Below are 72,089 nucleotides of genomic sequence, written 5' to 3' on the forward strand. Positions count from 1 at the left end.
TGGGATTGAAATTATATATAGTATATAGTTTAGAAAATTAATTTAGACAAAAAATTGCAAATGAAATTTGCACGATAATTAATGGAAAGAACATGTTTATGAATTGCCAAATAGTTTGGACCAAAAATTTATACAACATAACATTCTCGGTGCAACAAGAACTCATATGTATCATTGTTGAACACAGCACATGAACTCTTGCCGCATGAGTTAATGAAGACCTACAAGTATACGTCATCTAATGATTGATCGGAACCGTTAAAATCGAAGGGTATCACATTATTATCATTATAGTGAAATTTGATGAAATTTGACGTTCATCTGCCTATCCATCAAGCTTACGGAATATACACACATCGTAGGGTCACAAACATATCACATTGGATCAAAGCCTCGACACAAAGAAAGTTCATTTTTTTTTGCTAATACAGTTCAATGTTTTCCCATGATCATTTAAAAAGTAATTTGTAAGTAATTCACTGCAGATCGTTCGTCGATCACTCATATAAAAATGAATGGTTTGTAATTGTTGACTCAATTTTAAGAAGCAAATAAAGATGAAATTTTATAAAATTGATAATTACAAGTATTATTTGATCACATGGTACATAAAAATGTAGAACATATTTTTTTAGAAATTTATTCGTATTATTTACTATACAAAATTCACCAATTTCATCATTTTTTGATATAAGTCGTCCGATGGGTGATTAAGAGTCAGGATTATCAATGGATGTGTCCATTACAGAGGCTACTAGCAGGAGGTCCATTTCACTGAGGTGATATAATATTTCTATTTAGATCTGCACTAGATGCAATCATTTGACACCTTTAATAATCGTGCTAACCCTGATCATCTGCCCCGATCTATCCATAAATATCATGTTACCTCAGGGGGGTATGAATTCATGGATAGGTGTATTGTAAATGAGGTAAACCCATCTGTAAACTCTCTGGCCCTGTTCGGTAAAACATGGAATAGGAGAATAAAAGAGGATTAAGGAATTAGGAATTGACAACTCTTCCGCACTATTCCACATGTGTTCGGCACATCATCAATTGGAATAGTTGCACTTTATTTTTATTAAAATATGATAATTATAAGAAATGACTCTTATAACCTTTGTTGAGTTTTGACCACAGCACCATATTTTGTTGTTCTTCTATTTAGATTGAGGCATAGGATTATAATTTTACAACGAAAGAAATTCTATTAAGTTGCTCACAAAATTTATCTATTAAGTCATAGTATCAAATTTGAAGCAAAGAAATTCTATTTAATTAGCTGCTCCTTTAATTCACAGTATCAAATTAAGTCAGCAATTTTGCTCACAAAATTTGTCTAGCCACCATTTAATATGCTCACAAAATTTGAACCTGCATCAGTAGAGACAACGAGTAAGTCAAACCGAGAATTTCCTGTAGAAGCCGAACTGATTAAAAGGACTCGAAAAATGAAACAAATTCTTGCCCAATTCAAGCATTTTAACCCCTTACTGGTAAATTGATATACCTTACCAGTAAACTGTTATACTCTTTTACTACAATTACATCTTAACCCATGTAATTCCAACTCAGTTGACAGCCCTAGTTTACCAAAGACTAAGCTTGTTTAGAGAATTCCAGGCATCACCTAGTTCCAATAAGACTTGAGCCTTTTGTTCGTGTACTGATTGGAAAAACCACCTAGTTCCAGGCATGAGTTAAGATATAATTAGGTGATGGGATCACCTAGTAAAAGGGTAAGAAATTAAGTGATGGGATCACCTATTTCCAGGCATGCCAGTTATAACGCAACTCATTTGAAAAATCACCTAGTTTCAGGCATCACTTAGTTCGGAATGTAAGAAATTTGAGCGACTAAACTGATTGGAAAGAAAGACGGCTCTGACCAAATTGGAGCAAGACGAAGAAATTTGTCGACTAAACTGATCTCATTTGAAAGCTCACCTAAAGAAATAACTGTCTATGTGGAGAAGGAGTGAAATGTGAAAACTGTACTGCCTTCATTAATCAGATTGGTAAATTTTTTTTGAAGGTGAAAGTCTGGTTCGATACTAATCTCCAGTAGAAATGATCATGAATTACAGAACCAACAAACTAAACTTCCCTGGTTGCCATTTTCCTAATCAAGCGTATAAAAAAATGAATAGAAATAAAATGAAAACATCCACGAATTGATTTAGCGACTAAGAAATTGGAGCGACTAAACTGATTGAAAAGAAAGACGACTCCGATCAAATTGGAGCGAGACGAAGAAATTTGTCGACTAAACTTATCTCATTTGAAAGATAAAATTAAGTATAGTATTGTTCTAACCTTCTAATTTGTTCTTCTATTCAAAATTTATCGGAATTCAGTCTAAAAATGAATGGAGGAGAAACCATTTCCCTCCTCTGGAAGCGTGCTCAGCAGAAATAAGGAAAGACTAAAAAAATGAAAGAGGAATGCCATGTCAGCGCAAAATGAAGAAAATAAGGGTAAAATGGTCCGGCCCAATTCCTTATTCCTGTCCAAAATCTAATTCCACGGTCCCCCTGGAATTAAAAAGTTGGAAGAGTGCTCTATTCCACTCTCTTTAATCCAGTTATTTCCTGGTCTGTTCGGTGGGAATAGAGGTTCAATTCCACTTAATTCCTCTATTCTGCACCCGCCGAACAGGCCCTCTGGGACTTGGGCATTTTTTCTCGAAAAAACCAAATCGACTAAACCATCTCCTCCTGCTCCCCTCTTTACTGTCTAAGCCAGATCCAAATAGAAAAAACCCTCTCCTCCCAACCCTCTCTACGGACATTGCCGAAACTCCCAAAGAAAATCCTCTCAACCCTATATCGAAGAAACTTCTCTCCTGTCTCTACCACTACGGCAGCTAAATCCAATAGCAAACCGCATCCAACAGAGAAACTCTCAAGCAAATCGAGCACCCTCTAAGACACACTGGTATGTAGATTTGGTTTAGGGTTTAGTTCCTCTTGTTGCGTGTTAATTTCCAACTTAAACTGGTTTAGTTTATTTCTCTACCACTTTTGATATGTGCTATGGACTGCTCAAGGTCCATTTTTAACTTAGTTTCTATATTCTTCTTCACAGATTTCTGTAGTATACTTAATCTTACAATTACAGAAATTCTATTTCTAATTTTCGTGTTAGTCTTCATGTATGCAAGTGTAATTTAGGTAGTTATGAGCATTTGGTAATGGTATACCATTTGGTATATAGTATTTGGATTATACTAACTGGACAAAGCTCATGCAGTATACAAGTTTGTTGTTTTGGGGTGTATATGCTATTGTTGTTTTGGGGTGTATACGATATTTATTGTTTAATAGCAAGTTAGCAACTATACTACTTTTTTTATGCTTTTCTTTTTCAGACAGGAGGCCGTGTTCTTGATTTCACTGAGTGCTCATGTCCTATCGGACTGGTAGAACTGAGGCGGATAAGGTCGGCTGACCCTTCTCTTAACCCAATAAGCCCATCTTCTGATCTCTTGAAGAATTGCCGCTGACTTCTATTAGAAAGAAAAATCAAGTGGTGGTAATAAATACAACAAAAACTGAAGGTGATGTGGCTATTGTGTCATTTATTTTCGTAATTACCATTGTATAATTGCTTCATTATAGTAATTATTGTATACTTTGTGGCTATTTGCCATGTACAAAGAAGAGAGAAGGGCTTGGTGTATACTTTAAGTATTTTGGGGGCAATATGGTAATATTTTGTCAGGTTCTAAGTAAGAATACATCTCTATTTATGGTAGGCCATGAAAGTGGAGAACATGGTCAAACTGAAGGAGTTTGGCTACAACAACTTGAGTAGGAGAATTGACATAGAGTTAGACAAATTAATTGCTGAGAACGAGAGGCAACACAAGTATTTTGAAAGTGAAGTTGAGAGAATAAGAGTTGAAGCCCAAAAACGAACTGCAGAGGCTGAAAAAAGTTGTAAGATTGTTTTAAAGGTTTGATCTCTCTCTCATTTGTTGCTCATTTTTTTATCTATGGTTATAAGGTGATTGTGTATGCACGTTTTCTACGATTTCTTGTTACTAACACAAATATATTTGTAGAATAGTTTGTCTAAAAAGAGAATGCCCGTTATATATTATTTATAATAACATTAATTTGGGTTTCGGCCAATACGACAAAGATGCAATGACCTGGCCTCACTCTAAGAGACTGTACCGACTCTCGAACCTGCAGGTGTTGTCCTCCTCTCCTCTCTGTAAGTAACAAACAAAAGATTGCTCTGCTATTTTTTATCTCTAGCTTTTGTTCTAGTTTTTTTTTTTCTGAAGTTGAGTGAGGCTATGGTACTATGCATAGCGCGGATTGGTCCGTGCTATAGATCAATATCTTAATTTTCAAAGTTCAAAAAGTCAATCTGAACTGTTCAACATAATCTCCATATGAACATGTACTTGAAGACTAAATTTTTCATTTTTTAAGAATATTTTTACTTTTTTTTTAGATAGGTAGAACATGATCACTACTTGTGTAAGATACTATGAGATGAAGGCACAATAACAGAATTATTATCATGGATTAGCATTGTTGCCTTGTAATTCTTAATTATATCTTCTAAAAACTTCATTTTTAGCAAAATATGTAGATAAGCATAAAGACAAAGTTATGTAGATATTATGTAGATAATATATGTGAACATGGGAGCTTACTGTCATGAGCTTGCAGTAAGTATTTTTCAATTGCATGAAGTAAGTATGATATACTTGTTGTGGGATTTAATTTGTATCTCAAATGCATGCTGTACGTATTTTTCAACCCAACCCAAGCTCTTAATTAAATTAATAAAGACTGATAAATATACTTGTTAACTAATAGTTGTGATGATTTACCAGAGTTATAACCACTGTACATACGATGGAAAAGAATTGAATTGCAAGAGTGAATTGAATTCCAGTGATTTAGATAAGTACAATTAAAATCATAGTTTTAAATCACTACAAAAATATTGATCCATAGTACAGATTGACCCGCGCTATGCATAGTACCATATTGGTCTGTACTCATTATTTTTTAAATTTTGTACAATCATTTTGTTTAACAAAGACAGAGAAAGAGGTACTGACATGGAAGAGGTGGTTGATAGAAACCAAAGGAAATGTTCAGCATATAATTGGTACAGCCAATACAGGCTTGGCGTTTCACATGGGGTCCGTTTGCATTAAAAGTACTTTCTCCTTCGCCCAACTTGACTCGCCCTCTTCCTGGTTTTTATTTTCCTCTCTCCCTGTTGCCCCCTCCCAGCTTGCTCTCGCTTTTTCTTGTGAGATTTACTCCTTAAGATGCTCTTTTTTATTTCCTCTTTTCTTTTGAAGTTGGGCAGAGGAGGAAGTACTGAGAGGAGCGAGAGCGAGCCCTTCTCTTTTCTTGTGTGGCCGCTACCATTGATCTGGTGTTAGGATTTTGGCATCAGTTTTTTGCAATTTCAATGTTATTTTTACTGTTGAACTGAATTACATATACTTGTCAAAAGATGGAACTTGTAAATTGGATGCATATCTGTTTCGTTTCTCTATGTTTCTTAACGGGTTTAAACCCGGTTACTCCTGATAGTCTTGTTTTCTTTTGCTTATTAGATTGGGATGTTGAGCTGTAGGGAACTTATATATAACTTATATATAACTTATTAAACTTATAGTTTCTGGTTTAGAGATCGAACCTTCAATATTGAAAATTAGTACCACACATTCTTAATTGTACAAGTATATTATTACTTTACTTTTTGATGATTAAGTTCCAATGTTTTTATAAGTAACTTTTGGGCATAGTAGAAGATAAATTACCTAATTTTAACTTTTGTATTTGACCCATTGATTGGTTCAGAAAGCTGCAAATTTAATATAGTAGGTTGAATTTGAGCTCAACTTGAAAGTTATAAAAGTTTAAATTGCGTTAATTGATTTGTTCTAATTAAAGTGATAAAAGTTTTAATTGATTTGCTCCAATTAAAGTGGCATATATGAAATCTCATCTTTTTCTTTCCTGTTTCAGATTCAGAATGGCTTAGGGATGATGATGCCTCCAAGTACGAGCTAGTATGTTGTCGGAAATCCCCGTGACTCAATCCCCCGCAAGAGGAATTAACCTACTCACCCACTGTCATCGCTGATTTCATTGGGATGGTATAGTCTAATGAGAAGAAGAGTTCGAGCTAGTGATCGATACAACAATCCTTCCCCTGACAACATCAAATGAACCGTCGAGTTTGACAAAGGACAAAAACAATATAGAGGAGGGTGAGGAAGAGCATGATAGTAAGATGAAGAAGACTTGGATGGTTTTGATGAAGAGTATTAATTGGTAAAGGAATACACGTGTTACTTTTTGCATTTCAATTTACTTTAAAATTTAATTGACAGTAAAGCATTTTGGTTAAATGTCTTTTCTAATATTTTTATCTTTCTTTTTGGTTTGTAACAGGTGTTTACAAATGAGTCATTCAAAGGGAGATCTTATGTATTACTTGCATTTGTCAAAATATTTTGTATCTAAATTAAATAGATTGGTTAAGTCCAAAGAGCAAAATTTATGTTTTCAATTAAATGTTTCATTTTAAATATCTCAATGAGATAAATATCCTTTTTTGTTAAAACAGTGATGAGAGACATGCCTTTTTTTGTTAATTTGCTTCTTGTAAGCATTGTTTGCTTTACTAAATCACTATCTAATTCAAGTATTTTTTATTAATTAGGATGTGTTATATAAATTATTTTGTTAATTAATGAGGTACATCATTTTAGGATTATATTTTATGTTAATTGAATGTTTGTGACTAGCAAAAATGTGGAAGGCTAGCCAATTGTAAAAAAGTTGTTGCCAAAATTCATAACGATACACTAATAGTTATAATTACAAACAATTGGAAAAAATCATTAAAGAAATGAATAAACACAATAAATTATACTTGAGATTTCATTTAAATGTATCATTTTAAATATATCTCAATTAAATAATGTTTGTTGTTGTGATTTAGTTTTGTTCAACATTCAAATGAATATTTCAAATAAATAGAAATGTTTCTCCAGGAGCTAAACATTTTCAACGGTAGCCTCATGAAAATAGTTAGTATAACTATAAAATAATATTAACTATATCAATGAAACATTTTCAATGGTATAGTAGCCAAATATTTTCGTGGGCTTTCATTATAAAATAATATAACATAATAACAAAAATATTTCTAAGGGTAGCTCATGAAAATAATTTGTGTTACAACTTTCAAAACATTTCTAAGGGCATGGGGTCAACTATTTCCATGGGCTATCAATAAAAAATAGTATTTGGTTTGTTTGGCGGGTCATGGGTCATCCAGAAGTATTTCCAAGGGCAGGCAAGTGACATTTCCAAGGGCAGACAGCAGGGATTTCCATGCGCAACTATTTACATCGGCTTGTCGTTGGAAATGTTTAAGTGTGTCAGAGAACACCATTTTATTTCTAACGGCCTCTCTTACCCTTGAAAAAAAACTAAATTTGCCCACAGAAAAAAATGAAAATTCTAGTAGTGATGCCAAGCCGTGCAAGAAATCAAAGAGGACTTGAAATTAGATCTTGTTGAATATGTTAAACTGTGTCTCTAATGATCTATCATGTTTTTGTTTTAGTATCTAAGGATTACATTTTGCCTCAATGAGTTGTGAAGATGAGACTTTGTTAAGATTATGGTACTTGGTACCACTGGTACCGATAATTTTTTTGGTCATTTGTATTGCTTATGAAGGAGTTGCATGTTTATTTGTGTGCTTTTTGGTAGTGCTGCTTTAATTGATTATATAGTTCATGCTAGCTATATTTCCATTTCTCCAATTTTAGTTATTTCGAACTGTTTTGAATCATATCAGGTCCTTTTCATATTTGTTATATATAGTATTGTCACAATTTTTCTTTTTCTCATTTTTCTTTTCATTTTGATTGAAAAGTTGTGACAGGTTTCAATTAAAAATGAGATACAAAATTTTGCATAGAATATCACTATTGAGTTGGTACCTGTGCAGGTATCAATTTAGATTCAAATTGCATTCAAAACTTTTAAAGTACTCTGAATCGCTTAACCAATTGTGTTGATTACGGTTGACTTGTTAATTGTTTAAGTTAACGACACTTACACCTTGTTTGGATGGAGACTAGAGGAAGGAAGGGGAGGTGAAGAATACAAGGGAATTGAATGGAATAGAAATGAAGCTTAACATATTTAACTTCTTCGTGTTTGAATGATTAATGAGAGAAAATAAATTTAACTTTTCTTTCCGTCTTATTTCTTGTTTGGTTGATTAAAATTTAGAAAGTTAATGAGAAATTTGGTGGCTATTGTAGGATTATGACAAAAAAGTTGTATAAGAATTATATAGGTAAGATATAAGGTTGTGCATTTGTATTTTTTTTTTAAATATTTGCAACAAAAAAAATTTCCATCCGTTACACCTCAAATTAGAAGGGAAACCGATTTTATTAATTACAATGATATAAGGTTAAACCTTTCACCTCCTGTACCATTCACCTCCGACATAATTTTGTCAACCAAACACGATTCGATGGAAAGTTTTCTTTTTTTTCCATTCCATTCCCTCATTTTGTCTACTCTCCAACCAAACAAGGTGTTAGTTAACTGGATGCTCGGTGCCTTGTTCAAACTTTGTTTACACAGATTACTCTATCGAAATATATTTAATTAAAATTGTAATACAATTAGATCATCAATTATATTAAAATTATGTTATATGACAACAATAATATGAGGATAATATACATAGAAGGAAATATCGGTATTGGCCGGGACCGATCTGATATTGGTCCAATACTTGCGGATTTTGTGTTTTTTGACTTTTTGTCCAATTTCTGCCATTCTGGTCCGATTCTGATTATTATTTGTTTGAAAACTTGAACCCGTGATTAATTAAATAAAGTATGCACATGCTGAAAACTCGTCACATTCATTGATTAAATAGAGTATCAACTATGAACCCGTGATTGGTTAAATAGTGTATCAACGATATATGCACATGCTGAAAACTCGTCGCATTCGTTGATAAAACTCGTCACATCCAAACTTTGAACCCATGATAACAATATCCCCATTTTTATCATAATACAAATGACGATGAAGTGATCCAGCCAGCACGACAAAGTTTCTGGCAGTGAAAGAGTGTGTTTATAGTTTTAATGCTTGTATTATATTGTATTAGTGGATTATTTGATTGTAATAATCATTTATCTAAACATAAATTATTGACAAATTATTTTTTTAATCAATTTTTTCCTTTTTTAGTATAAAACAAGCTTCTGACCAAAAAAATATGATTTTTCGATCCAAATTAGTCGATATTTCCTTCCCGGATCAATAGCGGCCGGGTCCGATTCCAATCCCGATACCGATATTTCCTTCTATGGTAATATAGTCCTTCTCTTATTACATATATATTTTATTCAAATACATGCTAATTTCTGAATCTTTTTTATTTGCCGAACATGAACTCCTTAGCGCTCCCTAACCTCATAATCCACCTTGCCGAAGGGGACCTTATAGTAAGAAAGAAAAATATATAGGAGATTTAAGACAATATTATGCATCAACTGTTTAAGTATACTTAATTTTGATTAAATTTACAACAATAAACAAGACTTTTTCTTTCAACTGAAAGCCGAGGTCAATAAAAGCAGGCATAATTATAACTATGAAAGTTGAGCATATCATTTGTAGTATGTACACACACACATATATATAACGTACCTTGGCAACCATTAAGGAGATAGGGGTTTCCGTGGTACCCTGGTGCGCAATTGCATATATAACCTTGACCAGTGGCGTGGTCAACACATTGGCTGTTAGTGCTAGCACATGCATAATGGGTTCTATTTTGTTTTGCTATTTTGCAGGGCTCGTTCCCTACAACCCAATCAAGAACAACAGAAAATCTCTTGGCATCCTCAGCCGAAAATCTCTTGGCATCCTTGTTAAAGGAGTCAAGTGTGGTGAGATATGTGGTGCTAAATTTGAAGTTTTTTGTTTCTATTAGCATCGCATACCCACAAGGGCTGAAGCTTGTGGTATCAGAATTGTTGAAGCTATCATCAAATCTAATCTTATAATACTTCATTCCAAACGGAATGGTAGACTGGCAGCAACCGATACCCGAGCATGAGCCATTCACCAGTCTCTGCTCTCTCAAGCTCACAGATGTACACCTTGTTGTGTACCAGATAGATTGACTCCCTTTAAGTTTGACATATGCAGATGTCTCACTACCTAATACCATGAACCTATTTTCGGTATTTGATAACCAAAATGGCGTATTGGTCAAATCAACAGTATACTCACCCCCACGAAGTTTTTTGATTGAGTTAACATAACACAGCCAAGAAACAACGACCTCAATCCGAGCTTGGCCTTGGGACACGGATATGCTCTGTAATACTAATAACTCGGATACCTGACCTGCGCCTGCAGCAGATATTGCCTTGTAGCTACCGTCGATCATCTTATTACATAGGAGGTTGAACTCTTCAGATCTGGAACAATTTTTACCTATCCCAAATGGATAGGTAACCTGTAATTATATGCAACTTTTTAATGTTAAATAATTAAGATGTTGTATGTAAATAAAAGTTAATTTTTTTTAATTCTATGTATGATTTTAATTTTAAACACTTTTTTTTTTATAACTTACAAGTTATGAATCATGAGTATATGTGCCCTTTTCTTTAGTAATATATATGGAACGTACCTCGATGTCTCCACAATGTGTCAGACATCCGGCAGGGGGTTGAAATATTGGTTGAGCCACAGAGAACGACAGTAGTAGCATGAAGAAGAAAATGATAGCCATATATATATATTAATGTATCTTAAAACAACTAAAAGGCTTTAAGACTTTAAGAAATTCAAGTGGTTGTTTTGAAGTTTGAAAAACAGAAACAAATTGATGGAGTTTGGTTGAAGAAGAGTGAGTGATTTACTTAATTTATAGGCATAGAAGAAAATAACTTGAATCTTCTTTGTAATTGCTTTCTTTGCTCTATTAGTTCAAAAATTGTTGTGAGTTTGAACAAATATTTAGTGTTATCTTGTTGTTCTCTTTTTTTTTTCTAAATAAAGTTTTCCTGCTTTGTCACCTTTAACCTTTATATGCGCGCCTCTATAGATATTAATGAATTGCCAGACCAGTATATAATTATAAAACAACAAGTTAAGTTAAATTTGTCCATTTAATTATCTACTAAAAATAAAATCACTTAAATAACCCTGCAAATTCTAGTCCATTAATAAATTAGAAAATGGTCGTTTCCAGATATTCCTTAAATTCTTATCTCCAAGAAAAAGAAGGCAGTTTGGTCCGAAATTTTTATTTAATATAAAAAAATATAAAATTTTCAAATCTGTCCACGTTTTGAATAAAATTTCAAATCTGCCAATTCTGGTAAATAATTTACTGGAAATAAGCCCTATGTACGGTAAGTTATTCAACAAATTTAAAATCCTATTTCTGGTAAATAATTTATTAGAAATAGAATTTTCTGATTTTTTATTTTAATTAAATAGAAGATATTATAATTTTATTTTTCTATTAAAATATTAGAAATATTTTCATATTTCTTTAATAATAGATAAAATACTATATAATTGAATTTATTAGAAAGACCGCGACAAGTAACCCATATCAACATTTTTTTCAGGGCGGATTTTTTGCAACTATAAGAAAAATTAAAATATTTCTTTGGGAAAATTTCTAGTGTACCCATGTAAACTTTTAAAATAGCCAATTTCCCCATGAAAACATCTTGATATCCAATATCCGCATAAAAACCTAATATCCTTTCTTTTATCCCCTTTAATTCACTAAATTTGTAATTTAGACAAATATACCCCTTCATTTTAAACGGAGAACTCCCTGTGAATGAGCAAAATTGAATAAAAGAGAAGAAAAGAAAAGAAAAGAGAGACTTCATCTTCTTCATCTCTATGTTTAAAGTCTAAATTCCTCCTTCGTGTACTCCAGTTGTGTATGGTTAATTTGATTAAATAGGAAATTAAATGATAAAATAGGACATCAAAAGAGATTTGCACCTTTGATAGTGATGTGCAATCATAGACAAGTAACTAAAGATATTACACGAATACTTCGCCAATCACATTAGCTAACACAAAATGGAAATATATCACATTACATAATTCCATCCAACAACCAAATAAACCAAATATTGATAACATTTCATGAATCAAAATAACATAATAAAAGCAAAATAAAACATTGTTCTTCAATCATCACTTAACATGCAGACACCGCAAGCCACGCAGAGTGGTTATTCATGATTGAAATCTGAATTCATGAAAAGTAACCCCAGAAAGAGAAAAGAAAAATCAAACTTAAAACATAAAACATAACAGTATAAACCTTAGGTAGGTGATTCCAAAATCAAAGCTTAGACCTTGTAAATAATCATTGTACTTTCCGATATTCGCTGATTGTTGTCATTTTCACAAATTCCAGCATTTTGCATCAAGCTATAGTAAGTAGATGAGAGAAATTGGAGAAGAAAATAATTTCTATTCTGATTTGTACAATGAGCATATTTATAAGCGTATTGCATCAATCACTAGTCTATCCTAACTATGATTTAGTCATTTAACTAGAGTAACCACTATGTTGTTACCATCGCTATTAGTTGAAACAAATTAAAAGGATCATTATGTTTGAGTTACGTCAAGAAACCTCTTTGTTTGTTAAAAACTGGATCGGTCCAGTTATTTCATAGCAAGATCAACGGAGGAGGAGTTTAGATGTGGAGATGAAGAAGATGAAGCATCTTTTTGCTTTTCTCTTCTCTTTTATTCAATTTTGCTCATTTAAAGGGAGATCTTCATTTGAAATAAAGGGGTATATTTGTCTAAATAACAAATTTAATGAACAAAAGGGGATAAAAGAAAGGATGTTAGATTTCTATGGGGATATTGGATATTAAGGTGATTTTATGGAGAAATTGGCTATTTTAAAAGTTTACATGGGTACACTAGAAATTTTTCCTATTTCTATGTGTGTTACTGAAAAAAAAAATTAAAATGTTTTGGATTTTAGTTATTGATCTTGATTCAAAAGTCACTTCCGAATAAATAAAAAAATTATTGTGGTTCTTCTAATACATTAAAATTCTAAAATAAAATTGATTTGACATTTCAACTCTGCCTTCCAGTCATGAGTATTATTAGCATGAGTACGGATTTCTGTCTTTTGAAGTTAAATTGGTAAATTTTTATTTATTTTATTATTATATCCGGTAAATCGACAACACATGATTAAAATTTTTCTAACATAATTGCTAGTCCATAACGTATCTCTTAACGTTCTAAAATATTTTTGTTTTTGTTGTTAGACTGTCTGATCAAAGCATCAAAAGAAAAGATTCTATATGATCTTAACAAAAATACATATAATTTATGAGGAGGGTTCAAATGCCTCATTTTTTGTGCCTCCACCATGCATTTATTTTTAAAACACTAATAACTCAAAATTTAAATCATAAACGTTAAAATAAAACCATTAGATGTGATCTATATTATTTTCTTTATGTGCTCATAAAAATTTATTACATTTTGGTTTTGTTTATATGTGAATCAATAAGATGAAAAATCAACGTCTAAAAATTGTCCACATTAGTACATTTACACAAGCTCTTGATGACAACCAAAATAAAGTTGAAATGTCATAATTTTTTACACGTGAATATATAAAATGATGTAGATCATATCCAACAGTTTTATTTTGACTTTTAAGTTTTAATTTTGAGTTATTAAAGTTTTTAAAAAATAGAGGCATGATGAAGGCATAAAAAATGGAGGCATTTGAATCCTCCTCATAATTTATATATATTTAGTTGGAAACATCTGTAACATTAAGAAAATATGGAATCTTGAAAATAATAATAATAAAAAAAAAACATGTCAATAAGAATTTACAAATTCAAGATTTTAAACTATCAAACATCTCACTTTCATATAATTTGTGAACAAATATGTCTCTTGTCTCCGTTGGTTGGATATGGATTGTGCGGATCCGTGAGAAGAAGTTTTGACGGTTTTGAAAAAAAAAAATACAACTATTCGATTCATAACAAATGTCCAAATGTCAGAATAAATTTAGTCCCACAAATTTTGCGGTAAGAATAATAGAGAGTATATAAGGCCTTAGAGGCCTAAATAATTGAATAACGCCGAGCGTGGAGAGAGAATTGATGCGTTGCAAAATAGTTTTGAAATGAAATAAAAGGAATAGATGTGGATGAGGCAATATTGTCGTTCGTGTGGTCGGTTAATTTCTTTTCTTCATTATGATCAATTATATTTAATTATCAACGTAAATTTTCATTTGATATATTTAATTACTATTCGATCTATTACAGCTTGGTTCATTTGAGATAAAACTTGGATGCGTATTCTCTCACATTTTATATTATGGTATATTAGGACTTCGGTGTTACCTAAATTATTTTATATTTTGTTCAGGTCACCAGAGATGAAAGAAACGGCTAGGTTTGTTTCCAGCCTTCATTATATTACTAACATTTTCCCAAAATAACCTATACATATCTCATATTAGCTTTTAACCTTTTATAATGTTCATTATGTAACCAAAGTTTCAACGGAAATATCGAAATAGCCATCTCCAAGTACTTATATAAATAAGAAAAACCACAAAATTGCCAATACAGTACTTAAAAAAAAAAAAAAAAAAAAAAAACATTTGCTATGTACTGAAGTCGGGCATCTCTAACTCGATCGCTGAAGTCGGGCATCTCCAAGTCACTGGTAATTGAGCATTCAGCAATCTCTTGTGTAGGACCCTCCATGTCTTTTATTGCTGTGTGAAGCATGGCAGCAACTTGTCTCATATCAGGTCTCCTCTCCCCTTCCATGAGCAAGCATGTTCTCGCTAGCTCCATCACTTGTTTAATAAGTCCCATGTTCTCTCCATCTATACTCATGAATGATGTGATGTGATCATCCAATATCTCCTCGGCTCTGTTGTCCTTCATAGCATACAAAAATTCTGCTGCGATCGAGGTTATAGTACTCCAACCCATCCATGTAGACGGCCTTCTTTTGGGTGAAAAGTTCTATGAGAACCACACCAAAGCTATACACGTCACTTTTTACAGTGAGTTGGCCAGTCTGCATGTACTCCGGGTCTAAGTAACCACGGGTACCTTGCACATGTGTCACAAATTCTTCATCATCCCCCATTGGTGCCAAAACCGAAGCACCAAAATCAGACACCTTGGCCACAAAATTCTCATCCAAAAGTATATTGGAGGTTTTCACATCACGGTGAACAATGGAAGGGGATGCCCATGAGTGCAAATAAGCTAGTGCTTCTGCAGTCTCTTGAGCAATCCTTAAACGAGTGTTTAACGGGATGCACGTGGCATTCTCTCCATGGAGGAGGTCAAATAGAGTTCCTTTCGAAATGAACTCGTAAACTAACACTGGGATTTCCAATTCAAGACAACAACCGAGGATTCTTACTATATTTTTATGGTTAATTTGGGAAAGGATGAGAATCTCTTTACCAAATTCTTTTTTTTGCCTCTCGTTGATTGTCTTGCATTTTTTTATAGCTACCTTGTTGTTATTAATGGTACCTCTGTATACTGTACCATTTCCTCCTTCTCCTACCACATTCTTTGAGTTGAAGTGGTCGGTAGCCTCATTCAGTTCTTGTTCTTTGAATATTCTAAATGATAATCCCTGCTCAGATTTCATCTTCTCAAGCAACAAATGACCTCCATATTGCCGAAAATATTTCTCCTTGATTGTAGTGATTTGCCTTCTTTGATAGACCCAATACACCAAGGAGCTTGAAAGTAATAGGATAACAATACAAATACTAAAACCTGCAAATAATTAAATGAATATTAGTTCAACTGATCAATCAATTACTTTTTTTTTTATATTAAATTGATCAATTACTTGAGTTATTGAAATTAAAACTAGTCAAACTTGTAAATTTTGCCACCTAATTAAAAAAAGAGAGAGATTAAGTAACTCAAAATGTAATAGCAATTTTCAAGAAAATTACCTATAACAAGCTTGCCCCATAATTGAATTTTCGGCCCATTCTTGTAACAACCTCCAGGGACTGTACTATTTCCATGTGTGCCTGGGGGACATGCACATTTGAATGATCCCAGAGTGTTTGTACAAATACCATAGCAATTTGAACTAATCTGGCACTCATCGGTATCTATATATATATAGTAAGAAAGAAAAATATATAGGAGAGTTAGACAATATTATGCATCAACTGTGTGAGAGTATACTTAATTTAATTAAATTTACAACAATAAACAAGATTTTTTTCTTTCAACTGAAAGAAGAGCAATTTTTTTTTTTCTAAGATTGTCGAAGTCAATAAAAGCAGCATAATTATAACTAAGAAAGTGGAACATATCATTTTTAGTATGTACTTATATATATATATATAACGTACCTTGGCAACCATTAAGGAGATAGGGGTTTCCGTGGTACCCTGGTGCGCAATTGCATATATAACCTTGACCAGTGGCGTGGTTAACACATTTGCTGTTAGTGCTAACACATGCATAATCGGTTCTATTTTGTTTTGCTATTTTGCAGGTCTCATTCCCTACAACCCAATCAAGAACAACTGAAAATTTCTTGGCATCCTTAGCCGAAAATCTCTTAGCATCCTTGTTAAAGGAGTCAAGTCTGGTGAGATATGTGGTGCTAAATTTGAAGTTTTTTGTTTCTATTAGCATCGCATACCCACAAGGGCTAAAGGTTGTGGTATTAGAACTGTTGAAGCTATCATCAAATCTAATCTTATAATACTTCATTCCAAACGGAATGGCAGTCTGGCAGCAACCGATACCAGAGCATGAGCCATTCACCAGTCCCTGCTCACTCAAGCTCACAGATGTACACCCTGTTGTGTACCAGATAGATTGACTCCCTTTAAGTTTGACATATGTAGATGTCTCACTACCTAGTACCATGAACCTATTTTCGGTATTTGATAACCAAAATGGCGTAGTGGACAAATCAACAGTATACTCACCCCCACGAATTTTTTTGATTGAGTTAAGATAACACATCCAAGAAACAACGACCTCAATCCGAGCTTGGCCTTGGGACACGGATATGCTATGTAATACGGATTCCTCGGATACCTGATCTGCGGCTGAAGCAGGCACAGATATTGCCTTATAGCTACCGTCGCTCATCTTATTACACACGAGGTTGAACTCTTCAGATCTGGAACAATTTTTACCCATCCCAAATGGATATGTAACCTGTAATTATATGCAACTTTTTAGTGTTAAATAATTAAGATGTTATATGTAAATAACAGTTAACTTTTTTTTAATTCAGTGTATGATTGCAATGTTAAACATCTTTTTTTTTTTAATTTACAAGTTATGAATCATAGTATGCCCTTTTCTTTAGTAATATACATGGAACGTACCTTGGTGTCTCCACAATGTGTTAGACATCCGGCAGGGGGTTGAAATATTGGTTGAACTACACAGAATGACAGTAGTAGCATGAAGAAGAAAACGATAGCCATGTATATATATTTATCTTAAAACAACTAAAAGGCTTTAGGAAATTCAAGTGGTGGTTTTGAAGTTTGAAAAACAAAGAAAGATTGATGGAGTTTGGTTGAAGAAGAGTGAGTGATTTACTTAATTTATAGGCATAGAAGAAAATAACTAACTAGAACCTACTGTTTTTAATATGTAATAGAGTGATGGGATGAAAAGCTCTATCAGGAAACAATTCAAGCTTCACTTACTAATTAGTACCTATTGTTTATAATATCTAGTAGAGGGATGGGATGGCAAGCCCTATGAATAAAAATTTCAAGCTTCCCGTACTAATTACAACCTACTATATATTTATTTGTAGAGCAAGAGCGGTATATCTATATTCTCAATTAATGATTTAAAGTGAAAAGAAACAATTAATACAATGTGTGCATTCTCAATGACTCAAAATGTTTGTAGGTTAATTATTTCTTACATTCTCAATGACTTAACCTCGTACAACGTTGTGGGTACATTCTTTGTTATTAGCATAATATATATTTGAGAAAATTGTGAGATTGTCATTACAAAATCTTCAAAATGTGAGAATGTCATTGCAAACTTTAAAATTAAGAGAATGCCAATATAAAATTGCTAAATTGTGAAAATGTCATTAATAGTGTATTCTTATACTGTTTTTAAACAGAATTAATTGAAAAAAAAAGACTGTTTTGGTATACGTATTTTTATATTTCCAATTTTATCCTTCATACACAATTAATTCGAGTACTTGCCACCTTATGCCTCCAGAGTCCAGTCCATTTGTTTCCTCTGATCAATGAGAACAACACGCGAACCAGGCGATTCCTCCCTAATCGCCGCCCTCCTCCTCTTCAGTCCTCCTCCCTAATCGCCGCCTCCTCCTCTGATCAACGAGTCCAGGCGATTCCTCCTCCCTAATCGCCGCCTTCTCCTTCTCCTCCCTAATCGCCTCCTCTTCCTCCTCCTCCTCCTCCTCCTCCTACCCAGCAGTAACCCTAATCGCCTCCTCCCTAAATCGTGTTGCTGCTGTTAAGGTTTTATGTCTTCCTTCTTTTGTAAACTCATCTATAGAAAAAATTTAGGGCTTTAGGATTTCTGAAAATTGGGTTCAAAAGTTGACTTAGATCTATAGAAAAAATGGTTTATCACTGTTGACTTAGATCAGGTTTTGAGATTTAATTAATTTTTTATTTGGATTTTAGATTTTGAATTATGGAAAATTAGTTAGGAAATTAAGCATGGAATTCCTACTGGTTTTGTTACTGTTTTTTTCTTTTTACTTGCTAATTTTTATGCTTCAACATGGAATTTCTATGCTTCAACATGGAATTCCTACTGATTGACATTATTTACTCTTTAATTTGTTCATTTTCTATATATCTATGATTTTATCTTACATCTCAAAATCACTTGAATGCTCAAAGCAGTTGAAGCAGGTACTATATTTTCCCTTTGTTTCGAGATTTCCATTCATTGCATAAGATTTGAATAAATTTTACTTTAACATCCAAATTATATACATAATTGTATTCATACATAGTCAAAGTAATGCATGGATCCACTATACCTCTATAACGCTACTGTTCAATAAGTAACAATATTCCAGCTTATGGTATTAGGACATAGTTTAAAAAATTGGAACTTTACAGTTTACCAGTAAAAGAGCCAGGGTTTATCTTATAATTTTCCAATAGAAAAGGAGAGGCTTTACAGTTTACATAATTATCCTAGAAGTAGCATTGAAATAAAATAAAAAATTGCTTGTTATAATGTTGAGTTTTGACAGAATAATAATAATGGGATGTATTTATTTATGCAGATCAATGTTATCAGAACCGGACCGGACATCGATCCGGTAAATCTCCGGGTCAACGGGTCATTGGTCGGACCAGTGGGTCAACCGGTTCAACCGCTGATTTTTTTGATACAATTATAACCTAAAATCCCAGCAAATTATTTAATTTTATGTCTAAGTCCTTCCTAGATGTCACATTTTACAAAATAAACATTCTAAGTTCAGAAAATGTGAATAAAGTTTGCATAAATGTTCTTATAATCACAATAGGATTTACTAGTAACAGTACACGTCAGTGAAATAAAAAATAATTAACAGTACCAAAATATTTTTTTCAAAGTCAACAAAGTCAATTGTCACAAATATTGAAACACATCTCAAGTAGCCTCATACATCAAAAATAAAAGTTTATCATTTCAAATAACTAAGAAAATAAACCAACAACAAAGTTGAAAGATTGAGTTGCCACTCGGTAATTGAAACATTTTGACATATATCATCATTAGCATCTGCATATTCTAATTCCTTGCCTGCATCTTCCCTAACCCCGGCCAACACCTCCTTGATTGTCTTGATCTTGTACTTTTTCTATATTGTTTGAGCATGAGTCTTCGATTTCATCATCATAATCTAATGCATCCAAATTCAATAATTCATCTACAAATTAATGAGCACAAGTAGATAAAGCCCACTGTTGTACTATTTATCACCTTAAATTGTGCTGTCCTTTAGACTATGTTTAGATTTTGATGCTATTTTTGCTGGAGGGACAGGAAGGCAAATTAGTTTGTGATGCAATGTTGGTTAAAAGATTCATAAATAACTAAAGCTTATATGATTACACATCATTGTTTATGAAATATCTGACATGCATCTTGACATAGGATATTGTACCAGTTGGGGTTCAGGTACTGATGAGCTGTGACTAGAACCAGTAAGTTAAGCACCTGCTTTCATACATTTTTTGAGTTTTTATTTATTTTGTGTTCTCACTTGAGGTCTTTTCTCTAAGGAAACCATAGAAGGCTCTGTAACTTATATTTTTATTTTACTGTTAACAGTGGGTCGGTACTTTTTTATTAGTTCATCGGGTCTGATTGAATTGCTCTCCAAAAGAAGGAAAATAAACAATCGAAAGTGTATTACAAAAATATCACGGCATATTTGAGCAAACGACGTTGAATAAAAAATGAATTACAGATCTTAATTTGTAATGGAATAGAACAATGAAATTGGAGAGGGGAGAAGTCTTATTTCTTATCCTTTTGGCATATGATCAACAAAAAAGCAAAGGAGCTAACCTGAAATTGAGAGCGCGTATGCGAGAGATAAAGAGAGAGACGACAGAGCGAGTGGGAGGGAGAGACAGAGCGACAAGAGGAGAGATTTGGGAAAGGAGAAACAACAACGGAGAAGAATCTGTTTTGAACCGCGGTTTTATGTCGGTTTAAATTAACGATTTCTAATAAAGACCGGACGGTTTAATGTCTTATGACAGGTTCATTACTTGAAGCGATCCATTTAAAGAACCGAACCGGACAGGTGACCGGGTCCGGTTTTTTCCGGTTAAACCAACGGTCCGGTCCGGTCCGGTTCTGATAACACTGATGCAGATGGGCAATGTTTGGATTTGCTGTGGGGATGCTAACAGAGTACGCCACTAGCTCAGATTTCGTGTAACGGCTAAAGATCCTTCTCTCCAATTTTGGAAGTGTCGATTTAGATTAATTGGTACCTAGCTCGACATTACTATGTAAAAGTTTCTCTTGTACTACTGATTTGAGTGATAGAAAAGATGGTTGTTGTTCAACTGGCATATATATATACAGTTTTTATTGTTTTGTTATATATGTAAAGTTCAATCGGCCTTTTTTTTTTTGTAAACTCATTTTCTTATGAATACAAAGAATAGCTTGCTCATTTATATTCATTTATCTTGCATGGTTGAAGCCACAAAAATCAGATTCACTTCTTGCCATTTTTTTGCAGATGATTTTAAATTGTTCTATTGAAATCATATATTGAAGTTCTGCATTTTTATTTGTTGCAAGTTGAGGAGTATGTACCAAATCAATTCATTTTTCTTTGGCTTGCTATCTTTCAAAATGTTTAGTTTAATCGATTTGTTAAGGCTCCTGAATGTTTAGTTTAATCATATATTATTTAGCTTGCATCCTCTCTATTCATTCCATTTAATTACATGTTTTTTTGTGACCTTCCTTCAGTTCAACTAGGTTAACCAGATATGGTTGCAAAGATTCTGGAAGAAACTTCATTTTATAATTAAGCAAATATTAGGTTATATTTACTTCTATGCCCCCAAGCTTAATCTTACAGTCCACTATAGAAAATAAATGTCAAAGAAAAAAGAAGGAAGAAAGTAGGGTAAATTATGTAATTAGGAAGGTACAATATTTAGCCTTGCTTAAATACAAAAGGCCAGAATTATTTTTTAAGGTAAAATGTCAGAATTATTTTTTGCACCTGTTAAAATGTCAGAATTATTTTTTTATTCAATAATGTTGCAGTGACCTTAAGATTAGAATAATCATTAGAAAATTAACAAGCCAAAAAGCTTTTGAGTATCCCTGATAGAAGTTCATTTTATTGAAGAAGAAATGAAGGTAACAACATTAAGCTTACTTCTACCCAATTTTTCTTTAAAATGAACAAATCAATAGAGGTAAAAAAAATCATACTTTTTGCTTATAGCTAAACCATTCCAAAATTAAAAGAAACTTAAATTACTAAAACAATGCTATATATTGTAAGTAAGAAAATCAGTCAGATTAGGATAAAACAAGAAGGAACGCATAAATACTAATAATAAACAACCCATAATTAACAAACAACAAGCATAATGAAGTCAGAATTCAAATTCATATTGAATTGAGATAAATCTATCAATAGACCTGGTGGTTGATAATTGTGGCAGAGAGTCTTTGGATTTCACGTTCCTCTTGGTCAGCAAACAATTTTGCTTTCACAGCAGTTGCCGATAGGCCACAACTTCTGCATATTTCACACCTTCTGGGGAAAGCGGGGAGGGAGGATCATCTGTACTCCAATCTGAAAGTCACAAATTACGAGCTTTCTAATAACTATATATATTTACAAGAATAATTTATGCACCCATGATGGACACAAAGATGGATTAACAGATGGACACGAAGATGAATTGGCGAGAGAGGAGGCAGATGGATTTCCGATGGAAGACCCCTTTCTCGCGTGAAAGAGAAGAGAGGAGGCAGATGGATTTCCAATGGTTCACCCCTTTCTCGCGTGAAAGAGAAGAGAGGAGGCAGATGGATTTCCCATGGTTTGTGTTGCTTGAGTCAGGGTATTTTAGTCAATACTTTTATTTTTTATTTTTAACAAGATTAATAGTATAAGAATACAGTATAAATGATATTTTCACAATTTGACAGTTTTATAGTGGCATTCTCACAATTTTAAAGTTTGTAGTGGCATTCTCACATTTTGAAGGTTTTGTAATGACAATCTCGCAATTTTTTCTATATATTTTAGATTAAGAATATTAATAAATTAACGCTACAACATCATGATAAAATTTATTAGCTAAAATTTTACTAAATTAATCAGACGCTTGTATTTAATTAATTATAACTGAATGTAAACGCTTGAGAAATATATATATAGAGATTGTTTAAATGACATGTGATGCAATGGCTTGTGACGTAATGATATTTTTTATGTTTGCTTTAAGTCTTCCATGAGGTGTAATTATTAATTTAAACTTAGAAGTTTGTAAACTAAGACTGAGATTGTCTCATTAAATTTGTTGCTTTTAGTCTTTTGCTTGGTTAGTGAGATTAAAAATGTAGAGGCATGGCTTAATCTCTTCTACAGTATACTCACTGTTATTGTAGATACATCGCTTGATTAGTATGAAATTTGGGGCTGTTATGGATGCTTTGTTAATTACTTGCTGTTTAAAGTATCATATATATTCCATTAGTGTGTCTGCATCTCATAATATTGTACCATATCTTAGTTCTGTACCAACTACCAAATGCAAGAAAATAACCTATTTGGTTCCATTAATTGTGTGATAGAACGGGCACGGCTTATCATCTCTTATCAGATGAAATTGATACATGTTATGTTTTTCTCATCTCTTATCAGATAGAATGGGCACGGCTTGTCAGAAAACTAGTAAAAATAAAGGAGGTACAGAGACTTATATCTGAGGCTGCTGATTTAGATGTTGCTTCATCATCAATCTATTATTGTAATTGGAATAACTTGGTAACTTTCTGATATTTTTATTGTAGGAACAACCAAGGAGATAACTTAAACGCCTCTTACTGTTGTCGGATCTCATTACTGATGGAAGCCACAGGGTCAGGCTGGCTCTACTTTGGGTTTTACTTCGCTTTGTGGGGTCTAATAAATTGCAAGGAGAAATTGTTTTTTCTAGTTAATAATTTTTGACATTTTTGTTTTGTGCCAGTGAGCAATGTAGTTGTCTTTCTTTTTTTTTCTTTACACAATATACGTGAAATATAGCTTAGGAAGTTATAATTCAGTTTATGGAATGATTATAATGAAATGGTTCAGTTCAATGGTAACAACGAATTCCGGTCCTTTTTCTGTTTCAATCAAATCATCCATTTGTAAGTTTTGTTTGATCTAGATTTTGAGGGTGGATACTGGTTTGTAACTTTTTGCACATCACATTACAAGAGGTTAATCTCATGATCGAAAACATAAACATGTTCTATTAAGTTGAATTATGATATATACATACACAATTACAAATTTACACAACTCAGTCTCTTTTACTTTATACCAATTCACATACAAATATGAGTACAATACCCCCAGCTTAGTTGTAGTTATTGATATCAACTGTCTTTACAAAAAAGCATCATATTACCATCAAGAAAGAAAAATCAATTGAACCAAACTAAGAAACATAAAAAATTAACTGCAAGCATCTTTTGTTGTACATGTTTTCAATGTCGCTTGAATAATTAAAACCACAATTAATTTACATGCTTTTGAGCAATAAAGCAAGCTCACCTCAAGTAAAATTCTATTACAACATATTACTATGACAAATACACAACTTAAAAACAATTCAGGACCTTTACACCGTAAAAAAAATATATGCCTTCCACACACTCAAATATAGTACCAATTCCTCTATGATTTTCCAGGCAAAGAGAAATAGAGATGCCATTAATCTAATCTAGCCAATCCATCTACATATAATTTATCTAGCCAATTCAACAATCCACAAAGGTCTGGGATCGGAAGCTTCAGGAGACGATTATTTTTATTGCATGAATACCAGCCATCCTTGCCGGCTCATCACCAAGAAGAAAAGATACAACAAATTAGACAAAATTACATAATCAGTTCAGTACCATTTAATACTATCTCTTAACCAAATTTAAACATATACAAACTTAAGAATTCTTCTGTATATTTTAAAGTGAGAGTATTTATGACATAGTATACTACTGAAACTAAATTCAACATTCCAGGAAAAACCCCAATTCATACTCCAGTATTTGTGCCTATACAAGAAACTAGCAATCTAAGAACAGGCGGAGGGACTGAACAATAATTACTTTCACATGCATACTAGATTATAATTTGAATGCATCAAAGTTCTCATTTTTGGACTAAAACTATAGTTTCAAGAGGATTTACTGCTGTTAATTCTACTAATGCTTGGGTATCAATTGGTACAGTTGATACTTGAAGGAGTTCAACTTAATCATGCAGTCAGCGTCAGGAATTATTCCGCAAAAAAAAAAAAAAAAAAATCAACAAAAAAATTACCTGTACAAATCTAAATCGGAGGTCAGAAGGGATCTTGAGAGAAAACTAAGAAATTCCACCATCATTTCTCGTTCGCAAGGCAGAGGGATCTGACAGTGCGCCTCTCAATTTCCTCTTCCAAATCTAGGATTTCGTTAGGTGGCACGAGTGAGAGGAGGCTCGGGGAGAGGTCATGCGAGAGAGAAACAGGGCGGCGAAGGGGGTTGCATTTTTCTGTCGCATAAGGCGGTCGGGAGCGGGGTACGAAATAGATCGAAACTGTGAGAGAGAGAGGAAGAGGACCGGAATTCGGCGACAGATGGGGGTGGAACGATGACAGAGAGTCGCGATTTGGAACTGGAGACGATTTGGACAAAAAAAATTTGCTCAAGGAATTTTTAATCTGATCCGTTAATTAAAATGATTGATATACGGTATAGATTTCGAGGTTGAAAAAAACCCAAATTCTAGCGCTGCATATAGATATGTGTGATATCTTCTTCTCCAAACACAACTTGTAAACATGACACAACTTGTGTTACCATAAATGAAATTTGAGGGCTTAATTATATATTGACTCTAAGAAAAAAAATTATGACAACATGCAATCGCCACATATATAAAATAACGACATAGATAATAAACAGAGGGTGAAGTAAATCAACAAATAAAATTAATTAATACTTTAATTTTATTTCAATATATATAGTTAATAATGCTAGAAAATACACACAAATTTATTAGTTTCCACTAATGACTAACAGACAAATTAATATAATCAAATTTTAGTAACAAGTACAAATTAATTAAATTAAATGCAGTACTGAATTGATCGATGGATCGATCTGCATAATAAATATAAATATAAATATAAATATATATATATATATATATATTTATTTATTTATTTATTTATTTATCGCAGTTATAGAAGCAATGACATTCATTGTGTTGACATTGGCAGCGGCTTCCATAATTTTCTTGAACACATGTTTGTTGGCATAATTGAGGAGTGCAATTGCGATCCTTTGGCAAAGATACCTCCTTATCACTACACTCACTTATTGTTGGTGTGAGACCTAATTAAATTTATTTTATTAAAAAACAAAAACAAAAAAAATTAATATATAGTTCCAACTAGCTAGCTGTAATAATTAATTAACAACATATATATAAAATGAAACTAATTACGTACCGGAAAAAAAAAAAAACGAGAACAAGTAGAATAACAATCTTCATTGTAATTGGCTTTGCTCTATTAATTCAAAACTTGTTCTGAGTTTGAACAAATATTTATAGTGTTATCTTGTTCTTTTTTTTCTAGAAAGTTTTTCTGTTTTGTCATACTTTTCCTGCTTTGTCACACTTTTCCTACTTTGTCATCTTTACTCTTTATCTGCACGCATCCATAGATATTTATAGGGACAATATCACTGACTAAGTTATGTTTTGAATTGGCAACCTGATTGAATTAGAATACTATTCATTTGAATAGTATGAATTATATATATTAATTCATTTGCTCAAGTTATACATGAAGTCGCCAATTAAGTTCAACTATATATACATTAATAGACAAAATTTTGAAATTTTTATTAATACCAAAAAAAAATATATGAAATTACTCAATCTGTCCATTTTCTGATGGAATTTCAAAAATTGTCCCTTCCGGTTACTAAATAACCGGATAAAGGTCTCCTTTCTGGTGATTTAGTCTCCGGATCTAAAAAAAATAGTCCAGTTACTAAATAACCGGAAAAAAATTCTTTGTCCGGTTATTTAGTAACCAGACTCGCGGTTTCTTTTTTTAATTCGAATGTGTAAAGCTGTTTTGCTTTTCCAGTTCGATTCATTCATTTTTGGGTTAAATTGTGTAGAAGCAACCATTAATTATTTCATTCAACATGCATGATAGAAAACTACTAGATTTCCTGTTGCTCAAATCAATATATATACTTGTGGGTTATAAATATAAAGTTGAAATTATAGGATGCTTCAAATGTATAATTTTAATAAACTATCATGTTATTTTATTTAATATTAGTGAAGTAATGAATCATCCCAATATATATATAAAAAAACATTATTATTAATTATTTTCTAGATTAAAAATACAGAGCAACTAGAAAAAAAATTAATTAACTCGGTTATGTTATACCGGTATATATGTAATAACAACATGCTACTGCAACTTTACAAGTTATATTAAAAAATAATCATCAGATTTATTTTTGTTTAACTCAATTATGTTATTTTATTTTCAAGAATACAATTGATGTCATTCAATTTCTAAATTGTTCTGTATTAATAATGATTTCTTTAGAAAATAATATTATAATATATAAATGATGTTTGTATAGATATCGTGAATATAACAATTTAACTCAATTTTATTAATAATAATTTCTTTAGAAAATAATATTATAATATATAAAATCTTCGTTACCAGTTTTAGACAAGCATTTATCAGAAAATGGACAGATTGAGTAATTTCATTTTTTTTGGATATTAATAAAAATTTCGGGACAAAATTAAATCAAGTTATATCTTCATTCTTATATTATGCACGTAGTTGTCCTGATCCGCCAACGGCTGAGATTGAAAGATGAATTTTTGAATTGAATATCAACTCTCCAATAACATAATCTGTCTTCTTTTGATTAAATATATCTGTTTTATGTGTAGAAGTCTAAATTTAGTTAAAAACATACTCGCCACACAGACTGCTACATGGTTTATCACATTAAAATTGAATAAATTCCTAGCGATCCATTTCCTTATTTCTCCTTACTGTTATCTTCAATTCTTACAATTAAATTATTTTCTTATTTCTCCATTTTCTCCGTTTCATTTCTCATCTTTCTCTATAGTTTCGACAATGAAAATGAAAACAGTGTATCATTTTATTTTTTAACAACAGCATATCATGAACAACTTATAAGATTTTACTATTTTGCATTTTTTTTTCACTTACATTTTTCTTACTCCTGAAATAATTCTAAATCTTGATTGAATATTTTAATCTATATATCATTTTTTTATAAATATTATATTGGGTATAATATGCTGGTATAATATTTGTCATTTTCTGCTCGTTATAATGTGACCAATATTTAATATATTTTACACATGTTTACTTTGTATCAATAACTTTTTCTTTCCTTTCTGTATGTATCTCCGACAATTATTTTGAAAAACATTAATTGTTTACTCCATTATCCAATACAGAAATAATATATTTTTATTTTTTAGTTTATCGACAAGTAACTTTTTAACAATCATTTTATTTATACAATATGATTTTTTTTTATTTTACTTTAATCTAAAAAGAACTGTGAAAAATAAAAGTTTTCTTCTTATTTTGATTTGATATTAAGGCATGAAATTTTTTTTATAACATAGCCAGATAAGAAATTTGACATCATGCGGAAACAAAAAATTTAGTTGCTACTTTTTGACATATTTAAAAAAATATATATATCTCAAACAAAATAACAATGAGAGATAACATCACTTAAATGATATAAAGAAATAGAATGAAATGAAGACATGATCAATCAATTCAAAAATTCTTAACTAACATATAAAAAAATAGAAATAAATTTGGACCAATAAAAAAGATGATACAATTTTGCATGTGGACAGTATGTATGGTGAGTACGTGTCTAAATAAATTTAGACTCCTACAAGTAAAAAAATATAAAATAGATGCATAAAATCAAAATATTTGATCGGACGACTGATATTAAATTCAAAATTTTATTTTTTAATCAAATCCGTTGGCTGATCAGGACATCTACGTGCTAAATTTGGTTAAAAACATACTCGTCACACAGATCTGTTTCCTTCTTTCTCCTTACAGCTATCTTCAATTCTTGCAATTAAATTATTTCCTTATTTCTTCATTTTCTCCGTTTCATTTCTTTTCTTCCCCTATAGTTTTGACAATGAAAATGGAAACAAACATATATTTTCAGATTTTGTTTAGGGCTATTATATCTTAGTGAATAGATAAATAGCAGATCTTGTGCTGATAGAAACAATCATATATTTCTGATCTAAAGAGAAAATGAATAATATCTAGAATTTTCGTGTACATAAATGATATGTAGAGAAATTTTCATCAATATTTTCATCAAGAATATATATGTAGAGAAAATCCTTATTTGAATCATTTAATTATATCTTTTTCATTTTTATTTCTTAACATATTATTTCTCCTCTAAATCATTTAAAGACATGCCTTGCTTGTGAAGAAAATTAGATATTAAATCACAATGATACTTCAAAAAAAAAAATCATGTTATATTTGATCCTTTTTTTTTCATTTGTTGTTGTTTCTTTTATTGTTATTTATTATTTGTATTTCTATTTTTTTTCATTTGTCTTTTATTTTTATTTAAATATTTATTTTTATTTAAATATTTATTTTTATTTAAATATTTATTTTTATTTTATGTGAATGTCAAACAAAAATGTATCTTCGTATTCTATTAAATATTATAATATGTTCCCGTTGCAACGCACGGGCACGATACTAGTATATATATATATATATATATATTTAAGAGATATTATATATTCATTTGATATTCGACACTGACATGGTCAGTTTTCTTATAATTAGAGGATTCATATATACACATGACAGAACCTTATTAATAAACTAGCACAATATAATTAATGCTCGTACATTGAGAGCTTGTACATTAATATTGTGAGCTTGTATGATCTCTGATCAATTTTGTTTTATTACTATACATCTTAATTAATTTTATTTATTGACTATTGCTGATTTCTTACAAGTGTGAACCAGTGGATAGAAGAGATGTAGAGAATTGGAATTCGCATCGTCTGAAATGTTTCAAACTTAGAGCGTTTTTTTTTGGAAAATCTCAACCGTTCATACTTTGAGCACATCTGCCATATCCAAAAAAAAAAAAAGAGATCATATTGCAATTACTGTTACTAGTACCATAAGATATTTTGCAAAATTAGTGTGTCATGTGTTCACCAAGAGGGGTTGGTGAGCACTCCAAAAGGCTATCAGATTGACTTTGAACTATAAATTCAAACTGTTGAAATCCATGTACTTCATGAGTGATGCATATACATGCAAAAAATTTAAAGTTTCGAATTCATTTAGTACATAATCAAGTGGTAAAAAAATGATAAAAAATAAATACATAAATCAATTTATAAAGAGGAGGGATCGGATGACACCGTGCATTTTTAAAGTCCAAACAGTCGATCCAAACCGTTCAACTTGATGGGTATGTTAAAATGTGCTTGTAGATCATATTTTATATTTTTCTGAATTTTTTTACTATTTATTAAGATGGGTACAAAATTCAACGGTCTGAATATAGCGATTTTGTTAAATACTTAATAAATAGTAAACAAATTCAGAAAAATCTAAAATTTGATCTGCAAGCACATTTTAACATATCCATCAAGTTGAACGGTTTGGATCGACTAGTTGGGCTTTGAAAACTTTGAAAATGCACAATGTTATTCGATGTCACCAAAAAAGGATGTCATTTGATCCCTCCTCATTTATAAAATAACTAATAAAATGTTCATTGTTTTAACAGCTTGATCATTTGCTAAATGTTCATTGTTTTAGCTGCTGGATGTTGTGTTCAGCTATTTTAGCACCGAAATATAATATTTACTATTCTGGCCTTGAAACTGCACATTAATTATTGATATTAATAATTATTTCCACTTCATATTCTCACTTGCTTCCACTTATTTATTTTTAAATCCAATCCGCTACTGCCCCTTTTTATTTTATTTTTAAAATAACTTGATTTTAAAGTTTCAAATAATATGAAATAATACAAATTTGTATCGAAATTCATTCGTGAGGAGGAGATGTCATTTCTTCTGCATATTAAAATTAACATAGAAATAATGTAAATATAACATTTCTATTAAAATCTAACATCTTAACAATAAATCTAACGTATTTAAATTTAACAAATAAATCTAACATCTAATTTTCTTCAAGGTCTCGGGTTCAACAAATAAACCAAGGGTTTCCACATTTGGATTTGAGATCTATTTATTCTAATTTAATAATGTCATTAGAAATATTACAATGGGTGCATCTAACATAAAAATCTAATTTTGAGGATAATTAAGTGCTAATTAAAAATAAATTCGAATTTTCAATTTAAATTACTAAAAATCTGAATTTAAAAATAAATCTAACAAATAGTATTGTATGGAAAATAGATCAAAGAAAGAAAAAAAAAATGAAAAAAATCTCTTCAATGTCTCGGATTAAAAAAAACAACCAAAATTTTCAACATTTGGATTTGAGATCTATTTAATCCAATTTATTTAATTATTGTTGTTAGAAATATTACAATGAGTGCATCTATGTATAGAAGGTAACTAAATTAATTCAGATAATAAATGTTTTGTATATGTTTTATAGTTTCGGTCAAGAATTTTCATGAGGCAACAATAAAAGATTCAGTCAAAACATGCTCCCTTGAGATGACTAGTAGACTACCAACTTTTTTTCTTCTTCTTTTTTTAAAAAAAGGAAAAACACAGAAAGTGCTAACACAACCCTACCATATATAGGTTTTTGTTAACTTGAATAGTGTGGGATTCAAATATGAGCACCTTTCTATTATTCCACTTGAACCGTTCAAAATCTTTATATGCGCGCCTCCATAGATATTAATAAATTGTCAAACTAATATATAATTATAAAACAACAAGTTAAGTTAAATTTAACCATTTAATTATCTACTAAAAATAAAATTACTTAAATAATCCTACAAATTCTAGTCCATTAATAAATTAGAAAATGGCCGTTTCCAGATATTCCTCAAATCCTTATCTCCAAGAAGAAGAAAAAAGGTAGTTTGGTCCAAAATTTTTATTTAATATAAAAAATATAAAATTTTCAAATCTACACACGTTTTGAATAAAATTTCAAACCTGCCAATTCCGGTAAATAATTTACCGGAAATAAGCCCTATGTACGGTAAATTATTCAACAAATTTGAAATCCTATTTCTGGTAAATAATTTATCAGAAATAGAACTTTTCTGATATTTTATTTTAATTAAATAGAAGATGTTATGATTTTTTTTCCTATTGAAATATTAGAAATATTTTCATATTTCTTTAATAATTGATAAAATACTATATAATTGAATTTATTAGAAAGACTGCAACAAATAACCCATATCAATATTTTTTCAGTCTGGATTTTTTGCAGCTGTGAGAAAAATTAAAATATTTCTTTTTGTTATTGAAAAAAATTAAAATGTTTTGGATTTCAGTCTACATTTTGATTTCACACTAATCATTATGGATACTGCTTCTCAGTTGATACCAGTTGGAATTTTATTGTTTATATTTTATTTGTCGTTTTTGTCTTTTATGTTCTTGGATTTGGAAAATATAATTTCGCAATGTTTCTTTTGTCAGTAATTTGCTCATTTGCTTCCTTTAATGGCGGAGTTAGTGTCTGGAAGTTAAAAACTGTATAACCTTTCTCTAAATGAAGAAAGTGTTATAAATAGGGCTGTGGTAATTTGGATTGGTATTTTGAATTTTACATAAAAGAGTAAAATAACACTGAACTAATTAGTGAGTGATGATAATTTGAATTGGCCTCTTAATTAATTAGTAAAAATTTCTTAATTTAGATTGATATAAGTAATTATTCTGATTTTGCCATCTAAACTTTGGGATACCGGGTACTGGTATTCAAACGTTACCACAGCTATGGACTGATCATGGTAACACACTCGGGACAAGGTCAAGAACGGTCTGGGACACGACATGGGCAGCAGGGATGTGGGCCATTTGGAGAGAACGAAATGGCAGAATTTTCAGTGAAAAATAGACACTTGTACACTTACTGATATGGGAGGCAACCATGGAGATCAAGTGCTCGTATGCGCTTTGCTGAGACGCGCCAAACAAATACAGTGGGTTAGGTACAACTGATTTTAGTACTTGTAGGAGACAAGAAATTCTTTAATAGGGAGTTATTATTTAGCCTTTTATTCATGTCTGTCTGAGAGGACTGGTACATGCTCAACATATACTTAGCTGAACATAGGACTGGTACCTACTGATTTCTTCGTGGCTTACATCAATGTAGAGATTTAGAATCAGTATGCAAAAGAGATTTAGATTCTCTTTGTATCTTGTTGCTAATACAAATTTGCATATGAAATATACATTATTTCTCTTACTTGTGTATTCTTGTATAGGTACTCGGGAGTTTCAACTAATGAAGAAAACTATGTACGTCGTTTGATGGTATTTACTGGTAAGATCGATATAGCTCGGTTCCGAAGTAATATCCTTTTGTGTTAATAAGAAAAACATCATATTATTACTAATTATCAATTGAAGGGCACATGTGTCATTTTAATTTCTCATGTATTATGTATACTTTCCAATCAAAAATTTGTTAACAATTTAATTCATTTCTATTTTGGTTCCGACCAACAAAGCTCAGTTGAAATTCATCTCTATTGAATTCTATTGAATCGAAATCAATTGAACTCCATTGAGTGATGTGTTCTGATTAGAGCCTTAGAGTCTTACTTATTAGATCCAGTACCAGTATGTACAGCTACATATGGACTGGGGTATCGTTCTTGTTTTCTCAACTTCATGTAGTAATGGCAATTTGAAATTTTTTTTTTTTTGTTGACTATATTTTCTTTGAATTTTTTCTTTGCTCCTTTCTCAGCTTGTTCTTTAGAAAGGAGATGGAGTTCTCTCTTGTTGGATTACAAAATGCTGGAAAGATCTCTCTGGTTAATGCACTTGCAGTAAGTGCAATTCCATCTCTTATGAGTTCTTTCATTCCTTGTGTTGCCTTTTCTGAATTTTATTTTCAGAAAAAAATTATGGTAGATCAAGAGTTTCTGAATCTTACGAGTTCTTTCATTCTGTACTATAGATTAATATTTTTAGAAAATTAATATTTTTGTTTCTAAAGTTTGAATAGTCGATATGAACAGTTCAACTTGATATCCGTATGAAAATGTACTTGCATACTAAATTTTATATTTTTTTAGAATTTTTATACCATATTTTTAGACATGTAGAAAATCACTACTTTTGAATGTTCTACCATTTTTTTAGATCAAGATCTTTTCTACCTATCTAAAAAAAGTAAAAAAAAAAATGTAAAAATTGAAAAAATTGATATGATAGTACATTTTGATATGGAAACCATGTGAACGGTTCGTATCGACTGTTTGAACTTTGAAAGCAGAGATATTGAACTATAGTATAGACCAATATGTGTTATGCATAGTACCATAGCCTCACTCGCAGCCAATAAAATTGCTTGAATAGTACTTTATCATGTTTGTGTTATATCAATTAATCAAGTTCACAATTATTTCATTAACCAAGAGTGTTCTTTGTTTTTGCTGATATGCAACATCAAGACTATTAAAGCAATTGGAGACCAAGCAAGAATTAAAGAGCAACTCTTAAAAACAAATCATTTTATTCTCTTTTGTATTTTTTTTTTGTTTTGAAGTTAGTTTTGTGCTAATATTACAATTTCAATGTAGTTCCTAACAAATCATTTTATTCAATGTCGTTTTACAGATAATATTTTATTCATTCTTAGTTCATAAAAATCCATGTTACTCAAAAAATATTTTATTAATTTCATTTCCTGATGCAAAGCACGGGTACTTGACTAGTTTCTACTAAAATATGCTCGGAGATCAAATTTTATATTTTTTTTAGACAATGTTTACTATTTTTTTAGATAGGTAAAAAAATTATTGTTTTTGAACGGTCCAGAAACAGTAATCTTGTATCTATCTTATCTTAAAAAATAGTAAAAAGTTTCTAAAATTATAAAAGTTCGTTCCAAGTATATTATAGTATAGATATTATGTGAAACAGTTCGAATTGATAATTTAAATTTTAAAAATAAAGATATAAAATATAAAATATGATAAGGTATAAAAACATAGATATTGAAAGCCTCCTCTGGTTAGGACCGGCAAAAAAGCTCGTGGCTTGCTTGGTATTTGCCTGTGACTTGATCGGTAACAGCTCGTTCGTTAGTGAATCGAGTTAAAATTAGCTCGCTCGCTACATACTCGAGCCAGAATTAATGAGTTTGAGTTTTGCGGAGCCAGCTCGGTTGTTAACAAGTTATTTAATATACATAGTTTAATCGGATCCGTTCACTTCAGATTAGGGATATTATGGTCTATGGATGTTATAGCCAGTGTTATGACAATTGCACTTTGGACTATGTTTAAGTTGATTGGTAATTTTATATGGAATATGTGTGAATTAATTATAAGCAATTAAGTTAATTTGTATGAATTTGTTTGATTTGGTATGCATGAATTTATTTTGTGAATATATTTGTATGTATGAATTTTGCTGCAAACTTAATTTATAGTAGTTGATTTGCTTAATTACAATTGAATTAAGAGTATTCCTCAATAATTAGTCATATAAATATTATTTTGTTTTAGCCATAATTGATAAGATGTGTTAAGAAAATTTAAGATATAGCAAGAAAAAAAATATACAAATTTATAAATCTACCAAGCTAATAACAAGCTAGCTCGGCTCGCTCGGACAAACCACGAGTCGGTCTTGAGCAATAGTTTTAGCTTGGGACCTAAAATCCAAACTCGCTCGCTCAGCTTGATACACCAACAAGCCAAGTACGAATGTGACCTAGCTTGCTCTTTAACAACTCATTGCCACCCCTACCTCTGGTTAATTATATTAGTTCCATTAAATTTGATCAGACATCCTGCACGCCACGTATCTCGGCCTGTTAGTTCCTTTTTAATTATATGTTGCAGTTGGATTAGATCCTTGTTCTTTTCTCAAGAAAAAAGAAAGTTAAATGTTGCAGTTTCCATTGTAAATCATTACTTATTATCAAGGTGTATGATATTATTTTCTCTCTTTATGACCAATTACAAAATCTTTTAAACCTTTATAACCAATTACATTACAGTTAATAAAATAGAAGTTTGACTCATGTTTCTTACTAAAAAGTAAAAACTATCCATAATAGCTTTCATTGTGATAAGACCATGTATAAAAGCCTCATAAAGACCTTCTACAGGCCCACTTAGTAAAAGCCCGGAAACAACTGATTGGGCTTCAATTATACTCAGAACCCAGCCTGCCTATCAAACTATCAAATAAAGACCCAAACCAACATAAATGCCTTAGAATAAAATGAATAGAGAATAAAATACCCCTCGAAAAGAATAGAGTAAACGTACTCAGAGTCAGAGAATCCGAACTCGTCCCAAGTGAGACACACAATAACTACTCGCCTAACAAGCGAGGACAAAGCGTTCCTGCTTCGGAGAGGATAGGACGTATCACATTGAAATCAAGTTTCATTAAAATTCAGTTAAAATTTACCGAATTGCTAAACAGGACAAATTTTAATTTTAATATTTGTATTGGAACTGAAAAGAAATTAATCAATATAAAGATCTGCATATGTGTGTGTATTCATAAGTGTTGTTTTTTATTTGCCATTAATAATATTGCTCAACCATATTTGAATTTAATTTGTTTAATTTGACCTTTAACGCACAATAGACTTGTGAACTTTTTTATCCTTTTAAAACAAAAAATCATACCTTCAAGACATATACATCTGTAATACAACATTTGACTAGAAAAATAAGTAATAATAATAAATCCTACGGATTTTAGATATTTGGAGAAATAGAGAGACAATATATGATTTTAAAATTTGGGCAAGTAATTACATATTTATCTTTTAAAATTGTAAACATTTACGGATTTATTTGGTATAACGTAATAATATAATATAATATAATATAATATAATATAATATAATGTAGAAATTATCAAATTAAAAAGAGTAAGAATGAGCATATATTATTCAGGAGTTTGACTAGTATGATATCAGTGTCATATAACACTAACTCCAAAATTTATTGGATAGACTTCAAATGATTAATTTAAACCATTCAAACTATTTTACTTTATGAGTGACGTATTTACATGCAAAAATTTTATTTTCTCCGAATTATTTTAGTATCAAATCAAATGATCAAAAATATTGAAAAATGAATGTATTAAAATTAACTTAAAAACTCTCATATTTGACCACTTGACTTAATACTAAATAAATTTGAAAAATTGTAAATTTTACATGTAAACGAACAACTAATTAAGTAAATCGGTTTAAACGGTTAAATTTACCATTTAAAATCAATTCAATAAATTTTTAAATAAGTGTTTGATACGGCCTATGTCTAGGTAAGACTCGAGGTCCGTAATTGGTTTGATAACTAGATGTGTACGTGTGTGTATGTGGCGTCCCGTCCCGAGAGGACGGTCCAAATCGTGCAAGTCGAGATCAAGAACTCGATGGTAATTGTGAGACACTATAACTCTACTCTATGTCGTGTCTCGAGTAATAAAAGTGTCAGCCCCGATTTAATGGAACTATTCACCTTAAATAGCCTCCTCCAGTTCTGACATCCCGCATTGTCAGAGCTGTCAGAAGGGATCACATAATAGCGACCAGGCTTTCGTGGAACGCGATGACACCCGCATATACGTAATGCGGGGGTCGCATAATGGGCGGTGACGTCCGCATAGGAGGCGGTGACTAAGTCGTACCTGCATTGTATGGACGACTACTGGAGGTGATCCTAAGCCGACTCTGGGCCGAGCCTTGGGTCAGGATGCTCCCATCTCGAATCGGGCCATGTAATTAGGATGCCTAGATTCATTCCAGCTTGGACCTTTTATTTATTCTTGGGTTGATTTTATCAAAGTGGCTTTCAATTCAAGTTATCTTTTGTGACCCAATGTTGATTTTATTAGAGCCTTGGGCACATGGCTTATCAGTGTTATATAAGTTAAAATGACACTAATATTATACTAGTCGAAGTCATAAATAATACACTTGTTTACTCGCCATGTCCAAACAAATTAATACGATAGCTGTCGGCCCAAATTAACTTAATGGGCTAGTACACATGTGTCCAAACAAATTAATACGATAGCTGTCGGCCCAAATTAACTTAATGGGCTAGTACACATGCCTACTAAGTTAGCCGATTAGGCTTACGACTGAGGAATATTTGGGCTTATAGTTACAGTGGGCTGGGTCTAATATCGGATCACAGAATTTTATTATTGAACATAATCGGGAAATGACTATTATTGGTACTCTACATGGCTAGAAAAAAAACCAATATGGACAGAGAAATGCAATTTATTTTCAATTCTGTTGGACCAATTATTATATACTTTTTATTTGTTTTTATATTGTAACACGTAATCTCTTTTTGATAAAAGTGGAAAAATCCCTGAATTTTTTTAACGGTATCAAACTGCTGGTATTAATTTTATATCAAATATTGACCACACCAACACAAAAACAAGCCATACATGAAACTTAGAATGTGCATTACTTTTAAAACTTTTTTAATTCTAAATCAACCCTGAAAATATAGCAATTGCCCTTTCACTCTCTTGTAGACCCATAGGTGGCCTTCATGCCGAGTCCGCATCGTCTGCATTAACTCAAAAGAGCATCTTTTGAGTTAAAGCATATGGGCCATCTGATTTTAAACATAATCAATCTGGCCACATTCTATAATTCAGGAGTTCCTTTAATATTAGTGTGGATCTAATTTGCACAACTCTTAAAGTAAATGGGATGATTCAGATGCATTAACTCAAAAGATTCTTTTTTGAGTTAATGCAGAGGATGTGAATTCCTTCATGCCCTCCTCTCCACTCCTCCTAGTCCTAGATAACCACCTGTAAAGGGCCTTATATATCTCTTGTGGTAATGATAAGGGTTAATTTGAAAAAAAAAAAAAAAAAAATTTAAAAAATGTTGTATCACTTCTAGCTTCTGATTATTTGAAAACCAGGAGTATCAATGATTTACATTTAGTTTCCTCCAAACTGATTTTGTTTCTTTTAAGCTAAATAGTATGAAGGATTGCACCCCTAATTAATTCCAACAGTGTGTTATCTTTTAAAGGAATGCAAGAGTCTATATACCATAAATCTTCTAAACAAGTCCCTGAAAAAGTGAAATTATTAAAAGAAGCTATCTAGTTTCAAAGAGTATTGGCTATTGTACATTCAACAAAGAGATGGTCAGTTGTTTCATTTTGTCCACAAAATACACAAGAACTGCTTTGCCATCCATCCTCTTTCAATTAATTGATCTTTTGTCAAAATTATTTTTCTTCTAACGAACGATAGAAAATTTATAGTATGCAGAGAAATGTGAACCTACCAATCTACATCAAAGTCATGCTTTACTATACCTTCAGAAAATTTATATTCAACTCTCTTTTCCGTTCTCGTTTCCTCTCTCTAATTTTGCAATTCTCAGTTCTGTGGTCCGGTTAATCACACCAACTATGAAATCTTCCAAAATTTCTATAAAATGCTAAAAATTAGAAAATTGCTCAAGATCTCTAATTGACATCCAAAAAGGGATCAAGCTACAAGTTTGACAAATCGAAAAGATGAGAGAAATATTTATTAGAGTAACTATCATTGATATTCTAACAAAGCTTGCAATAAATAATACATAACAAAAAAAAAAAAAACTTTCTCACAAGGAATGATAGAAATAGAAACACAAAGAATCCTTACAATTAGGAGCTTTTATTATTAATAATACATCAAGCATCAACTTTCAGATAATAAAAAGAAAATAACATTCTATTGAAATCAAATGCATGGGAGAATGACTTTACAATTAGGAATTTTTTTTCCTCCTCTCGATGTATAATAACGCTCTCTGAATACCCTTACCATGATTGACATGTTTCACATTTGATTCTGTGAAAAGAATGTGAAGAATATGTGATTTAATGATAATCAAGGGGAGCAGGGACATCTTTCAGCGCAAGCCCACTGTAGTGTATGTCCTGCATCCATTCAAAATCAATCAACTCAAACTCAAAAGTAATTAATTTTGTTGGAAAAATAGAAAATTAAATTAATTATGTAGTCCATAACTACGTACCGATGCAAAATGGTTGACATCACGGTGGTGTGCCTCATCAGCACGAACAGCAAGTACAACATCTTTGAGAGTGGCATCAGGTGATAAGCGCCAATAATCAATGGCTATGGCAGGTGCCGGCACATTCTCTATCTTGCCAGAATCCAGGTCCCTCAGGTACTCTGTGTAGGAGTGAATCGCCTCCTCTTCCAGATAACCCACCATTCTATGTGCCAGCCTCGGAGACAATATATAAGCAAGCAAATACACGTTGAAAAATACGCCTTGCACCGTGAAAACCAAGGCACGCTCGTACCAGCGGGGGTCTGAGACCTCCATGAAGGTCATCAGGTGCATTCGCTCATTTTCAGCTTCTTCTAGAAGAGCTCGGATCCAGCCACCACTGGGCTCGAATCGACGGAGCGACTGAAGGTGAAGATGCAGTCCAGCTACCATGCCAGGAACAGCAGCAACTGTTTCTAGCATCATGGCACGGCAACCATACCTCCTCTGCACTTGTTACAGAATTAAATCAGTTATTATTAAAACTTAAAAGTGCCATGCATATACTTCATGGTATAACTATAAAATAAAGCTGGAATTTAAAGTATTTATACTTGGAAGAAGATATCAGTAGGCCAACGCAGAGCCTTTACTGTCCAGCGCATCGTTCTATCACCAAATGTGACAGGCTCATGATGCTTGTTCAGATCCACTGATGTGTTTGCTGTGTACGAATGCCATGGCTGTTTTAACCAAACAATTGACATATCAAAAGTTAAATTTCTCTCTTATTTTTTTCTTTTAATTTCTCATGCAGTCATGTGGATTACCTGATTTGCAAACAGAAATGAATTGCTTCAATCTCATAATGTATACATTTACATAATGAAAAAAGGACATTAATTACCCTAAATGAAGTCCACTTCCACTCGGTACCATCTTCCTTCGCTATCTTGTTTGGTTGAATGCCCCAGTAACTAACAATCTCCTTCTCTGTCTTAAATTTACCAGATGAGGAGACGTCGCTGCTTTTAGCCTCTGTTTGTGCCGATCCAGTCGAAAGCATCTGTGAACTACCTAAAGGGATCCCATACCAAATAACTGGAGATCTCCCGAAACCGAAAGGCACGGGACCAAAAGCGGCATTGGAATTGGCGAGGAATTGGCCCCTGAGTTGTCTGAGCAGAGACCCAGCCATAATTGTGTTCATGTTTAAATTTTTTCCAAGGGGATGTGTTGGGAGGTATGGAATTAATTGTGATGAAATAGTGGTAGAACTGGAATTGAAGTAGATGTTTTTGTTTTTCTTTAATTTGTGCTGTGTCGGTTATGGAAGGGGTTAGCAAGTATTTATTTATAGCTTATAGAGAGAGAGGTTTAATTAGGTAGTTAATTCAGTTTTGTTTGTTAATATATTTCATTTGTTTTTCTTCTACATAGCTGACAATAATCATGATAGCAGTGAGCGAGTCCAAGTGGCGATACAATGAATGCATCGACGAATGAAGGCGCTGCTCCCAGTCAAAAGGCTTCAATTTTTCTCCTTGAAAAAATGTAAAAGAAAAGGACTTCATTTTTTGGCTGGTCATATTTTTTTATACAAAATCGGCAACAACAATAGTTGCAGAATATGGAATATTCATTTATTTATTTATTTATTTATTTATTTATTTGTTGAAATTCTTAAAGATTAATTAATTTGAAAGCCACTAAAAAAGTTAATATCGATACAAATTATTTTAATATATATATAACCTGTATAACTGATATAATGGGTAATAGGCTTAATAAAAAAAAATGAAAGTCTTCGCTAATGATATATCTTTTCCAAAAAATATTATTATTACAATAAATTTAAATATATTAATATAAATTAACTTCATAATTTTTCCAACTCTTAAATAAATTTAATTTGAAATCCAACCCTGAGAATGTGATTTAAATACATGATAATGATAAATTTTGATATAGATTTATTATTTATTAAATGAGTTAATTATATGCAAACTTTTTTTATTTTTATTTTTATAATATTTGAACCTATTGCAGATATTAGTTTCCAATATTTCACACGCATCTGCACACAATTTATAAATTATTGATACGCCGGTTGTCCAATGAATTTTAATATTCAGATTGTTCATTGTATATTATATAATTAATTAAGAAGGTAACACATTTTACACGGAAGCTTTTCCATTTTTAATTATTGTCCATACGTTCCGTTTTTAGGTTAGTCAATATATTTTATAAGACCCGAAAGACTTAATTAAGCACCATGTCAACTTACATATTCTGAATTTCTCTCCTACAATTTTGCCTCTAAATTCTAATAATTATTATTAATATAATTGCATGCATTTGCAGCATTTCTGTCTTATGTGGAAGCATCTTTCATCTTGCGGTTATGTTCTTAAAAAAAAAAAAAAAAAAAAAAAGTGGTATATTCACCAGAAACAAAATAACCCTCAATTATGTTTCTTCTTTTTTTGGCTTACATACTACATTTTTACAAATTAAAACCCAATTATGTTTCTTTAATAATTAGAAAATTCAAAATTACATATTTAAAAAATCATGGTAGGAGTTGGAAAAATAAGAGAAAAAAACAAATTATATATCTAACTTCTGTTACGATATGACAAGATTCTACATTCCGGATTCTACACATGAAAACATATTGTGTGCTAAAGTGTTATAGAAAATTTCACTTTCTGAACCATTTTTGAAAATTATTGTGTGTTGTTTCTCTTTTCCACATCCACTTTTCTCTCTTCCTCCTTTTTTTTTTCTCAAGAAATTATCAATTGTGAGAGAGCGAACTTTATTGTTGTTTCTTCAAATTTATTGTTGAAAGCAGTGTTGTAAATAACGGTATGCGGTCATCAAATTGACAGTGTACCATCAAGCGATTAATTGAGAATAATCGGTCAATTAGTTGGAAAAATTCATGACGGTTTGGTCACCGCCAATGACTAATCGGCCGATTAATCAGTCTAAACGGAAGTTTTTTACAACACTGGTTGAGAGAAAGAAAGCTCAGCCAAGATAATTTTATAAATCTAAGTTCCAGTTGTGTAAAAATTTAAATCAAAAGTCAAAAAATTCATCTACTCGATCTCTACCTATTGTTGGCAATTTCAAATTTTTCGGATGTTTTTTCTAAATTTTCAAAAGTTGTTATAATTGAAGTATATTCTCATATAGAAATAATAGAATAAAGTTAATTAGATGTTATTTCATTTGTGTAGCAACATTATGATGTTAATATGCTTTAATTTACGTGTTGTTGTGAACCTCTCAAATTTTTGTTGGAGAAAATTTACATAATATGAAAGAAATTTTGTTAACGTTACATATAATCGTGAGAAAGGAAATTGTAATGCAATATTGTAGAAAAAATGTTCATTATTTAGGTATTTCTAATTAATTTTTTACATAAAATCATGGAATTTGTTTAGCCAAATTTATGTAGAATAATTTATTAATTAAAAATTAACATAAAAGTATTTAGAAAAAATAACGTGGAAATTCCCATAGAATAGCATACAAATTGTAGGATTATTTAGAGTGAGTCTATGGTACTATGCATATTACGATTTGTTACCGTGCTACGGCTCTATATTCGAGTTTTCAAATCCTAACGGTTGATCCGAACCATTCATCTTGTTCTCCATATTAATATGTGTTTGGAGACCAAATTTTATATTTTTTGAAATTTTTTTACTATTTTTTTAGATTTATTGAAAATCACTGTTTTTGGATGGTCCAGAATTTTCAGATCAAGTGATTTTCTAAATATCTAAAAAAATAGTAAAAAAATGAAAAAAATGAAAAATTTGGTTTCCAAACACATATTAATATGAAGAACAGGATGAACGGTTCGGATCGACCGTTAGGATTTAAAAACTCAAATATAAAGCCGTAGCACGGTAACAACCCGTGATATGCATAGTACCATAGACTCACTCGATTATTTATGTATGAATTTTGTGGAGAAGAAAAATAATGTAATATACAAAAATTATTAAGCGCACATTTTATTTGATGTGGCAAGAAAAATGAGTGACACGCAAAATTATTTTAAGTTCCTGCTATTTTTCAAAGCCCTCACATAATTTTTTTTCAAATATTTAATTCTGATTTTTTTAATTATCAGAATAAAATAATGGGATGCATCTCTGTAGTCAGGAGCGGTTTCCAAAGGGCCGCTGTTTTTTTTTTTTTTCTCCCCGTTGTTTCTGACCCATTATTTGAATTTCTTAAAATACGATCCTACGGAACAAAATTAAAAAAATAAAAACAAAATCGAAGAAGAAGAAGAAGAGGAAATTGAAAATTGAAATAATTGGAAAACTGTTATTGATTTATGGTGATTAGATCACTATGCATCTCAAAGACTCCCTTATAATTGAACTGATTAGGACTGCCACAGTATGGATAATCTGATTAACTAGAAACAAATGTTGCTTCAATAATACACTTGTACACTCATACCAAAGTATTGGCAGTAGAATTATAGCTCTTACCTTTTGTAAATCCAGACTAGATGACTCTTACTTTAAATTAACTTTAATCCTTCCAATTGATACATCTCTTTTGACTCAGGCAGATCCTTATCGTGGTCTCGAGAGGTTAGATCTTTCAGAATACCTTCGAGATAGGGCTGAATTTGAAGCAATGAATGGAGTGGGAGTGATAATGATCTCCTCTGATCCATCTCACTCTAGTTCTTCTTCTGACGACTGTTCCTGTGTTGATTCCTCCACTACATCTTAAAATCAACTTTAAGACTTACTTTTGCTAATTTCGCTATGAATTGATTGTTCTGTATCTGAAGAACTCCCTGTCTTTGCTATATGGATAACACCTAGTTGTCTAACAACTAGTGTGCTCCTTTTGTTTTGTAACTCAACAAATTTCTATGATATAAGCTGTAATCTGTGAGACATTTTAGTTTTTAATAAAACTGGTGGTAACTCCACTTTTATTAAAAAAATAATAATAATTGGAAAACTGTTTGGGGGGGGGGCGGGGGGGCGGGGGGGGGGGAGAGAGGAAACTGTTACAAGAGTTTTGGGAAATGTGAAGAAGCTACTAATATAAATTTCGAAACCTCATGACATTGACACTACTGGAAAATGTTTATAGAACTTGATAATTAAATAACATGTTCTGTAATAAATTGTTATCTCCAATTCTGTAACGAAGATAATCTATTCGGCAAGTTGTATTTTTATGAGTAATTTTTTTTTTTCAAGAAAGTAAGCCCCCACACTAAAGTATATAAATATTAATATGAATCATTGATTGTGTCCATGTTTTTTTTAAGATATGTTTGTTTTAGAATTATATATGTCTAGAAAGAAAAATAGTATATTTGTTTGTATCAAGGTTCTAAATAGCGATTATAGCACTATAGCTTTTGAGGTCCGAAAAAGCTATAGCTACCTATTTAGAACCCTAGTTTGTATATTTTGATTTAAAATATGATTATGTTAGTGATTAGTTTTTGTTAAAAAAATATATTTTTAATGACAATATAACAAATTAAACGTGAGAAAAAATATTTTTTTTTACCATAATGATTTATTATATGATTATATATATTTGTATTTTATGTTATTTATATTTGTTAATGAGAAATTAATTTATTGAATAAAATGTTAATTTTATTTATAATAGAGGAGGGATCGAGTTACAACAATTCTGAGTTACAACATTTTGACACTATTTATTGACCTTTGGATCTGCTTTAAAAATAGTGCACATCTATAAAAATTTGTCGCTGAAATTCATCTCTCTAAGGACTGGACACGTCCAGTTAAATAAACCCCCCAAACCTCACTCTAATGGAGGCATCCAATTAATGAAACTCCGGACCCCTCTCTCTCGTGAAAAATCCCAAGCAGCGAAAACCTAGACGGTGCGCCGCGCCCTGTCCTCCCACCCCGACCCAATCCTCTCCTCAACGACCTCGCCTCTCCTCTCTCGGCGCCGCACCGAACCCTCCTCTCTCCTCCACGACCTCGCCTCTCCTCCGCTTACTTTTCTCTTGCCTCTACGCCTCATCTGTCTCTCTACCGTCGGAGGTCTCAAATGCACTTCGGTTGGAAATTTCTTTGCTGAAACAAAAGGACCTTTATTTGCTCCAAACCGATGTTGATAAGGTATTTATCTTTTCGAGTAACTTTGTTGTTTAATTTTATGTGGTAATATTTGGCATCAACTATTGAAAATTTCATAAACTTACGGTGATTTGAGCATGCACATTTTATATATTTGTTCATGTAGGATGTAATGAACTCAATTTACATTTGAGTTTTGATAGCTGAATTTTTGCAAGAGTAATGTGAAGAAAAGGGTAAAAGAGGAAATTTTTGATTAAAATTTTTGATTAAATCAATCTATAAAATGCTCACAGGAGGAAGGATTACTTGCAATTTTAGAGAAGTGTAGCAGGCCAAAGCACCAACGGTGCGAATTTTCAGATACACCCTCTTAAAAGAATTTTTTTTTACAAGAGATGTTCTTCGGAAAAGAAAAGTGGCTTGTGAGTTGGATTGGATAAGTATGATGATCAGAGGGAGAAGTCAGCGTTGCATCTCATGTACACCTGCTTGTATGCACTCGGTCTAGAGCTATGGATCTAGGGTTCTTGAGAGGGACAACAACTTGTGATGTTTATATGACAACTAAAATCTTTTGTATAGTTCTTATGTAAAATTGTTTATATGACAACTTGTGATGTTTCTATTGTGTTGTTATTTTTTTGTGTTATATTTTTTTCGTTATGCTTAGATGTTGTAAATTTTTAGGATATAGATTCTTTTGAGATGTAATTTTTCAATATGAAGTTGTTAAATGGAAGTAAATTTGTGGTGTGATGTGTGGTGTTGATGAATGGAAGTAAATTTGATCTTTAGATGCCCTTTTAATTTATATTTCTAACTGATGTCTGATTTTGCGTACCAATTTTTGTATTTTCAAAAGCTGAACTTTGATCCTTCACCAAAAATTGTAGAAAAATCCAAAAAATGTGAAACTTATTTCTGTATACTCATGGCAATGTCCTCTATTAGCTTGTGTAACAGTTTCACTAAATTTGATCTCTAGATGCCCTTTTAATTCATGTTTCTAACTGATGTCTGATTTTTTTTTTCTGCGTACCAGTCTTTGTATTTTCAAAAGTTGAACTTTGAACCTTCACCAAAAATTGTAGAAAAATCCAAAAAATGTGAAACTTATTTCTGTGTATTCATGGGGATGTCCTCTATTAGCTTGTGAAATAGTTTCACTAAATTTGATATCTAGATGCCCTTTTAATCTATGTTTCTAACTGATGTCTGATTTTGATTTTTTCTGCGTATCAGTTTTTGTATTTTCAAAAGTTGAACTTTGAACCTTCACCAAAAATTGTAGAAAAATTCAAAAAATGTGAAACTCTAATCCCTAGGAATCTAGATACCCTTTTAACTTTAGCATTCACTTTAGCATTCATACAAAATCTATTCCTCTACATTCAAAATCTATATAGGAAGCAAACAAGTTAAATATCCTAGGAATCTAACCCCTTTTTGCAAGTTGTACTATAGTGACCAAGTTCATGACAAATACCACATTTTCTTTTTTGTTTTTTAGCAAGATCCATACCTACTTCAAAACCACCTTTCAACCTTCCATTGCTTGAAACCTCTTCTGGGCGTACTTTTGTGCGTCCTTTTGTTTTAGAGACTTGTGGATCAGCAATAGGGATATGGGGAGCATCGAGTCCACTTTCTTCCACTTCATTGACTTCTTTGGTAGAATTCTTCAATTTTGAAACCTCTTCATATGCTTTGTCCATTGCATCCATAATCAATTGATAAGCTCCATCACATTCATGCAAGCAAGATAACAAAAGATTTGCTTTGCGATGGAAGTGCATTGTGTGCATCAAAGACGACTTATCCTTCTCTACCATTATAGGAACGGGAATGTCATCGGCTGCCTCTTTGGTCCACCTTGGAAGAATGTACTTGTGAGGTATTTGTTGTACATCTTTCTTTTGAAATATTGCTAATATGTGTCGACATAGGATACCTTTAAACTCAAAAAGATGACACTCACATGAAGCGTCCCTCGAAGAAGTGTTGATAGAAACTCTAAACTTCTGATTAGGGTCTAGGTTATGTGACACAAGGTAGGTGTAATCAAAACCACTTTTCTCTAACTTTTTCTTGGTAAATCGGTTGCTCTCTTCGACCTCATTCTCAAACTTGTTGAAGATGTTTCTTGTGTACACTATTGCGGCATGTTCAGCTATTGGAGGTCTTCCTTTAGGGACAGGATGCATGTGCTTAGAGGCATAGTGTTCTCGATTTTCATCCATGTATCTACGCATAAGGGCTTGTTCATACTTGGCAATAAATTCCCGCAAAGTTGTACCACTATGCACAAAGGAATCAAAGAAAGAGTGCATACTCTCGACACGTTGTGTGGTACTCATACCAGCGGAAAACACCGTTCGATTATAAACCGGAATCCAAAAATTTCGAATTTCATAAATTTGTTGAAGCCATGTTTCACCCGCCAAATTGTACCTTGACATAAAATTGAACAATATAAATTTATAATACTAGACTAATAATAAGATGTCAAAAAATTATAGATTATACAAAGTGTACCTTGTCATAATTGCATTCCACTCTCTTTCAAACTCCTCAATTGTGATTGATTGATATAAGCATGCCTTTATGTCCTTCTTGAATGGTGACTTCTTTTTGTAAAGATTTCCATATTTTTCAGGAAACTTTTTCATGATATGCCAAAGACACAATCTATGAGTAGTTGTTGAAAAAACTTTCTTCACCATATTCCCAATGGCTTTATCTTGATCAGTGAGAATTGTTATAGGCGCCTTACCATTCATTGCATCTAACCAAGTTCTAAACAACCACTCGAATGATTCTTCTGTTTCATCTTGCAACAAAGCAAAACCAAATAATATGGATTGCAAATGGTTGTTGACACCTACAAAGAGAGCTAGTGGCATGCAATATTTGTTGGTTTTGTATGTAGTGTCAAACACCACCACATCTCCAAAACGTTCATAACATAATCGCGCCCTAGAGTCCACCCAAAAGAAATTCACCATTCGGGAATCTTTGTCAAGAAAAATTTCATAATAGAAATTCGGATCTTGAGCTTGCTTTGTTCTACAATAATGAAAAACACTCTCCGCATCACCCATATCCAAATTCAATGTTCTTAGATTTCTCACATGGTTCCAACAATCTCTACTTGAAAAGTTAACACCGGGTTCATCATTCAAAATATCCGGTATTCGTAAATAGTATTTGTATTCGTATTGTATATGTATTTGTATTTGTATATGTATTTGTATTCGTAAATAGTAGAGAACTTCAAGTTGTATATTTTTATTTATTTTTATATAAAAAGATGGAGATCTAGTTTACTAATCCGAATTTCGAACTCATAATTTATTATATAATTTTGCTATTAAATTAAAAGTTAGTTCTTAACCAGTGGTATTTGACATAACAAAAATCCATATAAAAAGAAGAACATATGGGAAGCTGGAACGAATGAGTGTCTGCCACCGCGTGCAGACTTGGATCTTACGCGCGCTGACACCAAACCAGTATCCCCTCTTCCTCATATATATATATATATTATATATATATTTGAATTCTTCGCACTGGATCTAATTAAATTCATCAACTACAATGGGTATCGTCCCTCTCTAGTATCGATCGACTAGCTGTTGAAGCTCTTTAATTAATAGTTGATTTCAGCCCTCCATATAAAACATTATATGTATAGTTTTTCTCAAAATGTACTTTTAACATTACATGCACAACAAAAATGAGAGGAGTATTCGCGACCGATACTGTCGGTATACCGTCGCAAATACTACCGTCACTAATAGAAAAAACACTTTTATGACGGTATACCCTCGGAAGTAGTCACTTTTATCATCACGAATACTCCTCTATTCTTGTTGTGATGATAAATAAACGGTTAAACAGTTTAACAACAAGTTTAATTGTGTTTTTTTTTTAACGAAAATGTACCTTTATCTTTCAGTGGGTATTTCGCTTTGGGATAAAAAGTTTCATAATTCAATCATATAATTAAGCCGGCCACGACATATCTTATGAAAGTTATAACAAATCATAAACAAAGTTGTATGCCGTAATATGTTTTGAACAATGATTATTTGACGAGTATCTAAATTACGATGTGTGTGCTAACTTCTAACAATAGTGTAGTTCTAAATTTTCATAATTTTTTTTTAGTTAGAAATTTTTCATCAATTTAAACCGCTAACAATAGAATTAATATTCTTAAGTTTTCATCACTCACCACATAATTATAGAAAAGAAAGCAGGAAGGAAGGAGATATTATTTTTCCTCTCTGAGCTCAGAAAGAAAGAAAATCGATGATGGCAACAGTATGCCCTCCGCTAGATTTTGGCGGGAAATACTACACACTGACAGATGGGGTCTGTGTGAGAGAGAGCAGTTACTTCGGTGGCAAAGCGATACTTAACCAAGGAGTTGGGTATGCTGTTGTGTTGGGCTTTGGTGCATTCTTCGCTCTCTTCACTTCCTTCTTAGTAAGTACTCTTTTTCTTCTTTGCATATTCGTCAAGAGAACCAGGATTAGTTCATTTGATAAGTTTGAGGGGTGCCACATGAACATTAATTCTTTGATGCACGGCAGTTCCAGGAAGCAAATCAGATTTTATGGGGGGGTGCCTGGCCCCCGCTCGTACCCCCCTAGTTCCGCTCCTGTGCCCTTGTCCTTTCTTATTTTTGCATTTTCTATTGCAGTAAAGACAATTGAATTGGGACAACTCCAACCGATTGCATATCTGAAACCAATCATAAGGTACTGGTACCAGCCCTATTATTTTGACAAAGATTACAATGATATCATTATACATGTTTTGATGCAACCCGTGACAGCATGATAGTTGTGGCCCTTAAACTGAAAAAACAAAAGAAATAATGGGTATGCAATTACAAAAACCCTGGTAAATTGTAGACTCGGTACTGTACCTGCAGTACTCAACTGGTACACTACACTACTGGAATCAGCAAGTATGGGTATCGTTGATGTGACTTGTTAATTGACTGCTTATGAACTAAAAAGGACCAATTTCATTGTCTTTGTTAGTACGAAGTAACAGTGTTGGTGTAAATTTGCAGGTGTGGCTCGAGAAACGGTATGTAGGTTCAATTCACACATCAGAATGGTTTAACACAGCTGGAAGAAGTGTAAAGACTGGTCTAATTGCTAGCGTCATCGTCTCTCAGGTATTTAGGGTTTAGAGTGTAAACATCAAGTTTGATCCAATTCAAAATTAATTATTGCCACATTTATCTTTTATATTGTACTGTTACAGTGGACATGGGCTGCAACTATCTTGCAAAGTTCAAATGTGGCATGGAAATATGGAGTCAGTGGTCCTTTCTGGTACGCGAGTGGTGCCACTATACAGGTATGGTTTTATTCAAATATGAAATGTATTTTAAGTCTCCGTTCTCCTCAAGATTTTAATTTTTTGCTCATATTTTAACTTGAGCAGGTGTTGCTATTCGGTATCTTGGCTATAGAGATCAAAAGAAAAGCACCAAATGCACATACAGTCTGTGAAATTGTAAAAGCCAGGTAGGATAATCGAAAGAACAATACAAGTACGTATTTTGAAACTATCAGCTAAAACTTGATCATGATTTTATATCTATATTTGTACTCACAGATGGGGCACAGCGGCTCATATAGTGTTTCTTGTGTTCTGCTTTGTGACAAATATAATTGTTACTGCTATGCTTTTGCTGGGAGGGTCAGCTGTTGTAAATGCACTTACTGGCATGAACATTTACGCTGCAAGTTTCTTGATCCCTCTTGGTGTGATAGTTTATACCTTTCATGGTGGACTGAAAGCTACCTTCTTGGCAAGCTATATCCATTCTGTTATAGGTAATTTAATGCATATATCTTACACAATCTTAGATATTTTTTTTGGGTTAACCTGACAAAGCATGATTCTACCAGTTAGTTCCTTGCTATATTGCATGAACTTGGCACTCTCTGTTATGATACTGCAATTTACTTTATTATGCTAACCTCTTCAATAATAACAATAACAAAGAAAACCATAAAATATGTAATTATGTAGATACAAAAATCATATCCCGAAGGAATTGGACACTTTTGTGCCTGATTAAGTGTCTAGTTTGCAATATGAAGTAATAACCTTTCTTGTCATGTGTCACAGTGCATGTGGTATTGGTGGTTTTTGTATTTCTGGTCTACATGTCAAGCAAACAGCTGGGCAGTCCAAAAACAGTATATAATCATTTGATGGAGGTCACCAGCATGTATCGAGTTTGTTCGGATCCAATCTCTCACCAGGGCCAGGCTTGTGGGCCCATAAATGGGAACTACAAGGGGTCGTTCCTCACCATGTTGAGCTCCGGTGGCTTCATTTTTGGCATCATAAATATTGTGGGAAATTTCGGTACCGTCTTTGTAGACAATGTAAGTTTGCTTTTTCTTTCTGTTTTTTTCTTTACTTTCTCTATTTTTCTTTTTTTTCTTTTTTTGAGATAATTAAGTAGGCAATCACCTACTCAATAATTCATTTCTTGCCTTTTTTAACTTTACACTATTCCAAGTTCTCATTTTATCTATATTGTAACTAATACCTTTCAAAACTTGCAAGAATTCGATGTGGAAATCTAGATACAAAAAAGTTGCTTACTAACAAAAGATAGGCCATTGAGAAGGCAAGGAAGAAAAAATGGGCCATTTAATTAATTTCGGTAAACCTCTGAATCATAACTGAAATTTCTCTGATTATGGAAATGTGCATGACTTTTATATAAATATAAGAAAAATTGAGATACCAGAATTCTGGGTAGTTTATCAATAATATTAGGAGATGTCAGTATAAATTATTGACACCTAATGTTAGAGAGTTAATGGACCAAAAAAAAGGTTTCTTGTTACAATTTGCAGAATCGATACAATTTGTTTGTAGGGATATTGGATTAGTGCTATAGCAGCTCGGCCATCGTCAACCCACAAGGGATACCTGTTAGGTGGTTTGGTCTGGTTTGCTGTCCCTTTTTCTTTGGCAACATCCTTGGGACTTGGTGCACTTGCACTTGACTTGCCTATAAACGTAACTGAGGCCGACAAAGGGCTTGTACCTCCTGCCACAGCAACTGCCTTAATGGGAAAATCTGGCTCTGTACTTCTTCTAACCATGCTTTTTATGTAATTTATCTCCACTTTCTTGTTACAATTTATTCCATTTATTTATAACATATATGCATATCCGGACATGCATTGATCTGGAGCGAAAAAAGATAAAAGTTGAAATCTGAAATGAAGCATCATTAACAGTTCAATTATTCCAATTCCAGGGCAGTGACATCAGCCGGCTCCTCTGAGCTGGTGGCAGTCTCCTCTTTGTGTACGTATGACATCTACCGCACATACATTAATCCCGATGCAAACGGTAAACAAATCCTCAACATCTCCCGCGGGGTTATGCTGGGCTTTGGTTGCTTCATGGGTGTACTTGCAGTGATGCTCAACGTAGTCGGTGTCTCTCTTGGGTGGATGTACCTCGCTATGGGGGTACTAATCGGCTCTGCCGTTCTTCCAATTGCATTCTTGCTTTTGTGGCGTAAAGCTAATGCAATTGGAGCCATGGCTGGTACCATCCTCGGCTGCATATTGGGAATCATCACATGGCTAACTATGACGAAAGTTTTGTATGGACGTGTCGACCTTGATACAACAGGTCGTGATGCACCTATGTTAGTGGGAAATTTGATGTCAATTTTGGTTGGGGGGCTTGTGCATGCTGTCTTTAGTTTCTGGCAGCCGCAGAATTATGACTGGGAAACAACCAAGCAAATAACAACTGTAGATACAGTAAAGGAGCATTTACCAGATGAAGAGTTCAAGGAGGAAAAATTGGTAAAAGCCAAGTGGTGGATTGTTAAATGGGGTGTCGGTTTTACAATTGTGATAGTTATTCTGTGGCCAGTGCTTTCCCTCCCTGCAAGTAATAATCAATTATACTAACATCTTTTTTTCTGAAATGATTAAATTAACAGGCATGTGAACTAAAATTCAAGCTAGCATCACCTCATGCTAATCATATCTATATATATCTAAATGTGCAGAGAGATTTAGCCTTGGTTACTTCACATTTTGGGCGACAATTGCCATTGCTTGGGGAACAGTTGCATCATCTGTGATCATCATAATGCCATTATACGAGAGCTGGGACACAATCCAGACAGTGTTTGCTGGTTTATTTACAAACCAGAGGCTCTTTACAAAGATTGATGAAATGGATATAAGATTAAGAGCTATCATGGGGGCAATTCCAGAAGCAGATAAGTTGTATTTAATTATTAGAGAAGGAGAAGGAGAAGGAGAAAGCAAAGAAGTTTGATTTGGTTATGGAGGATTATGGTAACGATCCAGCTAGTGTAAAGGCAGAAGAGACAAATGTATAATTTCATTTCTGTACAGCCTATGCTAGGTTATGCATGCTTTTAATTTTTAGGACTTGGTTGATTAGATAAATTAAAAGCTAGCTAGCGCTAATTTATCTAGGACAGATCTGTAGTTTAAATTTAGATTAATGAAAAAAAAATCTTTTCCAAAAGAGCTTAATCAATGTGTATTTATTTATTGAATAATTATACTAATTTTCTCACCCCTGTCTCCCATTTTTCCCCGCACTCTCTCTTCAATATTAACTTCCTTAACAGCCATTTATCTCCCCATTTATTCTGCTAATAATTTCTATTTATCCCTGTATTAAATTAGACTGTTATTTAATAGCAATCCCCGCATTAATTATGTTGTCCTATAATAACAATCTCTGCATTAATTATGTTATCCTATAATAACAATCCCCGCATTAATTATGTTGTTCTATAATAACAATCCCCGCATTAATTATACTGTCCTAAAATAACAATCCCTACATTAATTATATTTTTCTTTAATAATAATTCTCACTAACATAAAATATTAATCCATGTAACATAAAGTATTTATCCATATAACATAAAGTATTTATCATTATGCTTGAGAAGTATTTATCATTGATGTTTTACTAAAAGTTGCAGCTGTGTCTGAAAAATATTTATCCATGTAACATAAAATATTTATCATTATGTCTGAGAAGTATTTATTATTGATGTTTTATTGAAAGTTGCAATTATATCTGAGAAATATTTATCCATGTAACATAAAGTACTTATCCATGTAATATAAATTATTTATCATTATGCTTGAGAAGTATTTATCATTGATGTTTTACTAAAAATTGCAGTTATGTCTGAAAAGTATTTATCAATGTAACATAAAGTATTTATCCATATAACATAAAATATATATCATTATGTCTGAAAAGTATTTATTATTGATGTTTTGCTAAAAGTTGCAATTATGTTTGAGAAGTATTTATTCATGTAACATAAAGTATTTATCCACGTAGCATAAAGTATTTATCCATGTAACATAAAATATTTATCATTATGTCTGAGAAGTATTTATCATTGGGTGAGGGGATTGTTTATTTAATGGTCCCCAGTTGTGCGGGGACAATCCAAAAAAAAAAAAGAAATTTTGTGCGGGGATAACTGATAAGTATTTATGAGAGGACTGTTTATTTAATGGTCCTCAGTTGTGCGGGGACGATTAAAAAAAAAAAAATTTGTGCGGGAACAATTGATGGATTTATTATTTCATAAATAGAGATCATTACATAGGGATTAATATTTTATAAATTCAAGATAAATATTTTGATGCTTCAAGTTAAATACTAATAGTTTACGAAACGCTTATTAATGACTGAGCGCCCCCCCCCCCCCCCCCCCCCATGATATTTTTGACAGTTTGTGCAGAATTTTTTGCAGAGATAGACCTGCGGAGATTGTTATCATGATTCTTATTTATTTTGCTTGATGGCGTTGGTGCTAATTTTGTAAGACTAGAGGACTACAATACAAAAAGGCTAGTCCACTGCCCACTGGTATGTTCTGAAGTTCATTCTCCATTTAACATTACAAAGAAAAAATTAAGTGATTTTATAGTTGCTGACCTCAACGGATTATTCACGAAATGGGAGTATTACTGAATACAGTTATATATATATCAATCTGTGATAAATACATTTTCAAACATTTAATCCTTAATAATTAGGTCCTTAACAGCCAATATAACATAACTATATTAATTGCTGTTTAAATATATGTATGAATTTTATTCATTTGTTTAAATATAATCCCATTCGTAAAAAAAATCTGGGAATCTGATCCCGATCCAATCGCCTGGTAGTACGTCGCAATGAATAAATTATTAGAAAAATAGTGTTGCGTTTGTGGAAATGAGGAAAACAGGGCCTAAATTCTGGGCTGAAATAATAAATAATTCCATCTTGGATCAGTATTTGATTAGGATTAGGATAATACAACCTCTAAGCAATTCATGCTTTATTAAGCCTTTATATGCTGATCCTAAGTACTGACAAATTTAATATTGTGTATGTGTTAAAAATAAAGAAATAAATTATTTGTTTTCGGAAACTGATTAACTAGAAGACTGACATTTTTTTTAAATATATTATATAATTTTTATTTTTTTACAAAGGGTAAATTTATGTACTTTATAATTTAAATGAGTTTTAATATAAAAGACATTAAAATGAGTAAATTTATAAATTTTTAAAATTTAGAATAAAAAGTAAATATAATATTATGAATTTTATAGAAACAAGTCCGTAATTTCAAACTTTTGAAACGTATACATACAATTTTCCGAAACTTTTATTCTAAGTTGTCTCCAAAACTTTGGCCTCAATCAGGGTTCTAAATAGCACGTTATAGCGACGCAATACCGGCGCTGTAGCGTTTTCGAACCTTGAACGCTACACTATGGGATAAAAATGCGTTATTTCAACTATGACCACTATAGCAGTAATAGCGGTCCGCTATCTGTGCTATAGCGCGCACTGTGCTACATAGATTTTTATATAAAGACCCAAACTAAAAATTAATTTTAAAGATTACTTTTTTCAAGGTCTAAATTGATTTTGATTTTAAATAGAAAAAAGATAGAGAGTTTATTCCATGATGCCTATGTTTTTTTTAATAGAAAAAAAGATAGTTTATGCCATGATGTTTTGGTTATTTTGAATGGAAAAAGATAGATAGTTTATGATATTATTAGAGATATTTTGAATAGCAATTTGGGCTTTGTACTGGTTCAATATAAATATTCTAATTTCTTGATCAATTTTGTGTTACTTAGTGTCCTATGAGACTTTAGAATAAGTTGATAATTAGTAGAAATATAAAATATAATTTTTTTAAAAAAAATTCTATGTAGGATAGCTTTCGCTATTGCTACGTTATTTGCAACAATTTTTTTTTTAGCCTATCCGCTATAACGCAATAATCACTATTTAAAACCTTGGCCTCAATCAAACCATTTTTTTTATAAACTATAAATAAAAATAAAAAAATTAACAAAAATTATAAGTTCCGAAATGTTAAATTGGTGCGCACCATTTTTTTTCTTTTTTTTTGTGCCGAATTGACATCTCGGTCCGATGATTTTCACGAGTTTTTAGACGACACGCGAAAGAAAATCAATACTTTTTCCTTGTGCTGAAATTGAAAAAATAAAAAAACTGTGTGTCAAATTCCCATCTTGGCAGTTGGCACATGTGAGGAAATTGAGGGAAAAAAAAGAAGAAGAAACAAAGAATTCGCATCTCGGCACATGGGGTAAAAATTGTTAAAATTCAATCGAACCGAGTGTCTATTTCGGCACGGCAAAAAAAAAAAAAAATTCACCAAAGACTACACCGTTTGATTGAAAAAAATTATGAAAACACCCACAGCCGAGCCGAGATGTCATCTCAGCACAGCACGGTCGAAAAAAAGAAACAAATTGATTTAACATTTCGGTACTTGTGATTTTGTAAAAACTGAAACAATAGAGTTGATTTGTTAATTTTTTATTTATTTATTAAATCAAACACCAGTCACCTGTAATGATGTGACACTCGGCAGAAGCTAATTGTCAAAAAACACTGCAGTTGCGGGGGCCACCGTGCATGCTACTTAAGAGGTTCTTTGTGGCAGATTTAGTATAAAAGCTTGGTAAAGGGATTTTCATTTTCTTGACCTGTTTCCACTGTGGCAGTGAATTAATTACATGAATGGCGTAACAGAAAATCAAAGAAGAAAGGAAACTAATCCGACGACTCTTAAATCCTCCAGTCATTAATGAAATTAATTGGACGACGCATGATGCATTCATATATGTAGCGAATGGATCGTGGATGTGTCAATCGGCAACTGGCTGTTAGTCGCGTGTGTGGACCCACCCGTGCGCTAAACACTTTTTAAGCACGGTATTCCAAGGAGTCCGGACTCCGGATCCATAATGTAACTCAATTTTTAGATTTACTATCTCCCCGTCTTTTCTATTTTTATTATTACCGGAGGGTTCAAATTCAATACAATTTTATTTTTTCCTGTTTAAAGAGAAAATAATTGAAAATATTTTTAGGTCATGTTTGATTGTGAAGTGGTGGAGTAAACTTTATACTTCATTTTTTAAGAAGTCAAACGAGAAGTAAATTTGAAAAAGTAAGATGGAGTAACATTTAAATTAATCCGGATTAAGTTACTTCACCTCTCTAGATGGAGTAACTTGCTCTACCTCCGTAAAGAGGAGAAGAAACAGAATGCTGAAAACTACCCTTTTTAATGAGCAATTCTTCAAGCTTTGTTAATCTTGTAATTAGACAATTCTTGTCAATACTAAACTTTAGCACCAAATAAAAATTAAGTTGAATTTGAAGTAAAAGCAAATTAACAATCACTGTTAAGCCCTAAACTTTCTCAAAATTATTCCCTACAAATGTAATCCCTTCACTGAAAGCAAGAGTCACTGAGAAATTATGACAGAAATTATACAAACTTTGTAAATGTTTGAGAAGGAAGGGGAGATGGGAAGTACCTCGGCCTCTGTAGCTCTATTGTAGAAAGGCTTGAGGGTTTGCTCCAAGTCGCTTCGCACGCAATCGCCCCACGCAAGCGATGACTTCGTGCACGTGAGGGTCGACCATACTCGCTCAGACCTAAGCCCCTCCCTCCAGGGGCGGACCCATGTGGAACCAGAGGGGGGCAGGCGCCCCCCCCCCCCCCCCCCCCCTTTGGATTTTGAGTTTTAGTGGTGATTTGTCGATTTCGATCGACTCTGCCCCTCCCTGAAAAAATTTTGCCCCTCTCTGGATGTTTAATTTCTAATTCGGGTTAAATATAGGGTTAAAATCAAAATAATTTTCTTAAATTATGATTGGTAATTAGAATTATAAGTTAGACGATCAGAAATTACAAGTCAAAGTATTATTTTTTATCAAGCACCCAATTAGTTAATGGATTTAAACCCGATTCGATAATTTTTTGCCCCCCCCCCCCCCCGACGAGAATCCTGGATCTGCCCCTGCCTCCCTCTAGGCCTCTTTCTTTCTCCCTTTAGGATTTAGGCGAATATCTCTCTCGCAATCTCTCTTTCTTATCTCTGAGTTGCTCAACAACTCGACTCAACCTGTGAGGGTTTTCTATCACAATCTCTCTCACAACATAAGAACAATGAAAAGAAGGAAGATTCAAACAGAAAGAAGAAGGGTGGTAATGTCTCTTCACTCTGTCCTCGCCGTTGCTTCCGATTAGGTACGCGATAAAGAAAAAGTTGCTAGGAGCAATCTATTAAATTTTAAAATTGTAATATATTGTGTGGTCTTGCGTGCAGTGGATATTTTTTTTCACTAAATTTAAATTTATACACGTAAAAATGATGTATTTAATCAAAAGACAACAAATTATTTAATTGGAGGGCTCATATTCAATTCGAAAATTTATCTTTCAATTACAGTCGTTGACGAATAGGACATCCAACATACTTAATAATGGAATAAAAATATTTACAACCAGAATATAGCTAAATAATAAAAAATATATATATACATACAGTTAAGACAAACAACAAGTGGGAAGTGTTATTAAATTCTTTATACATAAAAGATGTCAGCAAATGACAACTTGCATATTTTAAATGGTACGACTTCCCTGAAAAGGAATGGTATCTAATAAAATAGAACAAATGAATCATACTTTAATACATAATTAAATTTGTGGTAAGAGAATGCAGAAAATTTCAAAATTTATTGATAATTGATGTTAGCTGTTTCTATTTGTACTGAACTGCTAAATGCTAATCCATCTTTCTGGAGATAATAAACCAATTAATAATACCCATTAACTTTGATATACGCAAGCGCAAGCACTGAGCAGAGCTAGCGCTGATAATTGTCAAATATAGATAGAGAGCAGTTATCCTCCAAGGTAACTTAAATTTTGAGTTTCAAATTCGGACCATCTGATAATCAATCCGGTTCAATTAAATAATTAATTTACAGAGACTTTAATATTTATCTGATCGGATGATCTGAATTTTTTCTACAATAACACACGGTGATCGGTCAGTGGCGGAGCCATTATTGTTGAGGATTGGCTTGGATTTTCAATTCTTTTTATAAACTCAATATTTTAAATTGGATTGTTGTATTAATTATTCTGGAATTTTTTGGTCAAGTTCAAATTTCTCAAAGCATGATGTAATTTATAGTTTTTTTTTTAATTTTTACTTTAATATTATGATGAAATTAAAATTGTTAATACTTTTGTCTACCTCAGACTCAAATCCTAACTATGCCACTGTAATCATGGTATTTCGTGTACTGTAAGGATATATGTACATGCAGGATACTTGGAAGTTCCATAACCTACACATGAAATATTGGTAAGTAATGCGGGTTAATTAATTAAGGTAACGATACATTTGTAGGATCATAATGATTTGAGGTCTTAATGGGTAATTAATCCTGAAATTGCACTAAAAAAAAAATATGAATTACAAATATTAGCACACAAATTAAAGCTCTGGAGATAAATTAGGCAAGCAGCTTAATTATATGTATGGTCAACAAAAGCGCAAAATAATGTCTTTGAAGTTTAAAACTTTAAATTGGACAATTGGACTATTATCTGTTGATTGAAACGAATTTCTCTTCATGGGTTATGCTGAGATTTTTAATAGATGTAATTTTGCAAATAAATTTATTAAAATATATAATAGAGGATATCTCTTTTATGGGTTGGAACTAATTGGTTAGATCTTGACAATCTTAATAACTTTCATGAATGAAATTTAAATTTAGAATTAGAAAATAATAATAATATTATACAATTTGCTTGCATATTCTATATTTATTAAAAAAAAATGAGATGGGACAAGGTCTGCGGATTCAAGAGTTGACTTAGATTCTTTCTTTTCTTCTGTTTCCAGTTTCGCCATTACAAATTTATAATGATGTTTTATAATTATAAAACAAGTTGACTATGATTCCTTATGAAGTGTATTTTTAAATGTTTTTGACTTCTTCTTGAAAGGCAAGCCTATTGTTTTACAAATTAGCTTCCATTTTTTAGTTGGATTAATTCTTTCATTTTTCTTTTGTACAAAATTCAGAGAATATTCACGTCCTCAAAATATTTTTGAAACTTTTAACAACTGTTGAGTGCATCTAGGACTTTTATTTAAAAAAATATATGAGAAATATTTAGTTTAAAATAATAACTAAACTGTAGAAAAAGAAAATTCATTGTTAAGAAAACGAGATTTGTGTAAACTGACCTCTCATCAGTGACAAAAAGAACAATATTTTTTTTCTATGAAAAATTACTGGTTTAAAATCCAGACGAAAAATTCTTTATACATATTGAAATTTGAACAACAAAAGATTCCTTTTTCTTTAGAAAAACGAAAATTGTCATGAGCAATCAGTATTTTGTGCAACCGAACAATTGGCCAATTGAACTATATATGTATCGTTATCAATAGAGGGAAAAAAAAGATACATATACATAAGAAAATTAGGTAATTTTTCATTATTTTTTCATTTTGATTAGAATGGATTTCGATTTTCTCAATTTTAGTATTAGTAATTGAATTGAAATATTTTTTATCGAATTTGTTATTTCTCTGTTGTTAATTTATCGTTTTAACAGAGTTGTGAAATAAAATTGATTTTATTTTTTATTTCGTTCATATATATCTGCCTTATTAATTTATTCGGGTTGCTAACTCAATGGTAGAGTAATCGGCTTTTAAGTGCGATTATAATTTTTAAAATCATTTGGATGAAGAAAAAATTCGTCCATATTTTTGATAGAGTCTATAAGACCGCGACTGATACTCAAAGGTAATGTATTTCTTGATTGGTTATTATAAAAAAAAAAAAAAAAAAAAATTTGCTTGGTGCTTATCAACTTGACAAAAAAAAAATTATGTGTAGAGACAAGTTGATCTCAACAAATGGATGAATGGGTCAAATCTCGGCCATTTTTATTAATATCCCTGAAAAAAAAGAAAATTTTAAAAATAACCCTGTTCCTCATTTTTTTTTAAATATGCCCTGACCGCCTGGACCAGGGGCGGTCCAAAACACCAAGTGAGGCGCCCCAGGGCCCGGCGGCCCATACCCCAAGTGAGGCGCCACCCCCTGGGGCGCCCCATTAGTAATTTGGTTTTTTTTTTTTTTTTTTTGAGAAATCTTAGTATTTTGATTTGAATAATTTTGTTGAAAAAAGTGTTGGGTTTATGTATATGTGTATGTCAAAAAATAAAATATTATGTATATGTGTATGTGTATGCCAAAAAATATAATATTTGATATATTTACGAAGTGATGTCGTAAATTTTTATAACTTTAATTTTTATTTTTATTTCTTTGGTGAACTATATGTATAATATACACACATACACATACACACATGCACATACACATACACATACACATATACACATACATATATACACATACACATACAAAAAAACTCACACATACACATACACATACACATACACATACACATACACATACACATACACATACACATACATATACATACACACATACACATACACATACACATACACATACACATACACATACACATACACATACACATATACCAAATAAATCAATTCGCATAAGCAAAATAGCAAGTTTATCTGCCACCACGTCTGAATAAACCTAACAAACGACTAGTTCTTCTGGTACCAGTGGCAGGTGCGGCATTACTTGTAGAGGCTTGGCTACTAGATGATTGGCTTACAGGAGGAGGGGGTTGTGTTCTACCGGTTGCTTCAGCGACAACTCTGGCATTTTCTCTTTCGTTGTGTTCGTTTATTGCATCTAAATGTAACAATGCAATTCAGTTAGTAATATAATTAAAGCATAAATAAATTTTGTACAATTCTACGTACCTGCCCTGCGCCTGTCGGAAACAGAACGGCGAGCCCGATTTCCCGACGGTCGCCTACCACCCATCTCGTCCATGGTCATTACAATACGCTTGTGTCTCCTCCTTCCCTTTCTTATCCATCCTTCTGAAGGTAATATTCTATCTCCGACATATGTAGGCCACTCATGCTGATCAGGATAAGAATGGAAAGATCCACCCCAAGTGGAAGCAAGGTAATCGGTACGGTACATGTCAGCAACATAGTGAGTTGAACAAAGCACAACTAACCTTGTTCGGTCCCTTTTGTGTATTATACATTCCCAGTTGCCGTGAACATGAGTCTCATATATTTTCTTTACAAGCTCGTCTACGCTGGTATAAACTTGCCCTGCGGCAAGTTCTTTGTTGTATACAACACGAGGACCAAAGAAACTAATGTCTGCCTCTTCGAAAGCTGTGGTGTCGTTGAATGTGGCAACCGGATGCTTATTCCCCCGACCTCTAATCGGGAATTTTTCTGCCCTGGACAACCCTGCTACATTTGCATCACCATCTGATAAGTCATCATCTTCCCAAACCCCTTGGTATTCATCCCCCGTTTCCATTTCTCTTTCTGGTACGGCATCAATAGCATCAACATCAACATCAACATCAGGGGAGTGCTGATGGTACTCCTGGTGGTCATAAGGGGATTGCTGGTGGTACTCCTGGTGGTCATAAGGGGAGTGCTGATGGTACCCCTGGTTGTCATAACCTGAAGGTCCAGCCCCAGCCGAACTTGAAGGTCCAGCCCTCGTGCGGGGAACCCTCTTCGAATATATGTCCATTACCGGGACCCCACAAGCTACAAATTGAGTATACACAACTCTCCACAAATTGGCATCTGTTATTGGAAACTTAACAAAGTAAGGTCTACCCCCCCCCCCCACGTGAGTTGTCAATCCGTGTAGCCAACTCTATTTCATACCTGTTGGGGTTTACAGATGTCTTTTCGTATATTAGCTGCTTCAGTTCCTCAAATGTGGTATTTTCATTAATCTCGAAGCCAAATGCGACTTCTTTCGTGTAATGCACGCCATCTTCATCCCTTTCTAGCTTGCCGCCGACATACAGTGCAACTAACATCTCTTCTTTAACAAACTACATTTTAAAAAAAAAATTTACAAGTATTACATGACATAATAATGGGTACATTAATAAATGACTAATTGAAAAATAAATAAACAAAATTAAAAAAAATTACAATTTTTCTACAGTAGGTGTACAGCAATTGCTACAGTAATTGTACAGTACGCTGCAGTAAATACCAACAATAATGTACAGTACGATACAGTACAGGTCAACAGTAAATGTACAGTACGCTACAGTAAATGTCAACAGTAATGTACAGTACGCTACAGTAAGTGCAACAGTAAATTTGGAACAGTAATTACTAATTATTATAATTATAATTACTAATTATTATAATTATAAAAACATACCTATTTTCCCCAATTATCGCCTCCAGAGAAGGTCTGAGATCGGGAAGTGACAGAGGCAGAAAATGCGTTTAAATCACAGGACTAGTGGGGCGCCCCAGGGGGTGGCGCCTCACTTAAGGTATGGGCCGCCGGGCCCTGGGGCGCCTCACTAGCTGTTTTGGGCCGCCCCAGGCCCAGGCGGTCAGGGCATGTATGAAAAAAAATTAGAGAGAGGGGCATTTTTAAAATTTTCTATTTTTTTAAGAATATTAATAAAAATGGCCGGTCAAATCTCGGCTGGACCAAGCACCGTGCAAATTGGAAACAGCTGTTTTATTTTAAATTGGCGGAAAGTCTACAACCCAATTTATTTAAGTATCGCAAAAGGTGAAGTTTATTCAAATATTTTTAAGGATAAATTATTCTCACATCTCATGTTCTGCAATTAGGGGTGATAACAGAGCGGATAGTGGTAAAATCATATCCATATGTCTTTTTAATTTTTTGGATATGATTATATATTGGATATTAAACGAATACGGATATGAATCGGATCGGATCAGATATTTACTAAAATATATATAAAAAAAATTACTAAAGTTCATAATATTTATCTAATTATAATAGTGAAACATATTTTTTTAATAATATATATTAAATTATGAGATGGGCTATGGTGCATTGCAATGCATGGAGGGGTTTGTGCATTGGACCATAAATCTAAAATTCAAAATCCAAATGGCCGATCCAAACCGTTCATCTTGTTCTCCATATTAATATGTGCTTGGAGACCAAATTTTACATTTTTCTGAATTTTTTTTACTATTTATTAAGTATTTTACAAAATTGTTGATCCAACGGTGGCTTAACAAAACAGTAAAATCAGCAGCCACCGTTGAATCAACCATTTTGTAAAATACTTAATAAATAATAAAAAAAATTCAGAAAAATGTAAAATTTGGTCTGCAAGCACATATTAATATGGAGAACAAGATGAACGGTTTGGATCGGCCATTTGGATTTTGAATTTTAAATTTATGATCCAATGTACAAACCCCTCCATGCATTGCAATGCACCATAGTCCATCTCTTAAATTATATGGTATATATCTACTATTCGGATACGGATAATTGAAATGGAAAACCATATTTGTATTTATATCTATAGGAATATTCGGATATTGAATATCCACATATAATTTTTCGAATACGGGTCGGATATTATTCACACCGTTTCACTCCTATCTATAATAATATAAAAAATATTTATATTTATATTTATAAGCATGCAACTTTTACAATTTTACAGTTTTATAGATTTTTTTAGTCAAATCACATAACGGGCAATATTGACCGTTCGATTTTATTTCTTTCTTTATTTATGATAGACTCAAGAGTAGATCCAAAGCTCGTATAATTTTTGTTCTCTCTCTTCATTTAAAAGTATGCTTATGTACCTAAGTTGTTATGTATTTTTTTTTTTTTAAGATTAACTCTTTTTGTATTACTCTGCTGAGATCTTTACGTCAATAAATTGTATTATCATAATTATACATAATTTTAATATTCCACAGCTAATTGTGGTGTTCCCTGTTATACATATATATATAGTCTTGAAATTACACGGTTAATTGTGTTGTTCTCTGTTATATTATTTACTTTCAAATTTGCCGCATACAAATTTTTTTTTAAACATAAATGGTCTCAATTCAAAATTATCTTCAATAAATATTTTTTTTATATTATATATGTTATGTACATGATGTGTTTTTACTTTTTAATTATATATTTGATTGTTATACTTTGGATTAAATGAATAGATCATCTAAGCTTTTAATATATTCGTTTATTATTTATTATTCATTAGTTATTTGTTAATTTTAACGATGCATACGATACGAATAAGAATAGAAAGCAAATAAGATTACTTTTTAAACATATAAGAATAAATTAACACCTCCAATAAAAATTAAGCAGAACTTCAAACTGGTGTCCCATTTTGGTTCCATATTATAATCGACGCGCGTTATTTTATTTTTATTTATTTTTGCATAAATAATCAACGTTATTATCTCATTACCCTTTAATTATGCATCGAATTCACATCCTCTCAGGTTAGGTTGCCTGAGTACAATTAAATCGGATGGTCTGAAATTGAAACTTTTAACATTGCACGAATCTCAAAGCAAAAAATAATAGTGACCCTACTCACAAATTAAATCTGGATCGTCCATCTCAACTGTGCTGAGTCAGGTACCTGGGAGGATACGGATCCGCATCTTATGCACCTGACCTGAGAAAGTGAGAAGTGAGAACTCCAGATTCGGTATCTAAAATGAAGCTGATCCTCTGAGACAGATATCAGCAGACTTTTTCCTATCAATCTCTGCCATCAGATTGTGGTCCCAGGTGTCAGAAATAAATCACGGTCAGTACATTTGTAGGCCCACATTTCAGTAAGGCACCGCAAAAATATAATAATCCTTAGTCCTTACTCCTTACCAATACCAGAGAATCTGAATTCATGATCATGCCTATTTTCAAACAAATGCTTTTGAGAATTTTTATTATCTTTGAAAAAATTGAAAGCGATGTTTACACCAATGAGAAAGAAGAATCCAGCGAGCCCACCTCTAGAGATTCTTCCCAAGCACTTGACTTTCAGTTTCAGGCCTTTATATACGGCTTCAAGTTCAAGAGCGTCTTTATCCTTTCATCTCTCTCACTTCTCTAACTAAGCTATATTAACAACTGTACAAGGATATAGAGAGAGAGATCATGGCGACTGTGTGCCCTCCGCTTGGATTTGGCGGGAAATACTACACACTGACAGATGGGGTCTGTGCAAGAGACACCAGTTATTTTGGGGGCAAAGCGATACTTAACCAAGGAGTTGGGTATGCGATTGTGTTGGGTTTTGGCGCCTTCTTCGCTGTCTTCACTTCCTTCTTAGTTAGTACTCTTTTTCCCTTTTTGCTTTTGCTATTCCACATTGTCTCTTTCTTCTCTAGTCTCTACTCTCTACAGTGTTTTGTTTCTTTTCGTGTTTGTCTTCTTATTGGTTTACTTGTGGAAAATGAAGCTGACATGTACAGTAGTTAGGCCTCTGGGCCCAATTAACAATAATGGGCCTGTATTTCAACTGGAAAAGCAATCATGTATTTTACATTTAATTCCTTCTTTTCTTCTTTAGTTTCGAGCGTTTGAACAAACAAAAATAGAGACAAAATTGAAAGAGAAGAGCAACTTACACAGCTTTTTGTTATTGGTGCATAATAGTATTTTTTTTTTTTAAGTTCACACTGATGGTTTATGATTAGCTTCCGAATTCTATTAGGACTTCTGCTTCCATAAATTCAGTTAAAAAATTGAGAGCAGAGCGCTTTTCTCCAAATTAATAATAGCTTTGTTGTATGTGGTTGGGTATGTAACTCAGGCAACTAATAAAAGAAGGGAAACTGTCCATAATCTTAATGGTAGAAAGATTCCTTATTATAAAAAAATAAGAAGAAAGATTCATAGCTTCTTAGATTGTTAATTATTGCCAGGGAAGGGGACAATTTTGTAAAAAAAAAACCTAAATTCTAAATTTTGCAAAAACAACCCTATATTGTGAAACTCCCTCAATGGTTAATTGGGCTCTAAGCCTTTAACACTGTTATGTTTAAACATAGTTTGATCAAAGTTGGTTGTTGACTTGTTGTCATTAAGCACATACGAACTTTTACTCATTATTTTGTACCGTAGATGATCTTTTTTTATAATATCTTCAGACAATTAAAGTATTTAATATCACTTTAAAATTCGAACAACAACATTTTCATTCTGTAAAAGATTATTTTTATTATTATATGATAATTTACCGTGTCATATATTTACCTATAAATCCAAACAGTTGAAGGTTAATGAAGGATAGCTCTTTTTTATTGTTCCTCAGACAACATGGGGGCTTATCAGCATTAAAAAATAATGCGGGGTTCACAAATTTCTACGAAAAGCAGCTGTTATCAGATAGGCATCACGTATATAAATTAAATGTATTCTTGTGGTTTCCGGTGTAACTTACAGTTGAAAAATTCAAAATCTGCATGATAGTACATAGAAATAGAACAGACAACATCCTTTATGCTTGCTGCGCATAAGTACCAGTTAGTATCCAATGATAATTACAGTGCACAGAACATCTCATACTACTTTGCAGAAATGATGCTTACTGTAAGATATCATAGGTTCTGCTGAAGTATTTAATGATGAGTTAAAATCACACTATCACAAAAAATACAGTTAAATGGATGTGAATAATTTTTGCAAAGTAATAAATATCTACATGAATAAGTTCTATTGTTAGTCACAGATAATGGAAGAAATAAGCTAAGCCTTTTGTCAAAGAAAATTGTGCTGGAGAGAATTACAGAAGCCTTTTGGACTTGAATTCTTAATCACAATTTTTCATAAGTTTTTTATTTGTCCCATATTTTTCAACTTGAGACAAACAATCTCCAAATTGGTATGAAATAGCAAATTTTCAAAATTTGGAAGTTCTGATTAGTTAATCAAATCCTGTTTTCAGAAATTTTAGATTTTAGTTCTAAGTCACAGATTAATATTTTTATTTTGTTACATATTTTAATACGAGTCAAATTCATTGTTTGTTTTCCATTCATAATTGGTTGTATAGTTTTAGGAACTGTGAAATATCATTTCTGGAAAGGTCGCAACCATATTTAACAGCTTGTTAGATATACTTTGGTTTATGTTGAACTTTGCAACCTGGCTAGAAGAAACTTAACACATAAGAAATGTTGGCGTTGTTAAATAGAAAAAGATTACAAATAATTTATCAGACATGTTTAGTTGCCAGAAAACATCACAGATTGACAACCATGCCTTCAATTTGAGAGCTACAAATGAAAATAAAAAAAATAAAAGAGAGATAAAACCAGCAGTAGAAGGTGGTACAGGTACACCACCAATATCAACTATACCTGCAGCACATTAAAATCTAGTCTAAAACCATTTGTACCTCTTTTTAGCTAACTGCTATAAGAGCGTAAGGCATGGACAGGATCTTTTTATTGGTGATAACAGTTCTGTAATTTGATTTTCAGGTGTGGCTAGAAAAACGGTATATAGGCTCGATTCACTCATCAGAGTGGTTCAATACTGCTGGAAGGAGTGTGAAGACTGGCCTAATTGCTAGTGTCATTGTTTCTCAGGTATCTAGGGTTTACGGTCTAACAAAAGTTACAAAATCAAACATGTTTTTTTTGTAACATTCTGACAAGGGATATTATTATATTTTTTTTATTCTGCAGTGGACATGGGCTGCAACTATCTTGCAAAGTTCCAATGTAGCATGGCAATACGGTGTGAGTGGGCCATTCTGGTATGCAAGTGGCGCCACCATTCAGGTATAGATTTATAAAACATACAGTATGAACTATGAACAGCACTTATTTTTAATTTATCCTAATTTGAAGTCATAATTCACCTGAACAGGTGTTGCTATTTGGTATAATGGCTATAGAGATCAAAAGAAAAGCACCAAAGGCACATACAGTCTGCGAAATTGTAAAAGCCAGGTAGAGAAAGCCAAAGAACAAATACAAACTTATATAGCAGGGAATAAATTGGTAATGATTTTAATATCTGTATATATACGGACAGGTGGGGTACCGCAGCTCACGTGGTATTTCTTGTGTTCTGCTTCATGACAAATATAATTGTAACTGCTATGCTTTTGCTGGGAGGCTCAGCTGTTGTAAATGCACTTACTGGCATGAACATTTATGCTGCAAGCTTTTTGATCCCTCTTGGTGTGATAGTTTATACCTTGGCCGGTGGACTTAAAGCAACCTTCTTGGCAAGCTATATCCATTCTGTTATAGGTACATCAGTGTGCATATCTTACCTATTAAAGTTTCATGATTCAATCTGATGTTGGTAAACAGGTTCACTTATTGTACTTATTACTATTAGTTATGTGTTATTGAATGATCTAATATTATATATTCTTTGAAAAGAGTATGTGAAAACAAAATAAAATCTGGTACAGGCAAGATAATTTTAAGTTATATGTAGTTATGTTGCAAGTACAATCTACTATATTAGACATCCATGTATACCTGACTTGATCATTTTGCTACTCTCCAATTTGCATCTTCCAGTAACATACTTTTCATTATTACACCTCACAGTGCATGTGGTATTGGTGATTTTCATCTTTCTCGTCTACACGGCAAGCAAGGATCTTGGCAGTCCAAAGACAGTGTACAACCATTTAACAGCGGTAACAAAATCTCGTGTTTGTTCGGATCCAACATCTCATCATGGCCAGGCTTGTGGTTCCGTCAGTGGCAACTATCAAGGGTCCTACCTTACTATGTTGAGTTCAGGTGGTCTGGTTTTTGGCATCATTAATATTGTCGGAAACTTTGGTACTGTCTTTGTGGATAATGTAAGTTGTTGTTTTGTTATCTTTTCTTCGTTATTTTTTACTTTTGCATTTTTGTTTTCTTTGGTGCCCGTCTTTTCTTTGTTATTTTTTACTCTTTGTCAGTAGGTATTTCACCTTCAGACCTTAAAAGAGATGCAAAAATTTAAGATCTCTGTTTTAATTGGGAAAATCAACACTTCCCAAAGTTGAAGAAACTATATTTGTCTTTCAGGGATACTGGATGAGTGCTATTGCAGCTCGGCCATCATCAACCCACAAGGGATACCTGTTGGGCGGTTTAGTATGGTTTGCCGTTCCTTTTTCTTTGGCCACATCTTTGGGTCTCGGTGCCCTGGCACTCGACCTGCCTATAACTGCAGAAGAGGCTGGTAGAGGGCTTGTTCCACCTGCCACAGCAACTGCTCTAATGGGCAAATCAGGCTCTGTACTTCTTCTAACCATGCTTTTTATGTAAGCTTTATTTCTAATTTTTACTTCATTTTTACTTGATTACTTCATTTGTAATTCCATTTGGTTTAGGTTTCATG

The 72,089-nt window shown here is 32.4% G+C and overlaps 5 protein-coding genes and 2 long non-coding RNA genes across 7 annotated transcripts in view; 2 read left to right on the forward strand and 5 right to left on the reverse strand.

Annotated features, from left to right (window-relative positions):
- Positions 1-15,011: 15,011 nt before the first annotated feature.
- On the reverse strand, positions 15,012-17,598 carry LOC144576181 (wall-associated receptor kinase 2-like). Its single transcript, XM_078326465.1, has 4 exons — positions 17,497-17,598; positions 16,501-17,323; positions 16,090-16,254; positions 15,012-15,904 (listed from the first exon to the last, which is right to left on the reverse strand). Exons 1-4 carry the CDS (start codon positions 17,596-17,598, stop codon positions 15,012-15,014), a joined length of 1,983 nt encoding a protein of 660 aa, XP_078182591.1.
- Positions 17,599-19,648: 2,050 nt separating this feature from the next.
- On the reverse strand, positions 19,649-20,820 carry LOC144543608 (uncharacterized). Its single transcript, XR_013508019.1, has 2 exons — positions 20,696-20,820; positions 19,649-20,024 (listed from the first exon to the last, which is right to left on the reverse strand). It is a non-coding gene; the product is annotated as an uncharacterized LOC144543608 (long non-coding RNA).
- Positions 20,821-24,320: 3,500 nt separating this feature from the next.
- Positions 24,321-25,488, reverse strand: LOC144543703 (uncharacterized). The gene is made up of 2 exons (XR_013508043.1): positions 25,209-25,488; positions 24,321-24,719 (listed from the first exon to the last, which is right to left on the reverse strand). It is a non-coding gene; the product is annotated as an uncharacterized LOC144543703 (long non-coding RNA).
- Positions 25,489-39,912: 14,424 nt separating this feature from the next.
- On the reverse strand, positions 39,913-41,323 carry LOC144543706 (ubiquinol oxidase 1a, mitochondrial-like). The gene is made up of 4 exons (XM_078292066.1): positions 41,120-41,323; positions 40,827-40,955; positions 40,231-40,719; positions 39,913-40,132 (listed from the first exon to the last, which is right to left on the reverse strand). The coding sequence occupies exons 1-4, from the start codon at positions 41,276-41,278 to the stop codon at positions 40,073-40,075; spliced, it is 837 nt and encodes a 278-aa protein (XP_078148192.1). The 5' UTR covers positions 41,279-41,323; the 3' UTR covers positions 39,913-40,072.
- A 6,367-nt stretch (positions 41,324-47,690) lies between these two features.
- On the reverse strand, positions 47,691-49,522 carry LOC144543707 (protein FAR1-RELATED SEQUENCE 5-like). Its single transcript, XM_078292067.1, has 2 exons — positions 48,879-49,522; positions 47,691-48,794 (listed from the first exon to the last, which is right to left on the reverse strand). The coding sequence occupies exons 1-2, from the start codon at positions 49,442-49,444 to the stop codon at positions 47,771-47,773; spliced, it is 1,590 nt and encodes a 529-aa protein (XP_078148193.1). The 5' UTR covers positions 49,445-49,522; the 3' UTR covers positions 47,691-47,770.
- Positions 49,523-50,657: 1,135 nt separating this feature from the next.
- On the forward strand, positions 50,658-54,906 carry LOC144576273 (urea-proton symporter DUR3-like). Its single transcript, XM_078326593.1, has 9 exons — positions 50,658-50,834; positions 51,430-51,537; positions 51,627-51,722; positions 51,810-51,892; positions 51,984-52,204; positions 52,503-52,765; positions 53,268-53,506; positions 53,656-54,305; positions 54,427-54,906. Exons 1-9 carry the CDS (start codon positions 50,658-50,660, stop codon positions 54,699-54,701), a joined length of 2,112 nt encoding a protein of 703 aa, XP_078182719.1. The 3' UTR covers positions 54,702-54,906.
- Positions 54,907-67,825: 12,919 nt separating this feature from the next.
- LOC144576274 (urea-proton symporter DUR3-like) overlaps positions 67,826-72,089 on the forward strand; it is a 5,710-nt gene continuing 1,446 nt past the window's right edge. The window contains exons 1-7 of the mRNA XM_078326594.1: positions 67,826-68,057; positions 70,214-70,321; positions 70,421-70,516; positions 70,605-70,687; positions 70,773-70,993; positions 71,303-71,562; positions 71,774-72,012. Of these exons, the coding sequence (XP_078182720.1) occupies positions 67,884-68,057; positions 70,214-70,321; positions 70,421-70,516; positions 70,605-70,687; positions 70,773-70,993; positions 71,303-71,562; positions 71,774-72,012 (1,181 nt within the window). The 5' untranslated portion in view covers positions 67,826-67,883. The remainder of the gene's footprint in view (positions 68,058-70,213; positions 70,322-70,420; positions 70,517-70,604; positions 70,688-70,772; positions 70,994-71,302; positions 71,563-71,773; positions 72,013-72,089) is intronic.

The sequence above is a fragment of the Carex rostrata genome, chromosome 25 (assembly GCF_964058835.1).
Source record: "Carex rostrata chromosome 25, lpCarRost1.2, whole genome shotgun sequence".
In the NCBI taxonomy this organism is placed as follows: domain Eukaryota; kingdom Viridiplantae; phylum Streptophyta; class Magnoliopsida; order Poales; family Cyperaceae; genus Carex; species Carex rostrata.

Excerpts from the sequence above, each read along its gene's own strand:
- LOC144576181 (XM_078326465.1), bottom strand. The coding sequence starts at position 17,598 with ATGGCTATCGTTTTCTTCTTCATGCTACTACTGTCATTCTGTGTAGTT. Across the intron at positions 17,324-17,496 it reads CACATTGTGGAGACACCAAG|GTTACATATCCATTTGGGAT; the intron begins GTACGTTCCATG and ends ATATAATTACAG. Across the intron at positions 15,905-16,089 it reads ATGGGGCAAGCTTGTTATAG|GTTTTAGTATTTGTATTGTT; the intron begins GTAATTTTCTTG and ends AATTATTTGCAG.
- LOC144543706 (XM_078292066.1), bottom strand. The coding sequence starts at position 41,278 with ATGCTTTCGACTGGATCGGCACAAACAGAGGCTAAAAGCAGCGACGTC. Across the intron at positions 40,720-40,826 it reads CTACTGATATCTTCTTCCAA|AGGAGGTATGGTTGCCGTGC; the intron begins GTATAAATACTT and ends TAACAAGTGCAG. Across the intron at positions 40,133-40,230 it reads ATGTCAACCATTTTGCATCG|GACATACACTACAGTGGGCT; the intron begins GTACGTAGTTAT and ends GAATGGATGCAG.
- LOC144543707 (XM_078292067.1), bottom strand. The coding sequence starts at position 49,444 with ATGGGTGATGCGGAGAGTGTTTTTCATTATTGTAGAACAAAGCAAGCT. Across the intron at positions 48,795-48,878 it reads TGGAATGCAATTATGACAAG|GTACAATTTGGCGGGTGAAA; the intron begins GTACACTTTGTA and ends TTTTATGTCAAG.
- LOC144576273 (XM_078326593.1), top strand. The coding sequence starts at position 50,658 with ATGATGGCAACAGTATGCCCTCCGCTAGATTTTGGCGGGAAATACTAC. Across the intron at positions 52,205-52,502 it reads CTATATCCATTCTGTTATAG|TGCATGTGGTATTGGTGGTT; the intron begins GTAATTTAATGC and ends CATGTGTCACAG. Across the intron at positions 53,507-53,655 it reads CTTCTAACCATGCTTTTTAT|GGCAGTGACATCAGCCGGCT; the intron begins GTAATTTATCTC and ends TTCCAATTCCAG.